The 71,748-nt window shown below is 44.2% G+C and overlaps 3 protein-coding genes and 1 pseudogene across 3 annotated transcripts in view; 3 read left to right on the forward strand and 1 right to left on the reverse strand.

Moving 5' to 3' along the window:
• Positions 1-18,651: 18,651 nt before the first annotated feature.
• LOC120025366 (trans-1,2-dihydrobenzene-1,2-diol dehydrogenase-like) lies at positions 18,652-21,722 on the forward strand. Its single transcript, XM_038969909.1, has 8 exons — positions 18,652-18,741; positions 18,888-18,999; positions 19,091-19,254; positions 19,807-20,052; positions 20,915-21,037; positions 21,252-21,384; positions 21,439-21,451; positions 21,608-21,722. The coding sequence occupies exons 1-8, from the start codon at positions 18,652-18,654 to the stop codon at positions 21,720-21,722; spliced, it is 996 nt and encodes a 331-aa protein (XP_038825837.1).
• A 923-nt stretch (positions 21,723-22,645) lies between these two features.
• On the forward strand, positions 22,646-23,675 carry LOC120025045 (annotated as a pseudogene).
• A 6,149-nt stretch (positions 23,676-29,824) lies between these two features.
• LOC120024980 (pyruvate kinase PKM-like) lies at positions 29,825-53,162 on the reverse strand. Its single transcript, XM_038969378.1, has 11 exons — positions 53,083-53,162; positions 47,261-47,439; positions 46,370-46,461; positions 39,312-39,443; positions 38,673-38,859; positions 38,217-38,487; positions 37,843-37,993; positions 37,545-37,697; positions 36,243-36,409; positions 33,531-33,712; positions 29,825-30,982 (listed from the first exon to the last, which is right to left on the reverse strand). The coding sequence occupies exons 2-11, from the start codon at positions 47,415-47,417 to the stop codon at positions 30,876-30,878; spliced, it is 1,599 nt and encodes a 532-aa protein (XP_038825306.1). The 5' UTR covers positions 47,418-47,439; positions 53,083-53,162; the 3' UTR covers positions 29,825-30,875.
• A 6,351-nt stretch (positions 53,163-59,513) lies between these two features.
• LOC120025046 (protein mono-ADP-ribosyltransferase PARP6) overlaps positions 59,514-71,748 on the forward strand; it is a 16,603-nt gene continuing 4,368 nt past the window's right edge. Inside the window, exons 1-16 of the mRNA XM_038969484.1 lie at positions 59,514-59,627; positions 60,205-60,299; positions 60,492-60,552; positions 60,650-60,740; positions 60,877-60,943; positions 62,264-62,413; positions 65,463-65,613; positions 67,494-67,547; positions 67,957-68,052; positions 68,225-68,317; positions 68,423-68,548; positions 68,726-68,791; positions 68,964-69,031; positions 69,177-69,225; positions 69,344-69,456; positions 70,701-70,773. Coding sequence (XP_038825412.1) covers positions 59,514-59,627; positions 60,205-60,299; positions 60,492-60,552; positions 60,650-60,740; positions 60,877-60,943; positions 62,264-62,413; positions 65,463-65,613; positions 67,494-67,547; positions 67,957-68,052; positions 68,225-68,317; positions 68,423-68,548; positions 68,726-68,791; positions 68,964-69,031; positions 69,177-69,225; positions 69,344-69,456; positions 70,701-70,773 — 1,467 coding nt within the window. The remainder of the gene's footprint in view (positions 59,628-60,204; positions 60,300-60,491; positions 60,553-60,649; positions 60,741-60,876; positions 60,944-62,263; positions 62,414-65,462; positions 65,614-67,493; positions 67,548-67,956; positions 68,053-68,224; positions 68,318-68,422; positions 68,549-68,725; positions 68,792-68,963; positions 69,032-69,176; positions 69,226-69,343; positions 69,457-70,700; positions 70,774-71,748) is intronic.

Here is a 71,748-nt window from a genome sequence, read left to right on the forward strand (position 1 = left end):
TGTTGTACGGGTCATGGGTCAGTATTAGAATAATTTGAGATTGTATCTCTTTGAATGTGCTTGTGCTCAATTCATCCGAGATCCCAGCAGCTACTGTATAGCACTGTCTCATGGACCATTTCAGAAATGATGTTCTGTCTTGAGCTGCATTCCCCTGAGAGATGGCAACACGAGGACAAACTGCTCAAATCATTACCCTCGCGTCTGCTAACAGTCCTCACTGTCTGTTTATGAGAGCCTGCCTGCCTCACTCAGCCAGCACACAATACTACTGTAGCTAGCTAGCTCACTAATGCTAACCCCACATAACGCTTTTTTGGGGGGGGGGGGTACATGTACATTATCCATTTCAAATTATAGGTTTATGAAACATGTACCCGTAGGCTGCCACTCAAAAGGAGAAAACAAATTAAGAAATACATACAGAGTTTATGTTATAAGAAATTCAGTATAACAGGTAAGAGCTAATTCTGATGTCTTAGGCTAAGCTCACATATTCATGCCTTTCAACCCAGGTTCACTACTAAACCTTCCACCCTCCTAATCTACATGGTGACATGTCTGTTAATGCTCACTTCACATAGCCCGGCCTGCCTTTTTCTAGGAATGCTTCTATATAAACTGTCATCCCTGGTACTGTAATGCTAAAACTCTAGTTCTGACTGCCTGTCTGTTTTTTTATAACTCATATTGGCTACAGTTAATTTGTTTTACTATCTTCTTGAGCTCTGGATAATTTCCGTATCATTCAGTCAACCTCTAAAATTGGCTACTTTGGAGTAAAAAATGAAATAGACAAAATTGGTTTAAGAAACATTTTCTTATTTAATTTAACTTCAATAACAATAATTATTTGTGGCTGGTGATCCCTGCACAGTGTCTTCCTCCTCCTCCCACCTTCCTGAGCTAAGCCCTGGGCATGGTGAGGAAGGATCTCCATAGCCTTCTCCCCCATGGCTCTGCTCTGGAAAGATTCCTCTCTTCTGACCCTCCTCTCTCTCTCACTCTGTTTGTGACGGAAGGGTAAATGCTACTCAACAGAAGCCCCCACTGTCCCCTGCTCCCAGTTCCCTGCTTATCATATTAGCCCAAGCTCTTGAGCGTCTCTGTAACAGGGTCTTCCTTGAACCGAGCAGGAGAAAACAGTCCTGGGTGGCTAGACGGCCATACCATAAATCATGTAGACTCAAATAATTTGAAGAAACCGTAAATGGCCTTGGCTTGTACACCAAGCTCACCTACTGTAGCAGAGCTTCTGGAACACCTGTAAAGGAGGCTTGTGTTCCTGAAATGGTGCCTTTACCCTTCCTTTCCTTAAACTATTCAGGGGGAGAAAACGGCATCTTTCTGTATCTAAGCCCCACAAGAAGCAGTTTAGAGCATCTGAGGATAAGATTACCAATCGCTTCTGATAGACAGAGCCCACAATTTCCATCTGTCTCTCTTTCACTGCTTATCAGTGAGAAGTGTTGGCACTGAAAACAGTGCACAGTCATCACAATCACCACAGACACACATTTAAGGGCATCAGACGTTCTAAGAGAAATCAAAAGTGACAGACATGCGCAAGTGAAGAGACAGGGGTCAAGTGGGGTGAAGAGAGCTTTGAAAAGTCCCATTGTGTATTCTTATACAGTCACCTCAAATTATTGGCACCCTTGATAAAAAATGTATGTTCGGTTTTATAAATTAATCTCTTCATAAGAAACTGTATTGTGGCCTTCCATGGCTTCAATGCGCCGAATACCACAGGTGTTGACCTTACAGTGAAATGCTTATTTACAAGGTCTTTCCCAACAAGCAAAATGATGAGGAAAAAAAGATGTACAAAAAGCAACATGAGAAATGAAACACACAAGAATGAAGCTACAGTTGAAGTCAGAAGTTTACATACACTTAGGTTGGTGTCATTAAAACTCGTTTTTCAACCACTCCACAAGTTTCTGGTTAACAAACTACAGTTTTGGCAAGTCGGTTAGGACATCTACTTTGTGCATGGCACAAGTAATTTTTACAACAATTGTTTACAGACAGATTATTTCACTGTATCACAATTCCAGTGGGTCAGAAGTGTACATACACTAAGTTGACTGTGGCTTTAAACAGCTTGGAAAATTCCAGAAAATTATGTCATGGCTTTAGAAGCTTCTGATAGGCTAATTGACATCATTTGAGTCAATTGAAGGTGTACCTGTGGATGTATTTCAAGGCCTAACTTCAAACTCAGTGCCTCTTTGCTTGACATCATGGGAAAATCAAAAGAAATCAGCCAATACCTCAGAAAAACAATTGAAGACCTCCACAAGTCTGGTTCATCCTTGGGAGCAATTTCCAAACGCCTGAAGGTACCACGTTCATCTGTACAAACAATAGTACGCAAGTATAAACACCATGGGACCATGCATCCGTCATACAGCTCAGGATGGAAATGCGTTCTGTCTCCTAGAGATGAATGTACTTTGGTGCGAAAAGTGCAAATCAATCACAGAACAACAGCAAGGGACCTTGTGAAGATGCTGGAGGAAACAGGTACAAAAGTATCTATATGCACAGTAAAACAAGTCCTATATCAACATAACCTGAAAGGCCACTTAGCAAGGAAGAAGCCAGTGCTCCAAAACCGCCATAAAAAAGCCAGACTACGGTTTGCAACTGCACATGGGGACAAAGATCGTACTTTTTGGAGAAATGACTTCAACTGTATGTGTCATAGAGACTACTTGAGTATTAGCACACTTATATAACATAATGGCTCAGGTTCAATTTCCGATCAATATTTTTGAATTTCAATCTCATGATAAATGCACGTGGATAATGTAGCAGTAAAAGGATTGTGTTCATCTTCATTTATAATTTAGTGTTATTTTCTCATTCATTGTTGGCCTTAATTAAGAAATATAGAAATCTAATTTCATTTGGGCCAAGCTCGGGAAGGATAGCAGGAAGAGCTAGCCGGGTAATCAAATAATTATCGTCAGTGTGCATCTAGAGGGGCTTAATTACATGTGCAGGGCTATCCGCTCATTGTGCAGAACAATTAAGGTTGTTTGAAGTGCCATCAATGACTCCCATAATTAGTTTGGCAGAAGTACCACACTCTACTGAGCAAAGCAGAGCAGAGCAGAGCAGCAGTTTCTCTTGGAAAGGAGAATTTTGTTGTCAGCCAGAGCCAGCGTCATGGATGCCACTGTAGTCTAGTTTGAAGATGACAAAGGTTAAGACAACAGGATTCTAATATCCCATAACCCTTTGCAACGATGGGACCAGCTATGCTAGTTAGGAACAGCGCTGGTCCCAGATTTGTGATGACGTATATTGACCTGTATATTTTCGAACTAGACTGTATTGCACCTCTTGACCCTGTTGCTCAAATTAATAACCCAGCCAGCCATCAGGATAGAGAGAAAAAACATGCTATTTATGTTGTGAATCCCAATGCCATAGAGAATTTGATGGGTATTAAAAAAACAGAAAGTAAACCTAAAGGCCTCATTAACTTAATCCGCATGGGTCAGAGACCAATTTATTCTGCTCCATTCATCCTATAAACAAACAAACATCATCCATCCATCCGAGAGGAGGTGAACCGACCGACCGTGACATTGATGTCGGAAATCTTTCCCAATTTGATGTGCTCTGAAATTTGTAGCCATAATGTACTTTGTTAACCCAGTCCCACAACATAAACAGACACAGATGCCAGAGTGGATGTGATGCGGTGCATGTGAATGTATGTAGCCAGAGGGAAAGTTTCAAAGTGAATCTGTTCAACATCATCTCATGTTATGTCATGTTATATTATGTCAGAGAGCCTAGATGTGTCAATCAAATTAGTTTGAATTGTCTGAGATATTGTTAGGAGTGACTGAAGACCCAGAGACACTTACCGAGAGATGGAGGAGAGAAGAGAGGTGGGGAGATGGAGGGAGCCTGCTGTTCCCGAGGTGGTCACAGAAGAGACAAAAGATGTCTTTACTGACACTGCATATATTCTCTCCCAATAGTGACTGTCGATATTCATAGCAGTCAAAAATATAATAGAAAATAGACTGGGGAAGTTAACCAGGAGGCCTTTCAACATGAACAGGCTGTGGAGGAGAAGAGACAGAGGGATGATGAAAAATGCAAAATGGATACGGCAAGAAGAGAAAGAGAGAGGAGAGATGGTTGAGATAGAGGGAAGAGACCTTGAGCTAGAGTAACAAGGCAACAGTAAACATGTCGTCCCCCACGAAGGATGCAGCGCCCCTCCCCCCTTGGGCCAATTGAGATTTTGCATTTGACTTAACAAATTTCAGTTAATCACTATAGCTCCTGCCTAAGACCAATCAGTTTAATTTTGTATACGCTGGATCTCTATGGCAAGACGCATCATTCACCCAAGTTTCGTCAAAATCGACTCATTGCTGTCAAAGATATTGCGTGTGACTAACAAACGTATGAACAAATGTACAGACAGATCCACAGTCCCATCCCTGATTTCATTGTGGGGGACAATTAAGTGCAAGGTAATGACTATACATTGTCTAAATTATGGTATACTAGTTACTGATTGACATTCATTTTATTGACCTAGCCTGGGCCTTTGGCCTCTGCTGCAAAGGGCATTTTGAAATGGACTAATATGCAATAACCAAACAGTAGTAAATATATAGGGCGTTATCAATAAAACTTCACGAGAAGGTGCAGACCGGGCCTCCCGAGTGGCGCAGCGGTCTAAGGTACTGCATCGCAGTGCTAGAGGCATCATTACAGATCCGGGTTCGATCCCGGCCTGTGTCGCAGCCGACCGAGACCGGGAGGACCATGAGGCGGAGCACAATTAGCCCAGCATCGTCCGGGTTAGGGCAGGGTTTGGCCGGCTGGGATGTCCTTGTCCCATCCCGCTCTAGCGACTACTTGTGGCTACCGGGCGCATGCACGCTGACTTCGGTCGCTTGCTGTATGGTGTTTCCTGCAACACATTGGTGCGGCTGGCTTCCGGGTTAAGCGAGCAGTGTGTCAAGAAGCAGTGCGGCTTGGCAGGGGTTGTGTTTCGGAGGACGCATGGCTCTCGACCTTCGCCTCTCCCGAGCCCGTACGGGAGTTGCAGCGATGGGACAAGACTGGAACTATCAATTGGATTTCACAAAATTTGAGAGAAAAAAGGGGTAAAAAAAAGTGCAGAGTGTTCGTTTTGCCTGCTGGGGGGCAAGGAGTCCTCCGCTACGCTAAATCCAGTGGCAACTACGTGCCGTTTTCAAGGGATTGTTAAATAAATGTTATAACTATTTGTTTTTAATATCATCACCTCTTGAAGACCATAGTCAGAAGAACTCTTTTCCACATTTAGCTATATCATCAGAGTTATACAGCAAATAACGGGATGCTTTACATTATCAGTAAACATCAATTGATCATGTATTTTCAGATACGTGAGGGTAGCCTATCCATTTGGTTTAAGCTAGCTAGCTAAGCAAACAACATGTGTCATTTAGCTAGCTAGCTAAGTAAACAACATGTGTCATGTAGCTTGCTTAATCAGAGATTATGCTTTTGGAAAGAGTTTGACATCGGCAAGTCCTCATCCTGGTAAAGTTGTCAGTCGGACTACTGACATCACCACTATAGATGGCAATCAAATCAAACAATATTTGGATATACAGCCATATAGTTTATCCTCTGAAAGTTAGCTTGTTAACTAGCCATATTTACACTACCTTTCAAAAGTTTGGGGTCACTTAGAAATGTCCTTGTTTTTGAAAGAAAAGCACATTTTTTGTCCTTTAAAATAACATCAAATTGATCAGAAATACAGTGTAGACATTGTTAATGTTGTAAATGACTATTGTGGCTGGAAATGGCAGTTTTTTTAATGGAATATCTACATATGTCACGATCGTCAAAGGGACTGAGAGAGGACCAAGGCGCAGCGCGTGGAAAGTACATCTTCTTTTATTTTAAAGAAGGAAACAACAAAACACCGTGAAGCTATACAAACATCAGTGCTGACACAAAACACTTCGACATAGACAATTCCCCACAAACAGCTAAAGCCTATGGTTACCTTAAATATGGCTCCCAATCAGAGACAACAATAACCAGCTGTCTCTAATTGAGACCCAATTCAGGCAACCATAGACTTTCCTAGATACCTACACTCAACCATAGACACAGCTAGACTACTATACTAAACATAAACCCAACTACTCTAATAAACCCCCTAAACCTTACAACCACCCTAGACACTACAAAAAACACATACATTCCCCATGTCACACCCTGACCTAACTAAAATAATAAAGAAAACAAAGAATACTAAGGCCAGGGCGTGACAACATAGACATACAGAGGCCCATTATCAGCAACCATCACTCCTGTGTTCCAATGGCACGTTGTGTTAGCTTATCCAAGTTTATTATTTTAAAAGGCTAATTGATCATTAGAAAACCGTTTTGCAATTATGTTAGCACAGCTGAAAACTGTTGTTCTGATCAAAGAAGCAATAAAACTGGCCTTCTTTAGACTAGTTGAGTATCTGGAGCATCAGCATTTGTGGGTTCGATTACAGGCTCAAAATGGCCAGAAACAAAGAACTTTCTTCTGAAACTCATCAGCCTATTCTTGTTCTGAGAAATGAAGGCTATTCCATGCGAGAAATTGCCAAGAAACTGAAGATCTCTTCCAACACTGTGTACTACTCCCTTCACAGAACAGTGCAAACCGTCTCTAACCAGAATAGAAAGAGGAGTGGGAGGCCCCGGTGCACAACTGAGCAAGAGGACAAGTACATTAGAGTGTCTAGTTTGAGAAACAGACGCCTCACAAGTCCTCAACTGGCAGCTTCATTAAATAGCACCCGCAAAACACCAGTCTCAACGTCAACAGTGAAGAGGCGACTCCGGGATGCTGGCCTTCTAGGCATAGTTCCTCTGTCCAGTGTCTGTGTTCTTTTGCCCATCTTAATCTTTTATTTTTATTGGCCAGTCTGAGATATGGCTTTTTCTTTGCAACTCTCTCTTTTTTTAGGGGGAACATCTTTTCAGCACCATTGCGTCATCTCCATTTTGAAGTAGTTCATTTTCTTCTTCTAATACTTCTATGAGTTGGTAAACAAACTGAAAAGGTGCATACTGCCACCTGGAGTGTGTTGTTTGAACAGGTAAAAGTCAAGGTTGGCAATTTACTGCCACCTGCAGTTATGTAATGTTTGCTCACGAGTATAATTAATTGGCTCATCTCCCCTGATGACTTGGATGGAATTATGTGATCTTTTCTTAACCCATAGGAAGTCTCACCCAGTTGGTGAAAGTCCCAAATGACGCTGCCCATGCTAAAACTGGCATTTGGGCACTAGAGTCCTCTGTCTATTTCTATGGGGAGGGCCACCCCTGGTTTAAGTAGACCAGCACTGTGACCATTTTCTTCAATGGTAAATGGCCTTGATGGGATATCTTTAATCATGCTGGCTTCATGTACATATTCTTTATCCCTTTACACTTGTGTGTATAAGGTAGTAGTTGTGGAATTGTTAGGTTAGATTACTTGTTGGTTATTACTGCATTGTCGGAACTAGAAGCACAAGCATTTCGCTACACTCGCATTAACATCTGCTAACCATGTGTATGTGACAAATACAATTTGATTTGATTTGATGTGCTCGTAGGAAATTTGAAACTGGAAACGGCTAGCTACAAGCATTTCGCTACACCTGCAATAACATCTGCTAAACACCTGTATGTGACCAATAACATTTGATTTGATAAGCTTGCTAACAATGTTAATAATAAAGTTAGCTAGCTTGCTTAACATTAACAATATGGTCAGACTAGCTACATTATCCACATTGATAAGGTTGTAATTGTCAATAACAAATGTGTTATCTTTTGGCTGAAAAGGTAAAAGGTCAGTGGTGAAACTCGGCGACTCGGGGTCATTCAAGCCTCATGTGGGTGCTAGCAAGCTAGCTAGTATGCTAGGTAGTGCAGCTGTAGGTATCAACAGCCAATCCAGTAGAGGCTGGAAGCTATGGAAAGCTTTGATTGGTCACTTGCGCCACGATATTGCAGACAATTTGCATAAAGTACAGCTTTCCCTAAATTTAGTCCCACCCTGTTCAGCTCGCTCGCCCATGCTCGCATCGCTAATCCGTCTCCCGCCCACTCAGTTTCTCCTCTCTTTACTTCCATTGAAAATGAATGGCACTGTGTGATGCTGCTGTATAGTCAACGAACTATGAGTTCGCCCACCCCGGTGTGACACAACCCAATTCCTTGCCTTGAAGCTGATTGATCCGAGGATATATTGTGAGCTCTCACTTTCACATCTGGGTTACAAGCTTTGCCTCTTCCTCTCTGGTTGATTGACTGTATGATCACCCTGAAATGAGCTGGCCAGACCCAGGGATCAACCATTAACATTACAGCATGTATTGCATTGAAATATGAAGATCCTCATTTGCATAAAATAGTTCAACTATTCTTAGAACTAATATATTCCAAGCTTCCTTTGATGTTACTACTGCTGGTGTTTCTGATGGGCTTCAGGGGTTGTCTTTGTTTGCAATACTCATTCAGTAGCATTTATGTTAAACCACACATCTCACGGTATGATGTCTTACTGTACCAAGACCCCCAGAGCAATATGAACTGGGTGAGAGGGCAGGGAGAGTATCAGAACAAAAGGACCCGGAAAATAGAGCAGAGGGGATCTGGGGAGAGAGAGCAAGGTTGAAGGACTGTGAGGGGAAGTTTGTGGGAGAATATAAATATGAGAGAGAGAGACGACAGAGACGAGGAAGAGAGAAAGACAGAGGGAGAGAGAGAGAGACGAGGAAGAGAGAAAGACAGAGGGAGAGAGAGAGAGACGAGGAAGAGAGAAAGACAGAGGGAGAGAGAGAGAGACGAGGGAGAGAGGCTGTGTTTTTGAGCATCCAGTTCTGGTTGTTATAATCCTGCCCCAGCCGTTGGGATTAAAAGGGAGACTGTGTTAAACTCTGAATATTTCATGATTGTTATGAGTCAACCACACAGGGATTCAGATAATTAATGCACATCCTATTTGTTTCATTTTCTTGAAAGAGAATGCAATGTTTCTGGGTCTGTTGAGGAATGTGAGTTCCATGTCTGTTGCCCCATTCATGTGGTTGTTTCTTTTTTGATTTACATATTCAAAGGACCTCTTTCTTTTGAAGTACGTCTGGTACTTTGGTGACTGGATTGAAAGAGTTTACACTGTAGAATCATACAGTATAAGAAACATATGTCTTAATGCTTAAATAAACAAGTTGAGAAGACCTTTCCACTCATAGCCCGTCATCCCGTATATTGGTTGAAAATGGCAGATTTAGTCATTAATAAATGCCTAAATTGGAACACAGTGGCTGTACAGTAACATGCTACACATGATGTCAGAGTTTAGGTTCTCCATTTAACAGTGCTGTATGGGTTTTGACTGACAGCCGTTATAAACTTGAGCAACGCGCAGAACAAGATGCCCCTATCCCTCCAGCTAATTGGGCTATTTTTGCACATTTGTTGTTGTCTGAGTGGGAAATGCTGTTCATTGAGAGGAATCGATATGTTCTAAAAGATGAGACGTTGAGAATTACAATAAATACAGATTTGATGTCACACAAGCAAACCACACACCCATGAGTCCAAATGTGCACTTCACATGTCCATATCTGAAAACTCATGTCATTTACAGTATCAACATTTATGATCTCTATGTTTGATCCACAGTTACAGGATGACATGCGTTATACCCTGGGTTGTCCTGAACAGAATGAAGCTATGTTTGTGGTATTGTGAAGAAAATGAGCCACAGAACACACACTTAAATACACTAATTTCTCCATTCTATGTGCACCAAAGTTACAATCTGTCAGAAGGGCCTTTTGAAAGCCTTATACTGTCAGATCGCATTTTACAACTTAGCTAGTCATGTTGGCAATAGAATAAACGTTCAAATGATGCCCACCTAACCCAAATGGCGATTTATAATGGAACAACAGTACTTGTGCGATGGCCTGTGTTCCAAACAAAAACCACAAACATTTACATTAAACCCGATTCATATAGGCCAATTTCCATGAGTGTAATGGGTTAAGATCCTAAACACATAGAAAACAGACAGGAAAACGCTGCACAATGCTGCTCCTGCTCCCAGGTGATTTTATTCATACCAACGTTTTGACCCTTAGGTCTTCATCAGGCATCCATGCTGTTATAGTAAAATCACCTGGGAGCACGAGCAGCAGCGTGTGTCGTTTTCCTTCCTGTTTTCCAGGAGTTTGCCTACAACTCCAGCACCTACGGAAACTACCTGGATGTGCGTATGTTCTTCAGCTTTTGTTAAGATCCCAAACACACATTTCTGGCCAAAATGTTACAATAACACATGGGGGATATGTTTTGGTGCATTTGTTCCATAGATGAGCTTCAGTCATGAATTCCACTGATTGACTTTAATTATTTCTGTTTGGCACATTTTGCATGATATCTCTCTGGCTTGGCCCACTTTGTTGACGGATGGTAGCTTTGTAAGACGGCATGACTAATTTACTATGTCCAATCAGAGTGTGGCGCTAACGTCATCAAATTACCCAGGCCGCCACTGAGTGAGACAGCGAACGATTTCAATAATTCCCACATAAAACACAGCTCACACTTCTGGGGAGATACACTGGAGCAGACTCCAGTTTCTAATCCCTGCCACAGCTCAGTTGGCAAAAGGAGAGAATTGGTTTTTCCTGTTTTTATCTTGGTCCACAGTTAGTGGGCTCAGGCATTCCATTACAGGCTCCTCTGTGTCCTCGCCATCTCCCTCCCCCTCTCTTCTCTCGCTGGTGCTCTCAGCGACACCTCTCCCTCCACCAGCCTCCAAAGCCTTAACCGACTATGACTGTGGAAAAGCATACAGTTAATAAAACTTCCAGCCAGACGGGAAGGTGTGTGTGTGTGTGTGTGTGTGTGTGTGTGTGTGTGTGTGTGTGTGTGTGTGTGTGTGTGTGTGTGTGTGTGTGCCAAACCCAGAGGCTTCATATCTAACACTGATAACAGATGGGTGGATGATGGATTCTTTCAGACCTCCAAGTCTCTTCCATGTCAGTAGAACATGTACAGTAAACATCCTTCCATCACAACAATCAATCATTAGAACTGTGCAAGTAAATAACCCACAATGAGCTCTGAAAGGATGATTATAGAGCTCTATAAAGCATGAGCTTATTTTGAGTATGGATGTTCTTATAAGGGCCAAAACGCAGAGAACAAAACGCAGACACAGGAGGCAGATGGTAGAGCTCCGATATTTATTATAACAAAGGGAGTAGGCAAAGGCAGGTCGGGGACAGGTGAGAGTTCAGAGTCCAAACAGTACCAGACGATAGGCAGTCTCGTGGTCAGGCCAGGCAGGGGTCAGAAACCAGATCCGAGTCCAAAACAGTACAAGGGGATAGTCAGTCTGGTAGTCAGAACAGACAGAGTGGTGAGGCAGGCGGGTTCGGAGTCAGGACAGGCAAGGGTCGAAACCAGGAGAACTAGAAACAAACAGAGACTGGGAAAGATAGTAGCAAGGAGACAAACTGGCACAGAGAGACAGGAAACACAGGGATATACACACCGGGGATAATAAACGACACCTGGAGGGGGTGTTGACAATCACAAGGACAGGTAAACCAGATCAGGGTGTGACAGTTCTGTGCCATGGTTGAGGTGCTGAGTCAGTGTTTTACTTGCAGGTGCATGAAGCACGGGCACGGAGGCAGGCAGCTCTCTCTCTTTGCTGTCAGAGGTGTACTGAGCCATGACACACACTCAGGGCCACACTCTTCCTCCCGTGGCGCCCCTCCGCCAAGGGACGGCAGATAAAAATATTGCAGGCCATATCAGGCAATTAAACACAAACACAGCTAAGTATGGAGACTGCTTAATGGTTTTCACTCCCACGGAGGGGTTCAGATGAGTGGGCAGAGCAGGAGGGCTCCAGGAGGGCTGCAGGAAGGGTACTGGCATGTCCAACACAACACCTCTATACACCCCTCTGGACCTTCAAGGGGTTATGGATCTATCGTGAAATGGACGTTTCCCAAGCACTGGAGGACATTACTATCAACTGGTTGATAGCGGTTGACATTAGTCTTGTCTCTTGGCACATTATCAACCGGTTGGTAGATTACTGTTTGATATGTTCATATCAACTGGTTGATAGGTCAACATACTGGAAGCTCCCAAAGCTGAAGAGGACATTGTTATCAACCGGTTGATAGGAGTTGGTATTTGCTCTGTGTCTTCTTGGCTCTCATCATGTCTGACACTCCCTCCTCAGTGGGAGCCTAGTGATGGACTCGGTATATATCTCCTTACACAATCTGTACTCAGTCAGTCTGCAGATACTATTGTCTCCACTGTGCACTGGGATAGTTTTTATGGAAGGGCTCAAATTGTGTACTGTGTGTGTTTCAGTGTGTGTCTACCTTCAGTGTCACAGACAACAGTTTATCTGAGTAGGACAGGCTCCATTTAATGATACAGACAGATACTCGTTGCATCAGTGCTTTGTTAACATTTACTACAGGCTGGTACAAAACGGGATAGGTAATAAACCACAGTATCACATTTCCACATCTCTGAGGGAAAAGAGAAGCACCTCTAACCTTAACACAGGGAACCTTTAGCACCTATCACTACTGCAGAGTCTAGAATATTTATTCCTGTCTCCTGCTATGATGTGAATGCTGTTATCAGCTGCTGCGGATGGAAGGACATCCACATCACACCAAATCACATCAGGAGAGTGACACCTGACACGACTCTTCCTGGCCTGCTGTGGATAATGTGCATTTGGGTGAAAACCATATAGGAGTGTCTGCACAGGCGAGGACCACAGATGAAAGTAGCAGAGGAGACTGGTGGGAGGAGCTATAGGAGGACGGGCTCATTGTAATGGCTGAAATGGAATGATATCAAACGCATCAAACCTATGGAAACCGCACGTTATCCATGGCGGGCCAGGAAGAGTCGTATCAGGTGTCACTCTCCTGATGTGATGTGGATGTCTTTCTACCCTCTCTCTCTCTCTCTCTCTCTCTCTCTCTCTCTCTCTCTCTCTCTCTCTCTCTCTCTCTCTCTCTCTCTCTCTCTCTCTCTCTCTCTCTCTCTCTCTCTCTCTCTCTCAATTCAATTCAATTCAATTCAATTCAATGGGCTTTATTGGCATGGGAAACATATATTTACATTGTCAAAGCAAGTGAAATAAAGAATAAACTAAAGTGAAATAATCAATCAAAAATGAACAGTAAACAATATAAACATTACACAGTTTCAAAGGAATAGACACATTTCAAATGCCATATTATGACTATGTACAGTGTTATAATGATGTGCAAATAGTTAAAGGTCAAAAGGGAAAATAAATCAACACAAATATGGGTTGTATTTACAATGGTGTTTGTTCTTCACTGGTTGCCCTTTTCTTGTGGCAACAGGTCACAAATCTTGCTGCTGTGATGGCACACTGTGGTATTTCACCCAATAGATATGGGAGTTTATCCAAATTTGATTTGTTTTGGAATTATTTGTGGGTCTATGTAATCTGAAGGAAATATATGTCTCTAATATGGTCATACATTTGGCAGGAGGTTAGGAAGTGCAGCTCAGTTTCCACCTCATTTTGTGGGCAGTGTGCACATAGCCTGTTTTCTTTCTAGAGCCAGGTCTGCCTACGGTGGCCTCTTTCAATAGCAAGGCCATGCTCACTGAGTCTGTACATAATAAAAGCTTTCCTTAAGTTTGGGTTAGTCACAGTGGTCAGGTACACTGACATGGTGTACTCTCTGTTTAGGGCCAAAACGCATTTCAGTTTGTTCTGTTTTTTTGGTAATTTCTTTCCAATGTGTCAAGTAATTATCTTTTAGTTTTCTCATTATTTGGTTGGGTCTATTTGTGTTGCTGTCCTGGGGCTCTGTGGGGTCTGTTTGTGTTTGTGAACAGAGCCCCAGACTCAGCTTGCTTAGGGGACTCTTCTCCATGTTTATTTCTCTGTAGGTCATGGCTTTGTTATGGAAGGTTTGGGAATCACTTCCTCTTAGGTGGTTGTAGAATTTAACGCCTCTTTTCTGGATTTTGATAATTAGTGGTTATCGGCCTAATTCTGCTCTGCATGCATAATTTGGTGTTTTCCATTGTACACGGAGAATTCTGCAACCAGAGTCTCAATTTGGTGTTTGTCCCATTTTGTGAATTCTTGATTGGTGAGTGGATCCCAGACGTCACAAACATCAAGGGCAATGGGTTCTACAACTGATTCAAGTATTTTTTTGCCAGATCCTAATTGGGATGTCGAATTTTATGTTCCTTTTGATGGCGTATAAGGCCATTCTTGCCTTGTCTCTCAGATCGTTCACAGCTTTGTGGAAGTTACCTGTGGTGCTGATGTTTTGGCCTGAGGTAGGTTTCGTTTTTTGTGTGCTCTAGGGCAACGGTGTCTAGATGAAATTTGTATTTGTGGTCCTGGCAACTGGACCTTTTTAGGAACACCATTATTTTTGTCTTAATGAGGATTTACTGTCAGGGCCCAGGTCTGACAGAATCTGTGCAGAAGATCTAGGTGCTGCTGTAGACCCTCCTTGGTTGGTGACAGAAGCACCAGATCATCAGCAAACAGTAGACATTGGACTTCAGATTCTAGTAGGGTGAGGCCAGGTGCTGCAGACTATTATAGTGCCCTCGCCAATTTGTTGATATATACTGTATGTTGAAGAGGGTGGGGCTCAAGCCACATCCCCCACGGCACTGTGGAAAGCAATGTGTGTTTTTACATTTTTTACCCCCTTTTTCTCCCCAATTTCGTTCGTCTCATCGCTGTAACTCCCCAACGTGCTCGGGAATGGAAGGTCATGTGATGCGTCCTCCAAAACAGGACCGCCAAACTGCGCTTAACACCCGCCCGCATAACCCGGAAGCCAGCTGCACCAATGTGTCGGAGGAAACACCATTCACCTGATGACCGAGGTCAGCCTGCAGGCGCCCGGCCCACCACAAGGAGTTGCTAGAGTGCGATGAGCCAAGTTAAGCCCCCCCCCGGCCAATCCTTCCCCTAACCCGGACAATGCTGGGCCAAATGTGCGCCGCGCTATAGGACTCCCGATCACGGCAGGTTGTGATACAGCCTAGGATCGAACCCGGGTCTGTAGTGACGCCTCTAGCACTGCGATGCAGTGCCTTAGACCGCTGCGCCACTCAGGAGGCCGAAATGTGTGTTTTTGCCAATTTTAACTGCATAGTTGTTGTTTATGTACATGCATTTTAGAATGTTGTATGTTTTTCCCCCAACACCGCTTTCCATCAATTTGTATAGCAGACCCTCATGCCAAATTGAGTCAAAAGCTATTATGAAATCAACAAATCATGAGAACACTTTGCCTTTGTTTTGGTTTGTTTGTTTGTTTGTCAATTATGGTGTGCAGGGTGAATACATTGTCCTTCTCTCTCTCTCTATGGCTGGCTGTACTTTCTCTTTCCCTGCTGACTAAAGGGCTGCTAAGTGAGCTACGGTATAGTCTCATCCAATTGGTATGTGCTGCAGACACAGATAGGACTCCCAAAGGGTTGGCACAATGCAGAAGGTCAAAGACTGCCATTACAGCCTTCTAGCTCGTCTCTTCCTCAGCTCTATCCTTCTGCTCTATCACACTTTTTTAATGGAAAGAAAAAACTGCAGCCCCCAATCGTCAGTACATCCCGTTCCATTGACAAAATGACGTATTGGTCCCATGCACACCATGCTCTCCCCCCACATTCATCAAGCTCTCCTCCCAGCCTCCCTCCACCTCAAACTCACCTGTCCTCGGCACCTCCTCTCCTCACCAGCCCGGCGCTCGCCTCCCTCTCCTCGCCTGCCTGTCACCCCTCCTCCCTCTGCAGTGACCTTGAGTTACAGATGGAGGGATGGCGGCTCCTTTAGTACAGCGATACTAGTCCCCCCAAATACACCCAGCTCTAGATATACAGTATATTTCAGTTATGGACAGCTGTGTCTAAGAGGAAATAGAAACCCTCTAAATCAAAGCAGGATTATACAGTCTCTCCCTGCATGGACATTTCTATTTCCCATTAAGCTCAAGTCAGAGATGAAATGTTGTTTTGTAGGATGAAATGCACAGCTATTGCAGCTCCATAAGTAGGGCACTTCTACTGACAGCTGAAAGCTAAGATGAAGTGATGTGACGGAGTGCAAAGACAAAAGTGTCTGTTGTGATCAGCCGCCTTCACACAACAACAACAACAACATGGCTCCTGCCATGGAAACCAACCACGGTGACATCTCTGATAGCCACCCAGCCCCCAACACTCCCCCAGCTCTGTCAGTAACAAAGCCAGGGACACAGTCAGACAGAGATGATGCATGAAATTTTAATCAAATAAGCACTCAGTGAGAAGTGATAGGAATGGAAGGCAATCGTCCTGGCTGCTGTGAATTAATGAAGCCCCCGCCTGGTTTCCTGCATGCCAACGTCCTGACTCGGCTCATCTCATCAGCAGGCTCTGTTCCTGGAGCCAACTCCATCTTTACTGTATGACGTCTTCCAATCTCAAACACAATCCCCCCAGGGCCCCTGGTCCCACCCCACACCATGCCAACCCTCCTGTCCTTCAGCCCATCTCTGTCAGATCTGTGAGCCTGCCTTAGTCTTCAGTTCAGAGGCACGCATGCCCTCTTCTTGACCTTGAGGGCCATGCTGGAAACAGAGAAAGATGTCATAATGAGTCTTAGCAAAGAAAGTTTGACTTTTCATTCCCTCTAATGGCTGGCAGTGTCACTGCTTGGAGGGAGAAAGTTGGGTCCCAGTACCTGGCTTCTTCTCTGCGCCAGCCCTGTCCAGAACTTCCACAGCAGACCACCTGAGGCTCTAGGTTCTTTCTCTTGTCCTATCAGCTGGCACTGCCACAGTGCCACCAGGCCCAATCCTCCCCTCCATACCTCCAACACCCAGATGGACCAGGCCTCTCAGGTACGGCCCTGACTGACACTCACTCCTCCTGCTTCTCTCCCTCTCTCTCTTTCTCTCCCTACCCACCAGGCAGTAACATCACTATGTGCACCTTTCCTGCTGCACACAAAATGTACACAAAAAAGTGTAACATTTCACCCAAGGCGGAGATGGACATTCCCATGGCAACTAGGTCCTGTGGTATAGGCAGGGAGATTAGGCCAAGCCTGATACCATTTGCATACAAATTGCCCAGCTGGTACCTTGTCGTTATGACAACGGCACACAGCTCCCAGAACGCGGTTGGAAGTGAGACACAAAGGCAAAGCAGCAGACCAGCAAAGTAAGAGTCATTGATAAAAATAAATATAAATCACAATGAGAATTGTTTGCTGACAATGTTCTCATTTGAATCCAATCTTCAGGTATCTGTTTGAAATTGAATTAAGATAGAGGAAGAAAGTACACTATGTAATGAATATGTGGAAAAAATATATAGATATATATTTATTTTTTGGGTTATTGGGACATATTCTTATCATATAAAAAGTGATAACAGTCATAAATACATCAACCTGAAACAACATCTGAAACAATGGTATAAGTTGCACAACAATTAGAAAACAAAATAAATGTATGTTTCTCTCTAATCAGATGGTATGGCCATTTCCAAAAATGTCAACAATTGTATTTTTGCTTGACACTTGTTTGATACCTGATGATGCTTTCATAACGTAACACGCAACAATAATCCATTTGAAATTCTCAGAGTTTTGCAGGATCCCTGAACTACACTTACAACATGTTGCCATCTAGTGGTCGGTTCTGGTAATTAATCTTACACAATAACAAGCCTCCTAACTGCTTCATATTTAGCCCAAGGGCAACAGAGCTCTCATTTCCATAGTCATCCTAGCTCAGTGTATTGACCAGCAGCTAAACAGCTGTGCTTGGATGTACTATGTGTTCCTATGGGAGCTTGTGAACATTGCATAGCCTACTTGTTCACACCAGTGGTCCCAGTGGGGTCCAGTTCAACCATTGGCCTGTGCTGCTGTCAAGACCTTGCAGGCTAATCAACGCCTCCCTAGTGGGGAACAAAACAGTCCCCTACCTCCTTCCTAATAGTTCCAGCTTCCCCGGGTTGACCTGCAGCGTTTTGGGACAGTGATTATGTGAGGGCAAGGTGAGTTATGTCTGTACACATTAAACCATCTAGTTCCCCATAATGCTAATGTTGCTGAAGAATCCAATTGAACTGTTCTGTCACAGATTGTCAGAGACAACCGGCATAAACCGCTTTGGCCTGGTTGTAAGAGACTTGTATCAGCAGCAGCATTACATGACTGTATTAACCCGTGGTGGTGCTCCGAGGGCTGTGTGTGTGTGTGTGCACTCAATGTGTGTGTGCGTGTGTATGCTTACGCTTATGTATGTGTGTGTGTGTGATACACCCGCCTCTCGAGGGGCAGCGGAGTGGAGAGCTGACATTCCCAGCCTCTCCAGCATATAAATGCAGCAGCAGCTCTCCAGGGCGAAGCTACCAGCTCTGTGGACACGCTGTGGAGCTCCACTACATCTGACTACCCAGCACTCCACAAGGTCACAACCGCTCTCTCCAGCTCAGACCCAAGGCCCAGGCCCAGCCCCTCTTACCTGCCAACTACCATCTGTTCAACATGGCGACCCAATGGGGACTCTGCGGTGCAGGGAAGATCAGCCACGATTTCAGTGTGGCCATGAAAACCCTCCCTCCTGGAGACCACCAGGTACCCCACTCCACCCAAACAAACAAACACATTCTATCGTGATTCACATGCTGGATGTCTCTCTTCCTCCTGCCTCTCTCTCTGTGTCGGCACTGACAGCTTGCCTAGAAGTGATGAATGTCTGTGTGTTTTCCCTCTTGTTCCAGATAGTGGCGGTGGCTGCAAGGAGTCTGGAGCGTGCCCAGAAGTTTGCCAAGAAGCACAGCATCCCCAAGGCCTATGGGAGCTATGAAGAGCTGGCCAGCGATGCAGAGATTGGTGGGTTAACAGCTTGGGAGGGCCTGGCTGTGCAGCCACAGATAATGGCTTAATGACGTAACTGTTTGAAAATCAGCCTCCAGCCCTGCAGACATGGTGTACCTGGACGTGCTGCACACGGAGCAATGGCGCATGGGCCTGCTGGTACTCCAGGCAGGGAAGAACATGCTGTGTGAGAAGCCCTTCGCCATGAACTCCAGGGAGGTGGGGGACCTCATTGCTGCCTCCAAGAAGTCCAACGTTTTTCTCATGGAGGTGTGGGAAAGGCTCAATGAGAGTTGGGGTTTCCATAAACGTGTCTCAGTCTGTTAACATGATTTATTGCTTGATTCTCACCATTTGTACTGTTGTCACATTACTGTAGCAAATATCAGACCTGGGTTCAAATACTATTTCAAATATCTAAATTACTTTCACATACTGTACATTCAAAATAAGGTATATTTTATTTGAAAAGACAAGTAGTTAAATATTTTTATGTATTTGGAAATACTATTATTTCAAATATTATTTCAAAAAGGTATTTGAAAATACTCTCAAATACTATTTGGTTTTTACAAATAACCATTCAAATACTCAAATAAAAGTGCTTGTTTTGGGCTGTGTATTTGAAAGTACTCAAATACACAGAAAAAGTATTTTAAATACCAGATCGTCAACTACACATGTATTTGAACCAAGGTCTGGCAAATATATGGACTGATTTTGCTGATCATATGAGGGCTGTTGTAGAAATTACCAAGTTGAGGTATAGAAAGGAACTGTCTGTCCACTCTGAGGTGTTGGGCTCTCTCTGTCCTCCCCCAGGCCATCTGGTCCCGTTTCCCAATGCACAGGGAGGCTCGCAGGCTGCTGGCTGAGGACGCCATTGGCGAGGTAAAGCTGGTGAAGGCCTTTTCCGGCTCCCCTCAGCTTCACATCCCCCGCTCGGTGGAGAAGGAGCTGAGAGGAGGCGCTCTGTTGGACATTGGGGTCTACATCTTGCAGTTTGTGCTGATGGTGTTCAACGGGGAGAGGCCAGAGTCCATCCATGCCACTGTAGTTCTTCTCAACTCAGATATTAATCTTGGCACCTACATGTAGTACCAAATATCCTGTCCGTGCTGGCCAGCTAACAATCTATCACAAGATACTACTCACTGGTCATGTAAGCCAAGTAAACCAGAGATTGTGGGACATGGACAATGAGTTTGGAATTGGGCACAACCCAAGGATCAGATTAACATTGGGGTCAGTATTGACTAGGCCTATGACAATAATTCATTCTTTATTGAAGAGTAAAGGGCTAACTTGCTGTTTGACTTGTTGATGTTTGACAGGAGTGGATGAGTCCATGGTGGTGATGTTTCCCAGGAACAGGCTGGCTTGCTGTTTGACTTGTTGATGTTTGACAGGAGTGGATGAGTCCATGGTGGTGATGTTTCCCAGGAACAGGCTGGCTTTCTGTTTGACTTGTTGATGTTTGACAGGAGTGGATGAGTCCATGGTGGTGATGTTTCCCAGGAACAGGCTGGCTTTCTGTTTGACTTGTTGATGTTTGACAGGAGTGGATGAGTCCATGGTGGTGATGTTTCCAAGGAACAGGCTGGCTTTCTGTTTGACTTGTTGATGTTTGACAGGAGTGGATGAGTCCATGGTGGTGATGTTTCCCAGGAACAGGCTGGCTTTCTGTTTGACTTGTTGATGTTTGACAGGAGTGGATGAGTCCATGGTGGTGAAGTTTCCCAGGAACAGGCTGGCTTTCTGTTTGACTTGTTGATGTTTGACAGGAGTGGATGAGTCCATGGTGGTGATGTTTCCCAGGAACAGGCTTGCTTTCTGTTTGACTTGTTGATGTTTGACAGGAGTGGATGAGTCCATGGTGGTGATGTTTCCCAGGAACAGGCTGGCTTTCTGTTTGACTTGTTGATGTTTGACAGGAGTGGATGAGTCCATGGTGGTGATGTTTCCCAGGAACAGGCTGGCTTTCTGTTTCTTCTCCATCACTGTTTCACTGCCTAACGACGCCACCATCAGCGGAACAAAGGGCACCATCAGGGTATGTTGCTACTGAATCAACCTTTAAACTGCCCAGTCTGTTTTATCTTCATTTAGGGGAAATGTAATAAAGTGATGAAAGAGCCAGCAAATGCTAAACAATGTCTGATCTACAGTATGTCCCTGATTGAGACTTCATTGAGATGTATTATTTATTCATTCATATACTGATAAGTATACACATAAAACATAATGGCTGTTTCATGTCCTCTCAGGTTCTAGGTCCCATGCATTGTCCCACCACACTGGAGGTGAATGGGAAGACGACACAGTACCCCCTGCCTGAGGCCTCCTTACCTCTGAACTTCACTAACAGCACTGGGCTGCGCTACGAGGCTGAGGAAGTCAGTATGGTGGCTCGCAAGGTCTTACCAGAGAAAAACACAATTTCTCTGTTCTAAGATGAGTGTTTGTTTGAACAGATATACAACAACAATCCAATTGCAATGCTATTGGTATATCCTAGGTAATAAACAGTAAAAACAGTAAAATAAATAATAACATTGTTGTTACCTGCTGCTTCCGACCGGAATCTTTGCTTACAATAGTCAGTCAATTTCTCCTTCTCTTCAGCAGGACTGAAGGAGAACCCCAGAATGCCCCTGTCCGAGTCGGCCCTGCTCACTGAGATTATGGATGAGTGCAGGAAACAGGTGAGAATGGTCTTCAACCAGGATAGCCAATAACCACCCCTCACTCGCCACTCGACGATGGTCCATCTGACCTGTGCCACAGGGCCTGGACATGGACAGAGCTGTGTGCGGCAGGAGGGAGGGATTAATCCCTGAGTGTACAATGATCCCCTCACGATTTAGCCCTATACAGCTTGCACCTGATGTGAGACAAATTTGAACACGATGATGACAAGGAAGCCTGAGTTGATCAGTCGGCAACTGTGAGCTGCTAAGACTGACAGGTTGAATTAATAGTGCTAAAGTCTGTCACAGTGAAGTGTACGATTGATGGGTTCAATAAAGAACACTGATTGTCATGGTGAGGTTTATTTCATGAGGTGACAAGATCATCCTAAAACGGTGATCATCAGTCAGAATACATTCAAATTGGAGAAAAAACTAATTGTCATAGACACATTGTCGGACCCCCATAAAACTATTGTCTAAGTAAACAATGACTTTGCTTCCCAAGGTCATGAGTTGAAACGAGGCCTGATGAGTCAGCAAGTTTATGTATGTCACATTTGACAACATAGGCTACCATGGCCAGCTCTTAGGTTTCAGTACACCAAGCAGCACATGAGGAAATAATGTAATCTAAAAGTAATTTAAAGATTTTATATTAAAGATTTGAAGTGATTTGAAGGCCTAATCCAAAATATGAACATAAGTTATTCATTAGACACAAAACAATCAGCACCAAACCTCGGTCTGTTATGGGTGTAAAATGGCACGTTGATTTCATCTGTTGGTAAATGTCCATTACTGCCACACCAGTGTTTTATAACGTGTGTGCTTGATATACCCGGATGTATTTGTAATATTCCTGAACACTACTGGTTGGTTACTCGCGTCAATGACGCTATATCGCCATTTAATCAAAACAGAGTCTGTCGCCACCTGCTGGCTAATAGTTACATGTTGTCGACACCAATATGGCAACCAGGTGGGGAATCTGTAGCGCCGGTAAAATCAGCCATGATTTCTGTGGCCCATTGTAATGCATTTTTTGAGTTGCTGACATTACAATCTCGTTTAATGCCGCAAGGTATACTCTGCACAGATGGATGACTTATCGTAAAACTCGAACTAAATGAGCATGTAGGAAATGTAATATAGAAATGTGAAAGTGGTTTATTTAAAAGTGTCATAGGCTACAAACATGATGAAAATGTAAAATGATGAGTGAATGAAATAGCCCACCTTTTGGTCATCCCTAGATTGTTGCTGTGGCAGCTCGGAAACTACAGGACGCTCAGGAGTTTGCAAAGAAGCACAGCATCCCTCAAGCCTATGGCAGCTATGAGGAACTGGCCAGATATCCAGAGATTGGTCAGTGTCTCGTCTCAAACATAATCTGGCCGTCACCTCCGGTGCTTAATGTCCCTCTCAGTGTGTGTAATATGCATCAGAACAGTGTTTATTAGTGCATTTTATTATGGAATTTTTCTAAACGACCTCACGTTCAGTAATAAGATGTATTCCTCTTCTAATTCCTAAAAATGTATCCTTAATCCTGTCTGCTCATTGTCACTGTGTGTGGGTAGAGGTGGTATATGTGGGCACCATCCACCCATACCACCTGCCAGTTGGCATGCTCTTCATGAACGCCCAGAAGAATGTGCTGTGTGAGAAGCCTATGGCCATGAACCTCAGAGGGGTGCAAGAGCTGATGGCCTCTGCTAAGATGAACAACGTGTTTCTCATGGAGGTAATACGGACTGTTACACTTGTGTCATTATGACCACGCCACATACCCAGCCAGTGTTTCAACAGCACGCAGGTGAAGGCAGCCCCGTGTGAGTGTCTGTGTGTAACCATAGTGCTCTCCCTCTTCCGCCTCATCGTCCTCCTCTCTTGATGCTCCAGGCAGTGTGGAACCGCTTCTTCCCAGCCTCTCTGGAGATTGAGCGCCTGCTGTCTCGGGGGGAGGTGGGTGAGGTGAAGATTGTAAAGGCAGACTAGTGCTTTACCTATTGGGGATATCCTACTAGTCCTTTACCTATTGGGGATATCCTACTAGTTCTATAGTTATTGGGGATATCCTACTAGTGCTTTACCTATTGGGGAAATCCTACTAGTCCTTTACCTATTGGGGATATCCTACTAGTCCTTTACCTATTGGGGATATCCTACTAGTCCTTTACCTATTGGGGATATCCTACTAGTCCTTTACCTATTGGGGATATCCTACTAGTGCTTTACCTATTGGGGATATCCTACTAGTCCTTTACCTATTGGGGATATCCTACTAGTGCTTTACCTATTGGGGATATCCTACTAGTCCTTTAGTTATTGGGGATATCCTACTAGTACTTTAACTATTGGGGATATCCTACTAGTCCTTTACCTATTGGGGATATCCTACTAGTCCTTTAGTTACTGGGGATATCCTACTAGTCCTTTACCTATTGGGGATATCCTACTAGTCCTTTAGTTATTGGGGATATCCTACTAGTCCTTTACCTATTGGGGATATCCTACTAGTGCTTTACCTATTGGGGATATCCTACTAGTGCTTTAGTTATTGGGGATATCCTACTAGTCCTTCACCTATTGGGGATATCCTACTAGTCCTTTACCTATTGGGGATATCATACTAGTGCTGTACCTATTGGGGATATGTCCTACTAGTCCTTTAGTTATTGGGGATATCCTACTAGTCCTTTACCTTTTGAGGATATCCTACTCGTGCTTTACCTATTGGGGATATCCTACTAGTCCTTTAGTTATTGGGGATATCCTACTAGTCCTTTAACTATTGGGGATATCCTACTAGTCCTTTAACTATTGGGGATATCCTACTAGTCCTTTACCTATTGGGGATATCCTACGAGTCCTTTAGTTATTGGGGATATCCTACTAGTCTTTTACCTATTGGGGATATCCTACTAGTCCTTTAGTTTTTGGGGATATCCTACTACTCCTTTAGTTTTTGGCGATATCCTACTAGTCCTTTACCTATTGGGGATATCCTACTAGTCCTTTACCTATTGGGGATATCCTACTAGTCCTTTACCTATTGGGGATATCCTACTAGTCCTTTAGTTATTGGGGATATCCTACTAGTCCTTTAACTATTGGGGATATTCTACTAGTCCTTTACCTATTGGGGATATCCTACGAGTCCTTTAGTTATTGGGGATATCCTACTAGTCTTTTACCTATTGGGGATATCCTACTAGTCCTTTAACTATTGGGGATATCCTACGAGTCCTTTAGTTATTGGGGATATCCTACTAGTCTTTTACCTATTGGGCATATCCTACGAGTCCTTTAGTTATTGGGGATATCCTACTAGTCCTTTACCTATTGGGGATATCCTACTAGTGCTTTACCTATTGGGGATATCCTACTAGTCCTTTACCTATTGGGGATATCCTACTAGTGCTTTACCTATTGGGGATATCCTACTAGTGCTTTACCTATTGGGGATATCCTACTAGTGCTTTACCTATTGGGGATATCCTACTAGTCCTTTACCTATTGGGGATATCCTACTAGTCCTTTACCTATTGGGGATATCCTACTAGTGCTTTACCTATTGGGGATATCCTACTAGTCCTTTAGTTATTGGGGATATCCTACTAGTACTTTAACTATTGGAGATATCCTACTAGTCCTTTACCTATTGGGGATATCCTACTAGTCCTTTAGTTTTTGGGGATATCCTACTAGTCCTTTACCTATTGGGGATATCCTACTAGTCCTTTAGTTTTTGGGGATATCCTACTAGTCCTTTACCTATTGGGGATATCCTACTAGTCCTTTACCTATTGGGGATATCCTACTAGTGCTTTACCTATTGGGGATATCCTACTAGTGCTTTAGTTATTGGGGATATCCTACTAGTCCTTCACCTATTGGGGATATCCTACTAGTCCTTTACCTATTGGGGATATCCTACTAGTGCTGTACCTATTGGGGATATGTCCTACTAGTCCTTTAGTTATTGGGGATATCCTACTAGTCCTTTACCTTTTGAGGATATCCTACTCGTGCTTTACCTATTGGGGATATCCTACTAGTCCTTTAGTTATTGGGGATATCCTACTAGTCCTTTAACTATTGGGGATATCCTACTAGTCCTTTAACTATTGGGGATATTCTACTAGTCCTTTACCTATTGGGGATATCCTACGAGTCCTTTAGTTATTGGGGATATCCTACTAGTCTTTTACCTATTGGGGATATCCTACTAGTCCTTTACCTATTGGGGATATCCTACTAGTGCTTTACCTATTGGGGATATCCTACTAGTGCTTTACCTATTGGGGATATCCTACTAGTGCTTTACCTATTGGGGATATCCTACTAGTCCATTACCTATTGGGGATATCCTACTAGTGCTTTACCTATTGGGGATCTCCTACTAGTGCTTTACCTATTGGGGATATCCTACTAGTGCTTTACCTATTGGGGATATCCTACTAGTCCTTTACCTATTGGGGATATCCTACTAGTCCTTTACCTATTGGGGATATCCTACTAGTGCTTTAGTTATTGGGTATATCCTACTAGTCCTTTACCTATTGGGGATATCCTACTAGTGCTTTACCTATTGGGGATATCCTACTAGTGCTGTACCTATTGGGGATATATCCTACTAGTCCTTTAGTTATTGGGGATATCCTACTAGTCCTTTACCTATTGGGGATATCCTACTAGTCCTTTACCTATTGGGGATATCCTACTAGTGCTGTACCTATTGGGGATATATCCTACTAGTCCTTTAGTTATTGGGGATATCCTACTAGTCCTTTACCTATTGGGGATATCCTACTAGTGCTTTAGTTATTGGGGATATCCTACTAGTCCTTTACCTATTGGGGATATCCTACTAGTGCTTTACCTATTGGGGATATCCTACTAGTGCTGTACCTATTGGGGATATATCCTACTAGTCCTTTAGTTATTGGGGATATCCTACTAGTCCTTTACCTATTGGGGATATCCTACTAGTGCTTTAGTTATTGGGGATATCCTACTAGTCCTTTACCTATTGGGGATATCCTACTAGTCCTTTAACTATTGGGGATATTCTACTAGTCCTTTACCTATTGGGGATATCCTACGAGTCCTTTAGTTATTGGGGATATCCTACTAGTCTTTTACCTATTGGGGATATCCTACTAGTCCTTTACCTATTGGGGATATCCTACTAGTGCTTTACCTATTGGGGATATCCTACTAGTGCTTTACCTATTGGGGATATCCTACTAGTGCTTTACCTATTGGGGATCTCCTACTAGTGCTTTACCTATTGGGGATATCCTACTAGTCCTTTACCTATTGGGGATATCCTACTAGTGCTTTACCTATTGGGGATATCCTACTAGTGCTTTAGTTATTGGGGATATCCTACTAGTCCTTTACCTATTGGGGATATCCTACTAGTGCTTTACCTATTGGGGATATATCCTACTAGTCCTTTAGTTATTGGGGATATCCTACTAGTCCTTTACCTATTGGGGATATCCTACTAGTGCTTTAGTTATTGGGGATATCCTACTAGTCCTTTACCTATTAGGGATATCCTACTAGTGCTTTACCTATTGGGGATATATCCTACTAGTCCTTTACCTATTGGGGATATCCTACTAGTCCTTTAGTTATTGGGGATATCCTACTAGTCCTTTACCTATTGGGGATATCCTACTAGTGCTTTACCTATTGGGGATATCCTACTAGTCCTTTACCTATTGGGGATATCCTACTAGTCCTTTACCTATTGGGGATATCCTACTAGTCCTTTACCTATTGGGGATATCCTACTAGTCCTTTAGTTATTGGGGATATCCTACTCGTCTTTTACCTATTGGGGATATCCTACTAGTCCTTTAGTTTTTGGGGATATCCTGCTAGTCCTTTAGTTTTTGGGGATATCCTACTAGTCCTTTACCTATTGGGGATATCCTACTAGTCCTTTACCTATTGGGGATATCCTACTAGTCCTTTACCTATTGGGGATATCCTACTAGTCCTTTACCTATTGGGGATATCCTACTAGTGCTTTACCTATTGGGGATATCCTACTAGTCCTTTACCTATTGGGGATATCCTACTAGTCCTTTACCTATTGGGGATATCCTACTAGTCCTTTACCTATTGGGGATATCCTACTAGTCCTTTACCTATTGGGGATATCCTACTAGTGCTTTACCTATTGGGGATATCCTACTAGTCCTTTACCTATTGGGGATATCCTACTAGTGCTTTACCTATTGGGGATATCCTACTAGTCCTTTAGTTATTCTATAGTTTTTTCTTTGTCAATTATTCCCAATGTATGTGTGCAACATGGATTGCCTTTCAACTAGCTCCACACCTCCCCTAAATGTTGAAGCAGTTACAGACCCATGTCTTGTGTACTCAGTTTGAATTTACCACAAGGTGGCAGCAAACCATCTGAAATGCCCTCGACATGTCTCTGACATTCAGCTTGCTCAAGACTTCTGTAATGTTTCCCGAGACTACTCCACAGACAAAACAATTCACTGGAAAATTCAACAATGGGCCTTTTCATTAAATAATACAAATAATATTTGTGTGGAGAGACAGAATATTTGTGAGATGATTTGCATACCACCCCAACAGATCCATAGATGGCGCAGTCTCTATTGCACTCCACACTGCCCTTCCCCACCTAGATAAAAGGAACAGTTATGTGAGAATGCTTTTCATTGACTACAGCTCAGAGTTCAACACCATAGTGCCATCCAAGTTCATCACTAAGGTAAGGAGCTTGGGACTATACACCTCCCTCTGCAACTGGATGGTGGACTTCCCTCAGGTGGTGAGGGTAGGCAACAACACATCCGCCACACTGTCCCATCCTATATTCCCTGTTCACCCACGACTGCGTGGCCGCGCACAACCCCATCATTAAGTTTGCCGGTGGTAGGCCTAATCCCTGACAACGATGAGCAGTGTGGTGCCAGGACAACAACCTTTCCCTCAACGTGGGCAAGACAAAGGAGCTTATCTTGGACTACAGGAAACAGCGGGCCAGACACACCCCCATTCACATCAATGGGGCTCTTGTGGAGCAGGATGAGAGAGTCAAGTTCCTCTGTGTCCAAACACACCAACAATCGTGAACAGGGCACGACAACACCTCACCCTCAGGCTGAAAAGATTTGGCATGGGCCTTCAGATCCACCATTGAGAGCATCTTAACTGGCTGTATCACCGCTTGATATGGCAACTGCTCGGCCTCCAACTGTAAGGTGCTACAGAGGATACTGCGTACAGCACATTTAAGTGGCCCTTTGTCCCCAGCACAAGTTGCATCTGTGTAAAGATCATGCTGTTTAATAAGTTTTTTGATATGCCACACCTGTCAGGTGGATGGATTATCTTGGCAAAGGACAAATACAAATTTGTGCATGAGAGAAATAAGCTGTGTGTATGGACATTTTTCTGGGGTCTTATTTAAACTCATGAAACCAAAACGTTGAGTTTATTTTCATTTAGGAAATCTTTTTTACTTCACTCTGCATTGCTTCATAAGTCTATAGCGGTTGTATTCAGTGCATGTGACAATAACACTTTTTTTGATGAGTCTTCCTCAGAGAACAGTTGTACCCCTATCTAGGCAGAGCTTACATCAGAAGACATCTGCACTGATGGCGCCTGGCAAAGTGTAAGAATGACGTAGTCGGGCAGACGCAATCTCTGGCGACTCGTATGTGGCCTGAAGGAGAGCCCCAGGATATCTCAGGCAGACTCTCTGCTCCTGGCTGAGGTGATGGATGAGGCACACAGGCAGGTGGGGGTGGTTTACAGCCAGGACTGCCAGTGACCAACAACCGCTTTCTTACGCCTTTGTTCAATAAAATTACCCACTGAAATTGGCATCAAGTACGCTCATTGACTTTCCCTAATTTCTTGATATCATGGAGTCCTTGAAGTATTAAGACCACATTAAGAAAATGAACTGAGGCACATTTGGAGTGTAAATTCTATGTACTGTAGTGTTAAAAGTTCGTCAGCGGTGAGTAGCTTCAAAAGGGGCAAGCCGTTCTGAGATGGCATGTACACAACAACAAATGGTCTGTCTGACCTTAAGAGGATAGCTGGGTTTAAGACTACCGTAATAACATGACAGGAACAAGACAGGTGCTCGTCTCTTTTAATGAAGGACAACTCATTACACCAGTTAACATTGTGTTAGACCCTACCATCACAATCAAAGAAGCAGTTGGACATTTAAACACACACACTAGATCACCGACAGGAACTAGAGAGCAGGTCCAACTCATCCCTTTATCCACCCCCCAGTGCCCTCTGAAAGACCCTCAAAGTACTAAACTCATACATCATTAATTTGAGAGAACCATGTAGCAGCTTACATACAGTGGTTCTTAAGTGCCAACTTAGTTATATGACCAAAATACAAATACATTTGAGGGCTTTAAGAATACTTCAACACACAAAACAAAAACTGTAGTCAAACTAACATGGACACCCAATACATTATAGGATTTCTCTATGTTAGACAAAATATACATAGTATTGGATGCCCAGAATCTAAATTCACCTTTCACAAAAGTATAACACAGAATGTAACATTGTCTACAGTAGATTGTGAGTGTAAAGAAAGCAAGTATACAGTGCACAATGTAAATAGACAGCACTACAAGGAGCTATGTATGGGAGAAGAGTTTAACTGACAGGGTCATAAAGAAAAGCTGTTCGCTTCGGATCGCCGCCATTTTGTTCGCGTTATAGGAATGGGAGTGTGTGTTTTATTTACAAGTTACAGTACAGCAGGCTCTCTTAAGGTGTGCCCCACCTCCCTCTCAAAACAGAAGAGCCCAGGATGCACAGATCAATAGCTCTGCAACCTAGCCTTTCAGTCTGGTTTGAATGTAAGAGTCATACATGTTTTTTTGTGTGTGAATAAATACAGCCATTTCTGGTTGGCGCATACAGATACCCTGGAGATTGGAGAACAGAACACACCTACATGAGGGGAACCCTGGAGAGGAGTGGATTGTAGTGGGGAGATTTCCTATTGGTTAAGTCACCACCAGGTGTTTGTTTCAGTGAGTCTAAACTGTTGTGGGATGTCAGCCCTGGTGTTGGGACAGGGGGTGGTGAGCAGAGGGACAAGGGAAAGACAGTGGAGGGGTGAGAAGGGGAAAGGAGGGTAGTCATAATTCAAGGAACCACGACCACACGCATGGTGTTAGTGTAGCCTGAGCCTGGGCGCCATCCGGTCAGGACGATCACCACATCTCCCTCCTTGAAGAACCCTCGCTCCTTTCCTGGAAAACAAAGAGCACAGTTGTCAACACCATACCAGGTCCAGCATCGTGATACCAGGTCCAGCATCGTGATACCAGGTCCAGCATCGTGATACCAGGTCCAGCATCGTGATACCACAGCAAGAAATTATCTAGAGTCAAAGAATGGCACTTGGAGACAGAAACTAGGCTACAACACTGATCTGATAAATCTTTGGGCAGATTGAGTTCAATATTACATTTGGAATGTTTAAAAATGTCATTTTCTTCTGAGACAGCCATGTATGCATCAATTATACAATCAATTTGACTTTGGTAAAAACAATCCAACTACATCAAGGTAATCATTTATGTGAATAGTAAATCTATTGATAAACTGTAAATCAAGATGTAGCCTTGGCCTACTCACTGGATGCTTTGAGTTGAGCTTCTTTTGGCTGATTTCAGTTCGTCTCCTGGGGCTACAGGTGACAGCTTCCCTTCCATTTGGGACTTTATTGTACTGATCAACATTTATAAAGTAACAGCAATCTCCTTTTATAAAGTGCAAGCTGTTTCTAAGACCGTCATTCATGAGGCACATAGTTTGGCGAGGGAGACTTGAGGGAAAGATGATTAACCCAGTGAATGTTTGGTGACAGTCAGCTTTGAAAAAGGCATATTTTGCATTATGGTTTGCATATGATCAAACAAAGTTCTAGGGTAGTGAATTGATTTTAACTTTAAGCTAGCAAGGAAAGTTAGTATCGGTGTGCATCTTTCCCTTTCAAGACAATTTGATACACATCTAGATTCACGGGCTCCGATACATTTAGTTTCAAACTACTTCTGTGTGATTCAAGGAACGAATTGATGCGGTGTGACACGACACACTAACATTTGTTGCATACACACACATTCATTTTCCATTGTAAATTACAATATGGTGCTAATGGAGCTCATGAGCTGGGCTTCTGAGCTGGGTCTGTCAGAGTTTACGCAAATGCATGCAGTGAAAAACAAAATAATCTAAAACCAAGAAATTAAATAGAAAACAGAATTTGGGAGAAGAAACTAAAACTATTTTATAGGAGCGCCCTTAGAGTGGTTTATTAACCATTAAACTAGGTGGTTCAAGCCCTGAATGCTGATTGGCTGACAGCCGTATACCATGGGTATGACAGAACTTTTATTTACTGCTCTAATTACATTGGTCCCTAGTTTATAATAGCAAGGCATCTCAAGGGTTTGTGATACATGGCCAATATACCACGGCTAAGGGCTGTGTCCAGGGACTCCGCCGTGCGTAAGAACAGCCCTTAGCAGTGGTATATTGGCCATATACCACACCTCCGCAGGCCTCATTGCTTAATTATTTTACCAGGTATATTGACAGAAAACAGCACAATATTTTCTCTTGTACACTAATGACACAGAAGAGTTGCAGGGGTGAGGATTAGTGTGCCTATTTGAAACCTAGACGTTTTTAAAATGTATTTTTAACGTAGCTCTCATGCTACAAAAAGGTTGGAGACCCATGGTTTAGACCACATATGTCAGAGTCAAGGCCCGCGGGCCACATCCGGCCCGCGAGAAGGTTTTTTACGGCCCCTGGGATGATCTTGATTTATTATTAGAACCGGCCCGCAGACCGCAGCAAGCCGGCAGCCCGCAGATCTTTTACACGCACCAATACTACATTTCCCACAATGCAACGGTGACGCACCGAGCAGTAGGCTGCTTCATTTCAATATTTATTGGCACAGCAGTCGTCAGCATCACAGTAAAATTAACTTTCAGATACCCATCAAAAATGGCAAAACGGAAGGTGGACACTGAGAACCGGGGGTTTCAAACAAGGTGGGAGTCGGAGTATATGTTCACGGAGGTAGCTGGAAAACCTGTGTGTCTTCTGTGTGGAGAAAGTGTGGCGGTACTGAAAGAGTATAATCTGAGACGACATTATGAAACGAAACACGCGGACAAAAACAAGAATATGGACATGGAACAAAGGCTACAAAAGGCTAGATTTTTGCACTTTATTTTATTGTATTTCAATCCAATTATATTTTAAAAATATTTCAGTTGAGTGGATGATAGAAAATTGCTATTATTGTTTTTTTCTTTGAAGTAAATTTAGCCCACTTTTGCTAAAATAGAAAATATAGGCTACTGATGGTGCCTTGAATACCGGTTTCTTTCATTTAATGTTCATGTTATGGGGATTTTTATATAAAGGAAATTTGTCTTTTGTGTCTGTTGAAAATTAAAGATTACTGACAGAGCCATAAGAAAATATTGCTTTATTTATCTGATCATATTGGAATATATTTGTTAGGTTTTCAGTAGGTTCAATTAGGTTCACTAGACTATATGCGTCATTTAAAAATTTTTCAATGAACATTCGAACAGTCCGGCCCTCGGCTTGTAGCTAAATTTTTTATTTGGCCCTCCGTCCATTTGACTTTGACACCCCTGGTTTAGACTGTTTGGAAGCTGACGGACTGACCGAGCTTCTCTTTTTCTGGTGAACACAGAACACATGATCTTACAGCTCATGAAGAGAGATTTAATGGCTGCAGACTCTCACCCATTTCCATGGCGAAGTTGACCCTGAGGTCGACGTCCTCGGCCCAGACATCGTGGGCAGGCTTGTTGTAGAAGACGGGGAAGATCCCACGATACAGGTGGGCCTGGCGGGCGGTCTGGCCGTTACGGGTCACAGCAATGATGGGGGCGCGGGGCCTGTACCTGGAGATCAGGTGGGCTGACCTGCACACAGACAACACAGCTCAGACTCCTTCAGCCAAGGACACACCCAAGGCCTGCTGCCATTCCCATTTCAGATACTGGCAATATGGCTTGAACAAAGCCTACACAAAATCTAGAAAGGGGGTAGATTTGAAACTTTTTATAAAAATGTATTTCTGAAATATTAGGAAACTAATGATTTGATTAGTGGAGGACCTACTATAGTAAAATAAATATGCATTGATGTCAATGGGAGACAAGTCTAAGGATTTGTCTCATTGTGAACATTAAAACAAGCCACAGTCAAAATTAACATTTCATCCTGTCGGTTCTGTTGGGGGTTACAAAGACAGTCACTCTAGATCGGTCAAACAAAGTCATCACAATGAGAGTTAAAAATAGTTAGGAAAATGTCAAGGTTGAGCAGTCAGAAAGGGTCAGCGGATGTGAGAGTGAACACAACTCAATAACTACTGCAGTGTTTTGTCAATACAGCTGCAGAACCTTCTACCCTGACAACAAACTGTATGGCTCTATCAATGCAGGTGTTCCCAATAATGTTGAGGACTCTTCATGAATAAAAGTGTTCTACTTGTATTTATCATCTACAGAGTGGCCTCTGTTAGAACAACCCAGTTCACGCCAACCCATAACACTCCCCCACCCTGCTCACATTACTGTCTCCACCCACCCTGGAACACTCCACCCACACGGAAGGGTGACATCTATCTGGGACCATGCAACCGTTCCCCACCAATCTAAAGTAGGGGAATAGGATGTTAAGGGTCAGAGTTGCATGTTCTGTAAGTCCCTTATCTGCCGCTGCCCGTCCCTCTCCTCCCTGCCGCTACCTTCCCCTCCTCTCTTCCCTGCCGTCCTCCTCGCCCGTCCACCTGCCTCCCTCTTACCCGCCCGCCCGCCCGCCTGCCTCCCGCCTCCCTCCCTTCCGTCCGTCCGCCCTCCCTCCCTCCCGTCCGCCTCCCTCCCTCCCTCCCGTCCGCCTCCCTCCCTCCCTCCCTCCCGTCCGTCCGCACCCCTCCCTCCCTCCCTCCCGTCCGCACCCCTCCCTCCCTCCCTCCCGTCCGCACCCCTCCCTCCCTCCCTCCCGTCCGCCCCCCTCCCTCCCTCCCTCCCGTCCGCCTCCCTCCCTCCCTCCCTCCCTCCCGTCCGTCAGCCCGCCTCCCTCCCGTCCGTCAGCCCGCCCGCCTCCCTCCCGTCCGTCAGCCCGCCTCCCTCCCGTCCGTCAGCCCGCCCGCCTCCCTTCCGTCCGTCAGCCCGCCCGCCTCCCTCCCTCCCGTCCGTCAGCCCGCCCGCCTCCCTCCCTCCCTCCCTCCCTCCCTCCCGTCCGCCTCCTTCCCTCCCTCCCTCCCGTCCGCCTGCCGCCTCCCTCCCGTCCACCGCCTCCCTCCCTCCCTCCCGTCCGCCTGCCGCCTCCCTCCCTCCCTCCCTCCCGTCCGCCTCCCTTCCTCCCGTCCGCCTCCCTTCCTCCCGTCCGCCTGCCGCCTCCCTCCCTCCCTCCCGTCCTCCCGTCCGCCCGCCTCCCTCCCGTCCGCCTCCCTCCCGTCCGTCCCCCTCCCTCCCTCCCGTCCGCCTCCCTCCCTCCCGTCCGTCCGCCCGCCTCCCGTCCGTCAGCCCGCCCGCCTCCCGTCCGTCCGCCTCCCTCCCGTCCGTCTCCTTCCCTCCCTCCCTCCCGTCCGCCTGCCGCCTCCCTCCCTCCCGTCCGCCTGCCGCCTCCCTCCCGTCCGCCTGCCGCCTCCCTCCCTCCCGCCTCCCTCCCTCCCTCCCTCCCTCCCGTCCGCCTGCCGCCTCCCTCCCTCCCTCCCTCCCGTCCGCCTCCCTCCCGTCCGCCTCCCTCCCGTCCGCCTCCCTCCCTCTTACCCGTCCGCCCGCCTGCCTCCCGCCTCCCTCCCGTCCGTCCGCCCGCCCGCCTCCCTCCCGTCCGCCCGCCTCCCTCCCGTCCGTCAGCCCGCCTCCCGTCCGTCCGCCCGCCTCCCTCCCGTCCGTCCGTCCGCCTCCTTCCCTCCCTCCCTCCCTCCCTCCCTCCCTCCCGTCCGCCTCCCTCCCTCCCTCCCGTCCGCCTCCCGTCCGCCTCCCTCCCTCCTCCCTCCCGTCCGCCCGCCTCCCTCCCGTCCGCCCGCCTCCCTCCCGTCCGCCCGCCTCCCTCCCGTCCGCCCGCCTCCCTCCCGTCCGCCCGCCTCCCTCCCGTCCGCCCGCCTCCCTCCCGTCCGCCCGCCTCCCTCTCAGTCACACCACCACGAGGCGCGCCTCGCACCTGAGAGGCATGGCAAGCGATTATCCAGTCCTGGTCCAGTTCATTTACGGAGTTAAGTGGATGTAACGACTAAAACATTGGCTGTCGATCAGAGGCACTACCAGATATATAGACCATTCTTATAATGAGTCAATTTTCAGTGGTCTCCAGTTTGTTGTGACCGTAAAGACCTGTAAACGTGTGCCATGCTCTTTCATTCAGTACCTGTCTCTCCCTACTCTGGCTTCTCACAAACCTGAGTCCCCCTTCCAAACAGCCGTGCTACAGCCACCTGCCTACCTTCCAGAGTTAGTGAGCACAATGAACGCAGAGGACAAGATCTTAAAGGACGCCTCCACGGCTCCGATGGCGATAGCCTCGGCCGGGTCGGTGGAGTGTGGTGCGGCGCGCCGCAGGTCCTCGAACACCTGCCGATGGAACATGGCTGCTTCTGCCTCGCGAGCAATCTGGCACAGGCAAGATGTAGCAGACAGACAGGAAGTACACCAGACAGACAGACATAAGGAAAGAGTGATAGGAGACGAGATGGAGGGTAGGAAGTTAAGGTGAAAGGAATAGGAGATGGGAGAGAGAGGTAGGCAGAGGGAAAGGGAAATGAGAGAAATGTAGGTTTAGTCAGAGTGCAGTTTAGTGAGACAAGAACAAAACATACATGTTAAAAACACATCCAATGGGCCACCGCAGCCAGTCCATGTAGCTATGGCATCTAACACCGCAACACATCACAGCATTATAACACACTAAACTGCTTTAGTAATGGTAATTCTATAGTTAGAACTACATTCCGATACTACATACCACGCAAACTGACTGCTCATTCAAACTACTTAGCTGTTTAGAGGTTACGAGATAGGCAGATGACTATAGTCAACTGGTGTTAAAACATGCATGCTTTGCACAGTTACACATGTGAAGAGATGGTAGTACAGGAAATTAAACGAAGAAGAAAGCTTTCAAAGTCCAATAAAAAAAATTGAGGGAAAACATTTGAAGACCGTAAAAGAGAAGCTGTTAAGAGGCAGAGTTAATCTGAGCCTAATGTCAGTCCTTGTGTAGGACAGTGCTTTCAGTTAACTCACAATGCACTCTTAGAGGCAAAAACGTGTTTAAGAGTGTGAAGGACATGGTGCTGCAGTGAACTCATAGGCAGCTGCTCAAGGACTGCTGAGTCACTTCTGCCTACATCCAGAGAGGAGTGCAGCAGCTGAACTAGTCAGCTGTTAAAGGCCTGAGTAGAAGAAAATGAGGGCAGCGTCAGCCAGATTCTCCACCCATGTCCTACACTCTGTACTATTAAAACTTAGTGAGCAACCATTCTATGGATCATTACAACATTATGACTCGATATAATACCGGCTGAATCCAGATTGCTTTTGCTGACACTGACAAACATCACATAAAACATGATAAATGTGTAAGTGGAAATGAGTGCGACTTCCTCAGCAACATGACTTCCAGTAGCCCTGACCCTGCTGTTGATAGGTCTATACGGTGTAGGTCAGGACCAGTGGTAGTCCGGGGCTGATGACACCCAGACTGAAGGACAGTACTGGATGGTAACTGTAGGGGGCACTGTCTCACCATGTGCTGTGTGCGGACAGCCTCCAGTGGGTAGTCTCCCTTGGCGGTCTCTCCACTCAGCATGATGCAGTCAGCTCCATCCAGCACGGCGTTGGCCACGTCACTGCCCTCAGCGCGGGTGGGCCTGGGCTTCTTTATCATGCTCTCTAACATCTGTGGGAAGGACAGGGGCTCACAATGTCAGGCTACCAACAGTGTAATAACACACACAACCTTTCACATCACAACAAACTGTAGCATCCCTGTGGAAAAAGAAATATCTCCTGTATTTAAAAAAAGGTGTCACAAGTACACTGACCTGTGTAGCACAGGTGATTGGCTTGCCGGCTTTGTTGCAGCGGCCAATCATCATCTTCTGGGCCAAGAACACCTTCTCTGTGGGGATCTCAATTCCCAGGTCTCCACGGGCAACCATGATGCCATCACTGGCTTCCATGATTTCATCAAACCTGCACAGGGGACGGGAAACCAGATTCAGACATACTATTCGGATTTAACAATCCTATCATGTTTACAAACTATGATAAGACATACTGCATGCCATTTATTCTAATGTGAATCGAGTGACGGAATGTAACGATTTTGGGCACTGGCCCAGTCGAGCACAATTTCTACTAGCCAAGGATCAAAAATCGGCTTGTATTTCTGTGCATTTAATGCCATCACACGGACCTGCGCACTCCCTCGTGGTTCTCCAGCTTGCTGATGATCTTGATGTTCTTGCCCTTCTCTCCCAGCACCTTCCTGACAGCGTGCACGTCAGCTGCTTTACGGATGAAAGAGGCGAACACCATGTCCACTCCTTGCTCCACGCCGAAGGTCAGGTCAGAGATGTCCTTGTCAGAGACGGCAGGCAGGTCCACAGCAGCACCAGGCAGGTTCACACCCTTCTTACTGCCCAGGGTCCCTCCATTCTCAATCTCACACATCAGGTAGTCCTCACCTGGGGACACACATTGAAGGAGACACCAATAACATCTCCAGGCTATAAAGAATAGGAAGCTCCATCGGGCCATCCTCCAACCACCCAAAAGTTCAGTAAGTGAGGGGATTCTAGGGCTCACAGATCCGCAAAGGAATATTCTCTAGTCTATTCAGCTCTTAAGTGGGAGCCAGACATGAACTCACCGATCTCCTTGACCTGGAGGGACACGAGTCCGTCGTCAATGTAGATCTTGCTGCCCTGCTCCACCACCCTGGTGATGTTCTTGTAGTCCAGCCACAGATTGTCTTCATCACAGTTCTCCTGATAGGCATCATCCAGGGTCAACTTGATCATGTTGCCCTTCTTCAGCTCCACCTCAGATGTGCCACTCTGACACACACAAAGGACCATGGATGAGTCTCAATAGGAACCACGACTGTGGGGGTTCAACCACTCAATGTAAAAGGAGTTTAAAATTGGTTAAGAAAAATCTTTCTAACCCTTTACCATACCAATCTCAAGCTTGAAGTAGTCCAAAATATGCCGGAAATGTAAACCTTGTTGTATATTTGAGGTTGAAGGCGGCTTATGAAATTTGCAATTCCATAAAAATTTCAGGCTTGATTTTGCCTTAAGGATCAACACCTACAAAAATGTCTATTAACTATAGTTCTAATTTCCCGTTGCTGCAGTATTATTTCCCTGCTGTAGCAAACTGGCTCAAATTAAGATCCCACATCTGTACTCAATATTTGGTACAACAAAATGTGTAGTAAACATTGGATAGGGCCTCCAATCAGTTGATGTGTGCTGGGAACATGGTAGTTGATTGTTCTACTCACTCCCTTGATAAGTCCAGTCCTGATCTCAGGTCCCTTGGTGTCCAGAGCAATGGCCACGGGGCGGTAGTGGATGCTGCCAGCCTCAAAGCTTTCACAGGCCTCACGCACATTCTTAATAGTCTCACAGTGGTACTGTGGAACAGAATAGAATTTAAAAAACATTATAGAGAAGGAAATACTTTTTTTGAACAGGCTTTTAACACTAAAGCAACAACGCATCAGCCAGACATTGACATTTCAGTGACGACATGAGATGGCTCAGGCATGGGAAAACTCATGGAGGGTGGAAACCTAGTTTCGGTGTAATGAGTCACACAACTGAGCATAAATCAGCTGACAACATACTGTATCAGGGCATAAACGTGAGAAATATGACCGAAATCAAGGACGTGGTCTAGACAACTGTTACCAGCAGGTCAAACATCTAGCTACCCTCTGTATAGTTTAAAAAATATAGAGAATAATAAAAACACCTCCCCACAAAGTTTAAGCTCACAAATCAAAGGAAAACCACTTAACACCCACCAAATCTGGTGAATTTAAACTCTTTTTAATGCTGTTAACCTTTTCTCAATAGGGGGTAATGTTTGCACTTTGTAAAAATTTCGTTCCCAAATTAAACTGCCTCGTACTCAATTCTTGCTCGTACAATATGCATATTATTATTACTATTGGATAGAAAACACTCTAGTTTCTAAAACCGTTTGAATTATATCTGTGAGTAAAACAGAACTCGAGTTGGAGCAATCTTCCTGTCAGCAAGTGAGAAATCTGAAATCAGCCTGCTGTTCTGAGTTCAGTTTATTAATTTGCATGTCTTCTATTGGTTGAGATGCACTGCATACGCCTTCCCCTGGATGTCAGCAAATAGTGAGAATTGGAATGGAGTTGCTAGGCAGATCTGAGGCCATATAAATGGGCTAGGAACGTGGGGTCCAGTCTTTCCTTCTTTCGCCATGACGCAAGACAGACCTCAGGATGGCGTTCTAGAAAGCTCCCGTTATAGCCCTTAGATATATCCGGCTCTGATTTTATTCGATATAGGTGTTAAAGACATCATAATGTTGTTATTTTAAACCGAGTTATCAGTTTATATCAGTATATTGCGATTTTCGGATATTTCTTTGTGCTGCGCTCTAGTGAGTTGGGCACGTCTGGGCCACATGGCTAATGTTTACTGCTAATTCCAAAGTTGAAGGCGACAATCTACAACCGAGCAACGATTATTTTGGACAAAGGACAACTTGCCCAAGATTCTGATGGGAGCTCATCAAAAAGTAAATACTATTTATGATGTTAATTCGTTGTTCTGTTGAAAAATGTAAAACTCATATTCCGCCATTAATTTCGGTGCGGTCTCGCTTTAACGCACGCTGTATGTCGTAGTAACGTTAATTTTAAAAATCTAACACAGCGGTTGCATTAAGAACTAAATGTATCTTTCATTTGCTGTCCAACCTGTATTTTTTAGTCAAGTTTATGATTAGTTACTGATTACATTAGGTGCCTCTCCCAAGATTTCTCCCGACATATTGTTGGCAGCTTGGCTACTATTCTCATTGTATAACCACGATTTGTGCCGCTAAATATGCACATTTTCGAACAAACTCTATATGTATTGTGTAATATGATGTTATAGGACTGTCATCTGAAGAAGTTTGAGAAGGTTAGTGAAAAAATTAATATCTTTTGCTGGTTTATTCGTTATCGCTATTGTTGGCTTGAATCAATGCTGTTGTGTGGTTGGCTATTGTAGTAAGCTAATATAATGCTATATTGTGTTTTCGCTGTAAAACACTTAAAAAATCTGAAATATTGGCTGGATTCACAAGATCTTTGTCTTTCATTTGCTGTACGCTGTGTATTTTTCATAAATGTTTTATGATGAGTATTTAGGTAATTCACATTGGTCTCTGTAGTTATTCTAGTTGCTTTGGTGAGAGTTGTGATGGTGGCTGCAATGGTAAACTATGATTTATACCTGAAATATGCACATTTTTCTAACAAAACATATGCTATACAATAAATATGTTATCAGACTGTCATCTGATGAAGTTGTTTCTTGGTTAGTGACTATTTATATCTTTATTTGGTCGAAATTGTGATAGCTACCTATGCAGGAAAAAAATGGGGGAAAAAAGTTGTGTCTTTTGCTATCGTGGTTAGCTAATAGATTTACATAGTGTCTTCCCTGTAAAACATTTTAAAAATCAGAAATGATGGCTGGATTCACAAGATGTGTATCTTTCATCTGGTGTCTTGGACTTGTGATTTAATGATATTTAGATGCTAGTATTTACTTGTGACGCTATGCTAGGCTATGCTAGTCAGCTTTTTTACTGATGGGGGTGCTCCCGGATCCGGGATTGTGTGCAAGTAGAAGTTAACTGCATGTCTCAACTCCCAATGAGAAAGACGCACCCATGTCAGTAGCGCGAGTCACGGATCAAGTGGCGCTTGCAGTCCTCCATTTAGGAAATCTCCTCACAATTCAAATGTTTCAGTTTAGACAGAATATTCATTTGACTTAGCTGCCTAGTGTGCTAGCTAGGAAGTGGGTCTACAGTGTCATTAAATTTGCCATGACAAAAAGGCTTGTGGAAAAAGCAACTCCCTCGCGAGCCTCATCATTGAAGGGATAGTTTGCCAAAAATAACTATTTTTCCACTTGACTACTATAGAAAGTTGAGTTGTATTCATGATGTGGATTATTTATCCTCTTCTCAGCAAGTTAAAGAGAGAAAAGCAAGTTTCAGTTCTGTGATTTAAAATATTTGTTTATATTCAGCAGAACTTTAATTCACCAGACACTATGGCTGGTTCACCAAAAAGTTCATTTCATAACCCCATGTTGGAGTGAAAGACAATTCAATTTACGGCATGTGCAAGTGTAAAACCAAATACATTTTGGACAAGTAACCATAATCTTCAGGCATGTGAAAACTGCTCCCATCTTGCCAGATGGGCAAGTACCCATGAGAGCTTAAAGTCAACCCCTGATTTATGCCTAGTCCCTATTCAGATTAGGCACCCACAGCGCAATACCCTTCAGTTGTAAACATGAGTGTGGTTAACATGAAACCTTATTCACAGACAGTATGACCTGGACATTTACTCAAGAGAACACTGTTTACAAATAGTTAAATATGCTACTACAACCTGCCTGTCCACATGTACATTACAACTACACTAATATTCTTGAGTGGCAGTGCTAGCATTGCCCTTGGCGACAGCTGCCCCAGATGGCTCATGCTGCTTCTTCCCATCTAGATAATGTAACCTGAGCTTTACCTAAGCACTTAATTGGTAGGTAATCACACAGGCCTTCATTTCCATTCTCTCCTTCCCAGTTATCACCACAAACAGCCTTGGCATCAAAGGGAGCCAATAGTGCAGTGCCAAATTACACCAAGATAACTACATTCCAGCATATGCCTTAGAGCAGCTAGTCAGACGAAGCCAGGTCTAGTTTCAGCAAGAGGAAATGTAATTTCATGAAAATATAAATAAAGACGTGGAAGAGCCCATCCTAACATTTTGATAAGCCTCCATGACACAGCACAGCCAGTAGAGGGCCAGGAGACAGACAAGATGACAAGGTGAGTGGCTCAGGCCCCCTGCCGGAGAGTAGCAGGTTAAGACAGAGGAAGCGTCTTTGGCCTGGTAAGTGACCTCTACAGAACAGAGAACTGAAGCAGGTGACAGTGTGACGAGTGGGAGTGACGCAACCGGTTGCTCCAGGCCTGCACCCTGGGTGGGGTGATAAGAGGAAGGCACAGATTAAGAATTTAGTGGCACAAGCTACCTCAGGTAAGGTTTCCACTGCTGTCTGCCTGCTCCATCTCACAGTTTAGGGCTTACCTTTGGAGTTGTCTGGTCAGGATCACCCTTGAACTGCACACCCTGGTTGGCACCTAGAACATCTCATATTCAAACGAGATCTGAAGGTAGCTGATACTTTGCAAAGAAGCATGTCTGACAGACTATGACGACATTGGAGCAGGGAGGCGTTCAAGATGGCAGCTTGAACAGATGTTTTAGCGAGCTGCGCACCAATCATGTCCATGCGATGCCGTGACAAATAGAAGCTAGCCGTTCTATTGCTAAACAAGAGAGGAACGTTCTTAGACAACTGCCATAACTATGCTTGCCCTATGGATAATCTCACGCTTTCAAAGTCTGTTGAAGATGACGAGTTCCCCTCTTTAACCGGTTACTCCGTGCAAACCTCCACCCTCCAAAAAACCCAACAGGGACTGACAGCTTGGCTACCCTCTCCTTACTCATCAACTCCAGGTCTGACACCATTGAGAAAATGGTAGGTGCAAACACCATGGTAATCGAAGGCTGGAAAAAGACTGGAGTTTGTGTGAGGTAAAATCAAGGATGTGAAAATTAGTGGCTACAGTTGGTGTGGAAAAGGTGGAACAGAATAACAATGTCTACCATAAACGTCACTGATCTGCAGCAATACACAAGAAGATGGATCCTGAGACTACGTCATGCCCGAGGTGGAGAATGAGGATGCGCGACGCTATCCGGATCTGCCAAGAAGTTACACCTGCAGAGAAGAACAAAGTCGGTGATACCGTCGGCATTGAGCATCGGCAAGAAGCAACAGCAAAACGATTCAAGACCAAGTGGAAATCATCCTCTTTACTGCCAGATTCTACAGGGATGCTGTCTGGAAAGCCGTTCCTTCAGAGCCATGGTCTGCATGTCGCCAAGCATCTCAGCCTGGAGGACATAGAAACGAGGAACAAGTTGTGGCCAACGATCAAGAAAGCACAAAATGAGCAGAATCCTGCCTACGTCGGAGGACGATGCTTCATCAACAGTTTGGAAATCCATATTCCATTTTCCTTGTAATGACTATCTAACAAGCCTTGGGTCACAATTTTCCAGACTACTCAGGTACCTCAATCATTTTTTAGGTTTTTTCCTTGTATGACCAGATGGCAGCCTATTTTGTTTACAAACTCAAGGACTGAAAGTTGTATTTATTTTTTATGCATACAGATCTGCTCTGACTTATTGTTATTGTTCTACGTAGTTATTAATACTTACTTGTAAGTGAGAAAGGTCTCATGTACACACACACACACAGTACCATTCAAAAGTTGACACCTACTCAAGGGTTTCTTTATTTTTACTATTTTCTACAATGTAGAATAATAGTGAAGACAACAAAACTATGAAATAATACATGGAATCATGTAGTAACAAAAAGAATGAATCAAAATATATTTTATATTTGAGATTCTTCAAAGTAGCCACCCTTTGTCTTGATGACAGCTCTGCACACTCTTGGCATTCTCTCATTATCTCTAGGCTAACACATGCCGCTCTTTACAACTTAACGATAAAATAAGCAAATAGATTAAGCAGATGCTTTTAAAATTTCTGTGGAGAAACCGTACCCACTACATTAGGAAAAAACTGAAGTAATGAACACGAGTACAGGGGTCTGAATTCTGCACTTCAATAATACTTAGGAATTGATTTATCCAATTGATCTTAAGACCCCCTTCTATGTGGAACTTTATTCCGCATCATGTCTTCTCTACTTTTGGTGACCTTTACTTCATGTTGGTTTGCAATTATAATAATCGACAAACTTCCAGTGAAACTCTGCTTTTCGTCAGCAAATTCGTCATAATTTCTCCACACAGATATGGAATAATCGGGACATATTGTATTAAAATACTGCTTTGTTTTTAGAATATTGGTTCCAAAATAATATCCTATTGGTGAACCAACTTGTAAATGCAGAGTTTTTTTTTTACTTAGTTATAAGGAATTCTTATCACTATACAAGATCCCTGTAACACCTAAAGATTTTGCAATGTTTTAGATGCCATTCCCTCGGTGTTGCTTTATTATTCAGGAACGTGTCAAGACCTGACCCTCAGAGCCTACCTTCAATTAACCCTGTTGTCTCATCAGTAGGAAATATGTATATTTTCCCCCTTTGGGGCCATTCAACAACAGAGCTATACAAACCTACCTTATGTCATGCCTTTTTGGAACAGTTTTATTGATAATATCTGTTGGAAAAAAGTTTGGATCTTGCCACACACACACCTACTTAAGAACTTCCTTAATTTTGTTATTTTCTAAATATTATCCTGCCAACCACAATATGAAGAAGTTGTAGAAAAACACCATTAGAAAAAAGGTACAATTTGAATTAACCACCCAAAACAGTGTTTCATCTTTCTTGGCATTGTCTCCATGTAAGGAATCTGTGGTAAGATATCAATAGATTTATAATTGAACACATGAAGATTTTACACTATTATGGAGACGTATTGCATGGAATTAATAGTAATTCATTTCATTATTCTTTTGGACAATTTTTTTAAAGACAATTAAATACCAACAAAAAAGCTGTTAGAATTATAAGTGTATGTATGTCCCTTAAGGTCCTTGTGTAATGTGATATTATACCCCCTAGCCCAATTGTCATGTGTGTGTGAGATAGATATATCTATCACACACACCATGTCCCCCCCATGTACTTATGTATTGATTTATTGTTCTTACTTAAATTACCTTGGTGCAGCTAAACTTGACATAAAGCTCATCAAAACAGCCTGTGTGGGTTTGTGCTATTCAGTTGGGCTGGGAATTGCCAGGGTATCGCGATATGATCACAATAATTTGGTGCCGATGCGATATGTATCACGATTCATTACTGGGATTTTATTGCAATTCAATGTTTCAAACATATTGCTCACCATGGCTGCTGCAGAGGGACAAGTGGGCGCGCAATGAGAAACCTGTTTTGATCAGTCATGGAAATAAGTGCTGAAAAGAAATTTGCTCCCCATTTAAAAAGCTATGAATTAAAAATACTGACATTTTGGTGCAGTTTCAGCCAACTAGTGCAAAAATAGAGATAGTCAAACATACATCGTGAAAATAATATCCTGATATTTAACTACTGACTTCCCCCCCTCACTACTATTCAGATATATACGGTTTAGGTCTGGATCCAGTCTGTGATCATCCTCCACTGCAGCAGTCTAGGTGTCTGGACATGCTAGGGAACCCACCTCGTGAGATCCATGGGAGAAGTTCATGCGAGCGATGTTCATCCCAGACTTGATCATCTCCTTCAGCATGTCCACACTGCGGGAGGCTGGCCCTGTTATGACAGATAAGGGTTAGAGGTCGGGTTTAAACATCAGTGTACATACACACCACACTAGTGTGATGTCATACCGTAGGTATTTCACAGCATCATCCTATAGTAGAGGGTCTTTGATGTAAAAATAGTATAGGCCTACAGACATTTGAAAGCTAGCATCCATTGTGTGTGGCGATGTACCATATACCGGGGTATTTGGAAATAGCCACGGGATGGTTTTTCAATACTGTTGAAACTATTTAAATATTTGTTGCTACTTTAAGTAAATACATTCAGTCAATTTGTGATGAAGAATTTCACCTGTTAAATAATTTTTGCATTATGAAACTCAGCAGAAGTCCCCAGACACGTGGTGTTTACAAGCACACAACAAGACCGTAGCCTTGAGTCACTCACGGTTGTGCAGCACGCGCCAGGTGATGTAGTTACAGTATGGAATTCACAACTAAATGTTTCCCATCTAGATATCTTCTAACTATTAAGTTAATGTGCTAAAAGCTATGCAGTTGTGCATTTGGTTTACTAATTTAGTAGCTAGTTATCCCATCTTCAGCTAGATGGCTGTCTGTCCTCCAAATAGTTTAGGTCAGACATTTGGCAATGCATTCGTTAGCATTTTCTATGGGATTTTACATATACCTGTTAGCATTGCTAACCTTCGAATTACAGAGGCACAGTGGGGTTTGAAAATAGCAGCCCTTGTGTTCAGTGCCGGTATTAACGAATATCCCAGAATGCACAAGGTCAGTATGAAGGTAAGACAATCTGGATACCACCCTAGCGTGTAGCCACTGACCAATAGTGCAGATGATGCCAGTGTTGCGGGCGGTGGTGGGCTCAGAGTCAATGTCCAGCAGGCACATGTGCTCCAGGAAGGTGTCGGCCATGGCAGCGCCGAGCTGCTGCGTCTGGACGAAGGCAGAGCCCATATCTTGAGACTTTGAACCGGGCATGATGGCAGATTTTGAAGAAGTCCTGGAGGAGAGAGATGAGGTAACATGAAGGGCATACTACTAAGACAGTAAGGTGCTAATGGTTCACTCAATTCAGTGTCACCAATCTCAGGCACTATCAGGTCATGGACTGGACTGCCACATTAAACACAGAGGACCACACTGGTTCATGAAACCATCAACTTTAGATCCACCAGTCTACAACACTGTATAGCCTCAGGAATTAGCACACAACAGCTTATTGGAGGCACAGTATGTGGCTTTGAATCAACTGACATCTGTGCAAATAACAGTTTGTTTGTGGAATGAGGAACCCGTTCAAAAGACTACATCTGAAAAAACAGCAAGTGTGATTGAAACCCTTCCCTGCTGGTTCTCAGGCTGCACCATAGACAATAAAGACATGGGCCTAAATACGATTGATCTATAATATAGCCTGGGCTACAGTAACATTCCACAGCATTCTTTCACTGAGAAGCACATTGAGCTGTTTGCACGTTGTGTTCTCCCGAGTCACCCATGGCAACCGCAGCCCTGACTGGCACAGTGTTTTCATTACTTCCTCCAACCTGGGACAGATCACTTTCAACATGGTTCAATACAGAGCTGTTGAAAAACAAGGGGACATTGAGAAGGACTGCATCAAACCCAATAGGTTACTTCATAGCACCACAAAGTTCTCTTGCTCAAGAGTCAAAACACTTCCCTTTTCTAGTGTCCATCTTGACAGTATAACAAAACAGGCTCTTTGTACAGGTACTGTAGGTCAGGCCAAATTCTCCATGGCTTTAGGGCAAGCTAAAAAACAGTCAATGAGGTAGTTCTGTTTGTGTAAGGTGGAGCATTGCTACTTTGAGAGAGTGTGGAGTCTGAGGCAACTCTGTAAGCTGTGACAGGGGCTCTGTTGCCATGGTTATGTTGTAACCCAGGAATGTGGCAATAGATAGCGAACATACCACAGCCAGAAGGTATGCATGACAAGGGGGATCCCTGGAGGGCTGCCCTGGACACAAGACAGGGTTACCAAACTGGACTAGCCTAAACACTAACCAGTGTAGAGTTGACTTTCACCCAGTCTAAATTATAGAGTAACACTCACATGAACAGAGAACACGCTCACTGATTGCTTCAAGGTGGAGCTTCTAGGAAATACTAAGCTTTCTAATAGGCTACATCTGTTAGTCTACCTTGTGGTGAACAGATGCCAGTTGCACTAGTCTGGCGGACCTTTAAGACCCTACTTTAAAAAAATATATTGGAATCTGCAGAATGCATAGGGACAGAGAGAGCATGTTATCTTCCTCAGTAGTCCTGCTTACTGCAAAACACAATCTTATCACATATTTCCCCTCAGAATTACTAATCTAGCCGAGGCTAAATTTGTTAGCCTAACATTTGCATTCGCCAATGTATTCTGCACCCCAAAACCTCCTTGTTCTCATTCATTTGGCTACAGATTCTCCTTTCTGCCAGTAGGCCATTTCAGCAGGGCTGGGAATTTCCTGGGACCTTAGGATATTATCACCATACTTAGGTGCCGATACATATTGTATCACGATTCTATATGTATTGCGAGTCGATACTGTGATTTTCTTGCGATTCGATGGTCCAAACATATTGATCACCATATGCCTGCTGCAGAGGGACGAGAGAGCCATAAGAAAACAAGTACTCAGTCATGGGAAAAAAGCTCTGAAAACAAATTGACTCCCTATTTAAAAAGATGGAGAACAGGCTATGAAGGAAAAATACTGGAGTTTCAGTACAGGTACAGCCAACTAGCACAAAAATAGTGATATTGTAAAACGATACATTGGCAAAAATAATATCCTGATATGTAACTGTATCGATCACCCCCCACCCCACTACTATTTAGGGCAGGCTACCCTCTAGAACCAGGCCTACACTCAGCTCATCTCTTCCAGCGTGTAAATGAATCGTGACAGGGCCCTGCCACACAGCAGCAGTAAAACCAATAGGCAGCAGCTCAGTGACGTCACAGAGCCTCAAAGGCAGCAGCACAGTGTTGTACGCGAGCACGGTCACATCCTGCTCTCTCCAGACTCCCAACTGCGTACACAGCACGGGGTAGCCCCCAGACAGAGCACAATGTAGACTGCAGAAGGAGGCTGCTGAACAGAAATCCTACAATGTCTCGTCTCAAATGAAGCCTAGATTCTTATCCCTGGAACACACTGTTTATAGCAGCCTGCAGAAAGCCTAACAGTGATTTCATTTTTATTGGGGGGTGAGACATGTGATGGGCTCTTATGTCAAGTGCCAACAAAGGCTGGTTAGGTAACCAGCAACAAACTCAAGAGGTTGCCGATATCAAGTTCAACATTTGCACATTGAAATCAGTGCCATAGGCTACATAAAATGCATACAGTTAAAATGCATACAGTGTCACTTTATAATGCAATTGCTGTTTATATGGTCACTTTGGTTTTATTCCCACGATATCAACAGGGACTAGTTTGGAACTATCCTACAGCCTCTGATGGAGTCCTGACATGACCCAGCTATGCTTCCTCAGGAAACCCTCCCTACCCTGTGACTAACACACAGCTGGGTTGATGTATCACCAAAAGATGCTATACAGTCCAAGGCCATGCCAATCTGAGCCACCCTTTATTACTGAGACACCATTCATATGCCTGTGACAAAGATGTAAAGTATGTAAGGGTTGACCTGGGGCCAGTGACTCACACCAGTAATAGACATGCATCTGGGTCACTTAGGTTTAACTTTAGAGCTGCTCTGCGGCTATCAATCCTATCCAAACCCTTCCAACAGCACTGCTCACTGGAACCGAATATCCTTCCTTTTACATCCTCCATGCCTACGTACTGCCCCCTCACCCCGTCCCCTCGCTTTCACTCACAAATTCTCACACACACACCGCGATGTCTCCACTGCGCATTGGCAACATAGCCAGAGGTTGCCTTACAGATGACACCCTAGGAGCAGCCATGATGACACTGACGTAGCCTATAATCCTACACTGGTGACCTCGAGAAGCCTAGCTCTCCCCCTGCGCTACTTTGATTGAGTCAGTCTCGTCATTCAGCTATGTGACGTACCAGTAGACCTTTCTGTTCTTCCTGTGGACGTACAAGAACGTAGCTGCTACAGACCTCCAGAGGATGCCCAGCTTGTGACCCCCGGTCCCCACAGAGCGCAGCAGGAAAAGCAGCAGAGCTAACCGGATAGACAGGAACTCCTGGTAGTGACTTGCCTGCCTACGCACAGCTCAGGAATAAATCCTCTTCTCTTCAGTGAGGATGTGCTGCAGCACACACAGTCCAGGCTACTGCATCCAAGGAGCAGGTTGCGTGCCCTGATACTGCAGATGTACATGAGACAGTGTGCTGTGGTAAACAATGTTGGCAGCACTAGGTCATATCACCCCTAGGGCTCTAAAATGTTGGATGTGTATTCTAATAATGTACACAGGGTAAGCCTGTGTAGAAAGCAAAATGCTAGCCTGGGATTAGTGCATTGCATCATGCTGCAATGGGGTGGCAGTAGCCATACATCATGGTCGGGTAACACCGTTGCATTCTGTGCTGCATTGCATTACACAGGAAAAAGTATCCATGTTCTGCTACGCTGCCGCCTAGCGTTACGCAGCACCTGTAGGCACTATGCTAGTCTCATATTGCCAGACATAGCCAAGAGCAGGAGGCAAGGCTACCACTATGCATGACAGACTGCATGGAAGTGACACCAGCTGCAGCAGGACTATGCAGAAAAACAAATGCAGTCAGTGTAGGCCTACACCCCAAAACACTGCACCAGGTTAAGGACAGTTCACAGAGGAGCCATGGCTATATGTCTTCTTACTCAACTCTCAATAGCAGTTGAGTAGGAGATTGGGAATATGCTGTGCAAAATAGTGAGTCATAGGTGGGGTTTTCAACCTGGGGATTCTGAGTACTTCAGATTCACCTCGTTGAGAACAAACTTCAGAGGAAGAGGTGCCTAGTCATTCTCCCCATGCACCATTAGGGGGCTATTGCATGATATATGACACTCTGGAAAGTTACAGCAGGAAATGACTAAAAGGTGACACCATAGTGGGAGTATTTTAGACATTTACTGTGGGGCCTGCAGCCTACGTGCTCCCACCCCAGTACTCTGGGTATGCAGACTGCCAGATAATGTATACTTCAGTGCCCTATAACCTAGGCCTCTCACACCCCTACGAGATGCACTATGTTGGGACATACCATAGTAAAGCCCAGCCACTCCTGTCCCCACTGATAACACAAGATTCCTAACCTACTGAGAAGTGCTACTATGCCCTAGCACACCAAAATAGAAGCTCCCTCAAGTGACCTGGCTGATGCTGTGTAGAGTATAGGGCCAGGGTGGCTTGTATTTCCTCCTACACAGGGCTCTGGGCCAGAAGAATCTGTTACATAACAATGGCTGAACATCTCAGGAATAGTCCTAACCAGACTTAGGAGGAGCACTAAACCTTAATGTGAAGCCTAAATTAGTTCCGAGACTGACTAAGCACACATTTCTGATATGAAATTTGCTAATTGTTCAAGTTAGTCTAGGCAGGCTTCATCAAAGAAAAAAAGAAAAAAAGAAGGCCTACATAACCATTTGATTTGGGAGCTGGGAGAAATGGAAGAACTAACCAAGGTCAGGGTTTGATGGAGGCTGATACATCAATACTATACTCTATGACTAGTCAATAAACAGGCACTGCAGTGGAGGGATTCTAGAAGGTTGCACTGACTCCCCCCCTCCTCCCAGTGTCAACAAAGCCAATCCATTGTGACATATTTAGGGCCATATAAAAAATAGTTTTTTTCTGTCTGCGTTCTCCGTATCGCGGATTTTATAGGGCCCTATGGTTTGACATGTCAGTGAGGCCACACCACTGCAGTAAAGGTGCTTGTTGTAAACTTAATTCCAACAAAAGGACACCAGACCACTGAAAGTCACAGTGCGAATAACAGTTTTGTTCATGAGGCCGGGTGGACCGCACATCTGATTAATTAATCGGTAGTTTTAATAATAAGTTGGTAACATGAGAATGGTCGCAGTCATCTTTTTGCAGTACAATGCATCCACTAATGCGCCACAGGGCACGTTTCCATCTCTGCGTCACAGTTTCACGAATTTAAGATATTGCGAAGAGAAACTGGCCAATGGAATTCCAAGTTCATCGGGCAACCACACCCACCACGCGAGACAAGACAAACGCACTCGTATTTTACTATTCTCCCCGCTTTAAAATAACGTTACATGTTTTAGACTGATACCATGTTATAGTTCATGACAAATAACACCACTCAGAAAAATAGTAATTAAATAGTAAGTTCACCTGTATGAATAGTTAACTTGAGAAAGCTGCATCATACTGAGTTAGTCACTGACAAAACGACACCATTCTTTGTATGACTACAACACCACATGGTTTGCGGTTTAAGATGGTTCCAAGTGACCACTACTATTACCTCTTACTATCTAGACAGTTTTCTTTCGGAATACATCCATTGCCGGGACTATGTCACTAAAGAAACCAGCTGGCAACACATAATATGAGACCGTTAAATGAATAAAAGGGCCATTTGGTGACAGAAGTCCTGCAAAACAAACGTACATCATGTCATTAGCTAGCTATAGATCTTGTGACGAGACTCACCTTACTTCGATGAACAACTGCTAGACTGACGTATTTCTCTTACACCCAGCTGCTCAAGGTGATCTCCTAAACTCAACCGGAACTATTTTTTGTCCGATCCGTCACGTATCCATCCGCGATAAAGAAGTAGGTCGCTATTAAAATTATATAATGAATTCAATCGAAATATATGGTTTCAATAATTCATACATATTTAGAATGTATTTATGTATGATTTCTGATCTATTCTTTGAAGAAAAGAAACACCCGGTAAACAAGGGGAAGTTTACATAAAGGAACATAATGAAAGTGCGGTGATGCGATACCGCTGATGTCCAATCAGGAACCTGAGAAGCATCTCTGAAGCATGGGGCCGACATGTGACTCAGGGATGTGGTATAATTTCTTGAACATCGGATTGGGTACCATAGGGTCTTGTATTCAATTACCTGTATTTCAGTGACACTATGCTCAATCTCACTGTATAGTCAATAATTGCATAAATGTATGCCCATCATGGTGGTTGGAGATGTGAAAATCCCAGGAAAGACACACCAAAAGATGCACGTACATCCTCGAAGCCGTAACAAATATGTCAGAAAATTATTGTATCTCACTCTCAAACAAATCAGTACTTCTCTCCTTTCCAGTCTCCACTCCTCTCACCCACACACATAGTATCTGATGATGATGACGACGATATTTTACATAATTGTAGTTACATCACGATATTACTAATCATGCAAGGCAGTTCCACAACATGTCACTTTATCAGTTCACTTCTTCATTCAGCGAATTCAGAGGGGTCTGTCAGCAGCACCAGTATAACCACAGATAAAAGGAGCCAGTATCTTTGGTATAACAGTTGAGGATGAGATCATTTATAATCAACAGCTCCCTCTGGTGTTCATTATGAAGAAGAGTTTAGCTGAGGCTTAGCTTGCTGTGGCTAAACTACAGATGAATATTCCTTCCCCCAGCACAAACCTTTGATAGTTTCCCTCTAACATTTTCTCTTACTTTTATATCATGCAATATATTTTTGGTAAGGTAGTTATATAAACAAAAACCCTTTCACTCAATCTGAATGGTTGAACTCCTACTCAACTCAACCTCTTATCACAGATGGGAATGAGACTACATGTCCTGCCTAACCCTTATCAAGCCAAGTTAGAGGAAAATTCCTACCTGTTGTCACTGTTGAAGTGTTCTAACTGTAGGGATTGTCTACATGTCATCATGTACACCATTCAGTCCTGGAATGTAACCCCTCCCTCTCTGTCCCCTCCTACAGTAGTCCTCACCTGATCTCAACGGTAACGTTGCTGCAGCTGCTGCCACTGCCCATGTTGGCTTCTCCCTGGCCCCGGCCAGACTCTGGCTGTGTCCTGCACTCTGCTCTGCTCCCTCAGACCAATGGACACCTGCCCAGGTGAGGGACATTCCCTCCAACCCAATCACCTGGCCACACTGGCAAAGCCCCCACCTGTCACAGGGCATTATCGTCTCACACACCACAGCCATGAGGTACAGTGAGATAACCCTCACCCTGGTGAAATCCTCAGTCAAATCCTATAGATGTATAGATATTAGATGAGAGCTGTGATGATATATTCATATTTTGATTTGTGAGATGATATGTTGTCTGACTATGATGATAGTTTATTTTCATATAATGTAAAATCTTCAAGTTTTATAATTTTTCAATGAAGTGATTATATTTTAAAAAAATACCTAGAACAGCAGTATTCACTGCAGAACTATCTATTCTATGTCTATGGCAAGTCTCCCCTGTATGCATGGAGCTAGAGCCATCCTCTGAGAAGGTGTGTACACTTGTCCTGTATAATTATGTCTATTGAAAGGGTCATGCACTGTGCAGTAGAATTTAGTAGATTAAATGACTATGGCATGCTCCCCCACCATAGGCTTTTGAAGTACAGTGCATTCGTAAAGTATTCAGACCCCTTCCCTCTTTCCATATTTTGTTACGTTACTGCCTTGGATTAAATAAAACATGCCCTCATCAAACTACACACAATATCCCATGATGACAAAGCGAAAACAGGTTTTTAGAAATGTTTGCAAATGTATTAAAAATAAAAAAACAGCAATACCTTATTTACATAAGTATTCAGGCTCTTTGCTATGAGATTCGAAATTGAGCTCCGGTGCATCTTGTTTCCATTGATTATCAATGAGATGTTTCTACAACTTGATTCGAGTCCACCTGTGGAAAATTCAATTGATTGGACATGATTTTGAAAGGCACACACATGTCTATATAAGGTCCCACAGTTGACAGTGCATGTCAGAGCAAAAACCAAGTCATGAGGTCGAAGAAATTGTCCATAGAGCGCCGAGACAGGATTGTGTCGAGGTACAGATCTGGGGAAGGGTGCCCAAAATTGTCTGCAGCATTGAAGTTCCCCAAGAACACAGCGGCCTCAATCATTCTTAAATCTCGGAACCACCGAGACTCTTCCTAGAGCTGGGTTCCCGGCCAAACTGAGCAATTGGAGGAGAAGGGCCTTGGTCAGGGAGGTGGCCAAAAACTCTGACAGAGCACCAGAGTTCCTCTGTGGAGATGGGAGAATCTTCCAGAAGGACAACCATCTCTGCAGCACTCCACCAATCAGGCCTTTATGGTAGAGTGGCCAGACGGAAGCCACTGACTCCTCAGTAAAAGGTACATTACAGCCCACATGGAGTTTGTCAAAAGGCACCTAAAGGAATCTCAGACCATGGGAAACAAGATTCTCTGGTCTGATGAAACCAAGATTGAACTCTTTGACCTGAATGCCAAGCATCACGTCTGGAGGACGGTGTTGGCAACATGGTGGTGGCAACATCATGCTGTGGAGATGTTTTTCAGCAGCAGGGACTGGGAGACTAGTCAGGATCGAGGGAAAGATGAACAGAGCAAAGTACAGAGAGATCCTTGATGAAAACGCGCTCAGTACCTCAGACTGGGACGAAGGTTCACCTTCCAGTAGGACAACGACACTACGACACACAGCCAAGACAACGGAGGAGTGGCTTCGGAACAAGTCTCTGAATGTCTTGTAGTGGCCCAGCCAGAACATCTCTGGAGAGACCTGAAAATAGCTGTACAGCAACGCTCTCCATCCAACCTGACAGAGCTTGAAAGGATCTGCAGAGAAAAATGGCAGAAACTCCCCAAATACAGGTGTGCCAAGCTTATAGCGTCATACCCAAGAAGACTCGATGCTGTAATCGCTGCCAAAGTTTCTTCAACAAAGTACTGAGTAACTGAGTGCCTTACCTAGTTAAATAAAAATAAATAAATAATTAAAGGGTCTGAATAATTATGTTGAATACTTAAACTTGCAAACATTTCTGAAACCTGTTTTTGCGTTGTCATTATGGGGTGTTGTGTGTAGATTAGTGAGATTATTCTTTTTTAATCCATTTTAGAATAAGGCTGTAATGTAACAAAATGTGGAAAAAGTCAAGGGGCCTGAATACTTTCCGAATGCACTGTATGTCCTATATTTGTCTTCAGGCAGAAAATCTTTACAAGGGTCACTGCACCTCGGATTTCCTGCCATAACACATCAGCAAAGAGTGAGACAGCACTCCTTACTAAGAGTGGACACACAGCAGAGCCTAATCTGTCCATTATATTGGTCAGTACTTACCACGATGCAGGGAGCTAACCAGGCTAAACACTGATTAAGACCGTTGCACAGAGGCTAATTGCCATTGTCTCAGATGCTGACTCAGCCACTGTACGATTTCCTAAACAATATGCTGCTCTATAATTGCTATACACACTGCAATACATAAAATACTGTTCCATTGCTTCTACATTTCATGAGTTAATTAGAATGTAATGTGTTTGGTGGTTTTGTTCCTGAGGATTCACTGTATATATTTTTTTCATTTAATCTTTTAGAAAAGGCGATTTGTGAGCATAACAGACAGAACGGTCCTAAAATAGTATCAGACAACAGACATGCACTTCTTTCTCAAAAAGTGATTGCTCTGGTAGAGACACAGACTCAGAAACAGACTCAGAAACACACAGTCATCACAGCACTAACAGGACTGCCATGTTCCTCCATTTTTCTCTCGCCCTTCTCCCCCTTAGCAGAAACACAGTCAGCTGCAAGTCACATGACCAGCTGCTATGTCCAACTGAGCATGCTCAGGCCCCTCAGTGTTGTCAGGCAAAAAATAAGACGGCAGTATGAGCAGAGATCTGCAATAGATAAACACAGACATAGAGCAGCCACCGGGAAGCAGAGAGGCTGATACTGACAGGGAGCGAGAGGGAGGCAGCCATTTTGGCATTTACAATTCTCACTGCTGTTTTTTAAATAATTTTATTAAAATTTTTCATTCAGGGGGGACATAGCAAGGATATAAAAGCAGGTGTTCCCTTTAAGAGGGAAAGGATCAGGACCAAGGACAGCATCCTCCATCTCCATCCTCCATCTCCAGCTCCTGCATAGGTAAGCGTGTCAGCCGGAGGAGAGGTGGGGGAGGGGGAAAGCTGCATGCCTCTGCGTGTGTTTGATTCTCATTGAGGGGATGAGGGGAGGGGGTCAGTTTGCATCTCTATCTGTATGTGATATGACAGAGAGAGGCGAGAGGGGGGTCGGGACTTGGCAATGCAGGCGGGAGAGGACGGGAGGAGGAAGGGGGGGGTTATAATGGTGAGTGGGTTTGGGGGGGGGCTTTCCAAAAGAGGATTGCTGAACATCCAGGAAATATGGAAAACCCTTAATAGCAATAGGACGCATGATAAATACACTATAGTTGAAATGGAACGTGGTCTCGCTAGCGGCAGTTTCTGGTGAAACAAAATGGCTCAGTTTTGGGGAGTGATGAGGTCGCTGAACTGTGTAAGCGCAGAAGAAGAAGGGAGAGAGACAGAGAGAGACATAGTGTTTCTTCATTTTTATTGACTCATCATTGGTTCTGTTGTTGACTCTAACAGCCACAGGCTGTGTTTGTGTTGTGAGTTTATTAGCGGGTTCTGTGCCAACAACCTGTATTCAACTATGAGCATCGTACAGTGGACAGGAGTCCATTACCGTTATGTATTGCCCTCAGTGCATGTTGTGTTTAGCTTAGGGGACACAATGTCTGATGTGTTTACATCTGAATGTAAAGATATGGCACCTGAAATATGTGGAGGGAAGTACGGTATAATCTGTCACGCTATTATGTGTTTGTTGGGAGCTGTTAGGGATATATCATAGATTCAGTTTGTAAAAGTACACACCTGGTACCATCTAGCACAGTGATCTCATCCTCTGAGGTCATTGTGAGGTCTGAGAGCTTAATGACTGATGATGATTGCTCTGTTGAAATATCACAATTTTAGGATGCTGAGCAAATGTCAAAAATGCCCTGAGAGAAATATATCCATCCCTGGCTTTAACTCCTAATTCAGCCAGGTAAATCTTTTGCACAATTTCAGTGATTGTTCCTAACAAAGACAATTCCTGAACTTGACAGTGCAGGTAATACAATGAAGTGATTTCATCAAATGGACGACCCTTTCCTTACCTTTTTTACACAGATTAAAAAGGTTAGATGAAGATTCTGTTGAATATTCAGATTACCTAAACATAAAATTGTGCACAAAGCACAACACATAAAGCCTCTCTCTCCCACACACTCTCCGTCTTCACTGTGATTAATGGGAGGGTGACAGACGGCAGAAGTGGCTGTTGCTAGGATACATGGCAAAGTGGAGTGCAGATGATTGAAAGAAAAAGGGAAAAGGAGGCCACCATTAGGAAGTGGCAATGCGGAAAACGTCATTGCATCATTGTTTAGTAAGCTGTGTTTATTAAAGGTAGATGCTTCGTAAAAATGCTGAAATAAGAGACATTACTGTAAGCTTCTTGTTCTTATTTCCTCCTGTCTCATGCCAAATGATTAGGTACCACAGTTTGAGAGGAAGTCAGAGTGACCAGGCCAGACTTCAACCTCAGTCCCTCCTCCTACATGGAGCTCAGCTGTTATGGATGGGAGAAGCCTAACCCTGTCTGAGAAACCCCTATGAACAACAGACCCAATGGTGAGACAACTCTTATAACACCATATCCAATGGTAATATCATAGACATAGTACTGTAGTCTCTGTTTATCATCAGACTGCAGTTATCATAATAGATACAGTCAGAATGGCTGATGTATGTAGATATTTAATAGATATATAAGGCGTGATGCCTTGCTGTCGATAGCTACTAAGCCAAACGAAAACATAATAGTGAATCGTCGTACATGTTTTGCAAATAATGTATTGAATATCTGTGGCTTATTTCATGTCTAGTTGTACTTTGTTTATCCAAATGGATCTCCGTCCATCCCTTTGACGTGATATAAAAAGCTTTATTTTGAAGTCTTTGAAGAACTGGCAGCTAAATGGACAGAGAGAGAGAAAGGATGGGAGATGGAGCGATAATAACTAAAATGGCGTTTCACATCTTTGTGTCTGTATGCCTGCAGGACATCAAAGGCCAGTCCTGGACTGATGAGGAATCAGATGGGGAGAATGAGTCGGAGCAGTTCCTCTATGGGATCCAGGTACCCAGGCCGTCATGTCATCCTCCCAGGCCTCCTATCCCTCCCAGAGGGCAAACCGACCAAAATGTCATAATGACATCATTTCAACCAGTTTTGCCCGCTAGGCTCTTTGGTCCAATACAATCAGAATCATCACTTGGGGTCTGCAGAACTCCCCGTAGGGGTCCTCAGAAACTGTTATCTTATTACATTAAATCCTATGTGACATACACAATATGTTAATCTTTCAATCAGCTTTTTACAAAAAGTTATCTCTAAAGGCTCGAGTTGAAAGTACTGTAAATTCAGTCCGGTTTTAAAAGCCTATTCTCCATTGGATTCAGACCATCAACCAAGAGATGAGAGCCTGTTTGTAGGCACTGATATATGTGTGTGAGAACGAGACAGATAGAAGATCGAAACTAGAGATAGAGAGACACACAGATACAGTCCTGTGTGACAGCAGAACAGGAGACTGGCCCTGTACCTTGTCTAATACTACAGTCATTTCATACATGAGTATCAGAGCTAGCTCATATTAGTGTAAATGGAGGCTACAGCAGCATCCCCATGGATAACTCAGTGGTCTGACCTCCAGGGGAGCTGTGCTGCTGACCTGTACCGACACCCCCAACTGGATGCAGACATCGAGGCAGTGAAGGACATCTATACCGACAGTGCTGTCTCTGTCAGGTACTACAGTACACACACAGTCGCCACAGCCAAGTCTGGAAACCAAGACCACTGACTGTTATTATCATGATCAGTAAATACTTTGCTCCAGACAACATCAGATTCACTGAGATGTCAAGTTTCTTAGTATGGAAAAGCTGATCAGTTTATGTGATTATTAAATCTGTATATTTGCTATTCTTCCTCTTTCAGAGAGTATGGAACCATTGATGATGTGGACATTGACCTTCAGATTAATATCAGTTTTTTGGATGTGAGTTTTCATTTTATTTTCTATGGGCATTCCAGTATTACAATTCATCATAGTAGACAGTGTATGTGTATATCATATGTGTGTGTGTTTGTTCCAGGAGGAGGTGGCAACAGCCTGGAAGGTCATCCGAACAGAGCCCATCATTCTGAGACTGCGCTTCTCTCTCTCGCAGTACCTAGATGGACCGGGTGAGCAGAGCCCCAGTGGCTGTGCGTGTGTGTGTGCATGCGTTTGCCAGCCTGTGTTTGTGTGCCTGTGTATGTGTAATCAGAGCTGAGTTCTTCACTCCTATGTGTTGCATAATAATGAGTCATCTATTCTCAGAACCGTCAGTGGAGGTGTTCCAGCCCTCCAATAAAGAGGGCTTCAGCCTGGGCCTGCAGCTCAAGAAGTGAGTCCTACTCGAGTCACATGCCACTCAGCACGATTCCTCACATTCTGGTTCAGAGAGGCTATCCATGGGTCCTACGCTAATTTTACAAGATTTCCACAATTTTCAATGACACCTACACAACTTCTACTATCTATGCAAAAGTATGTGGATGCCCCTTCAGCCACACCCATTGCTGACAGGTGTATAAAATCGAGCACACAGCCATGCAATCTCCATAGACAAACATTGGCAGTAGAATGGCCTTACTGAAGTGCTCAGTGACATTCAATTGTCTGCCCTAGAGAGCTGCCCCGGTCAACTGTAAGTGCTGTTATTGTGCAGTGGAAATGTCTATGAGCAACAGTGGCTCAGCCGCGAAGTGGTAGGCCACAGAACGGGACTGCCGAGTGCTGAAGCGTGTAGCGTGTAAAAATAGTCTGTCCTCGTTTGCAACACTCAATATGTGAGTTTCAAACTGCCTCTGGAAGCAATGTCAGCACAATAACTGTTCGTCGGGAGATTCATGAAATGGGTTTCCATGGCCAAGCAGACGCAAACAAGTCTAAGATCACCATGCACAATGCCAATTGTCGACTGGAGTGGTGTAAAGCTCGCCACCATTGGACTCTGGAGCAGTGGAAATGCGTTCTCTGGATTGATGAATCACGCTTCACCATCTGGCAGTCTGACGGACGAATCTGGATTTGGCAGATGCCAGGAGAACGCTACCTACCCGAATGCACAGTGCCAACTGTAAAGTTTGAAGGAGGAGGAATAATGGTCTGGTGCTGTTTTTCAGGGTTCGGGATAGGTCCCTTAGTTCCAGTGAAGGGAAATCTTAACGCTACAGCATCCACATTTCTGTGCTTCCAACTTTGTGGCAACAGTTTGGGGAAGGCCCTTTCCTGTTTCAGCATGGCAATGCCCCCGTGCCCAAAGCGAGGTCAATACAGAAATGGTTTGTCTAGATCGGCGTGGAAGAACTTGACTGACCTCAACCCCACAGAATACCTTTGGGATGAATTGGAGCGCCGATTGCGAGCCCGGAATTATCACCCAATATCAGTACCCGATCTCACTAATTCTCAATGTGGCTGAATGGAAGCAAGTCCCCGCAGCAATGTTCCAGCAAGAGTGGAGGCTGTTATAACAGAAAAGGGGTGACCAACTCCATATTAATGCACATGATTTTGGAATGAGATGTTCGACGAGTAGGTGTCCACATACTTTTGGTCATTTAGTGTATATTATGTACCTAAATGTCCAGTAGAGTCAATGACATCTGCTAATTGCAGCCAAATTCAGTGATTGTGACTGGTTGTGCTGTCTGCCCTATAGGATCCTGAGTGCGTTTACGTCCCAGCAGTGGAAGCATCTCAGTAATGAGTTCCTGAAGGCCCAGCAGGAGAAGAGACACAGCTGGTTCAAGGCCGGGGGAACCATCAAGAAGTTCCGCGCAGGACTCAGCATCTTCTCTCCCATCCCCAAGTATGGCTCCTATTACAGCTTCTAGTACTATCCCAGCTACTATTACAGCTTCTAGTACTATCCCAGCTACTATTACAGCTTCCAGTACTATCCCGGCTACTATTATAGCTTCTAGTACTATCCCGGCTCCTATTACAGCTTCTAGTACTATCCCGGCTACTATTACAGCTTCTAGTACTATCCCGGCTCCTATTATAGCTTCTAGTACTATCCCAGCTACTATTATAGCTTCTAGTACTATCCCAGCTACTATTACAGCTTCTAGTACTATCCCGGCTACTATTATAGCTTCTAGTACTATCCCGGCTACTATTATAGCTTCTAGTACTATCCCAGCTACTATTATAGCTTCTAGTACTATCCCGGCTACTATTATAGCTTCTAGTACTATCCCAGCTACTATTATAGCTTCTAGTACTATCCCGGCTACTATTACAGCTTCTAGTACTATCCCGGCTACTATTAAAGCTTCTAGTACTATCCCGGCTACTATTACAGCTTCTAGTACTATCCCGGCTACTATTACAGCTTCTAGTACTATCCCAGCTATTATTATAGCTTCTAGTACTATCCCAGCTACTATTACAGCTTCTAGTACTATCCCAGCTACTATTACAGCTTCTAGTACTATCCCGGCTACTATTACAGCTTCTAGTACTATCCCGGCTACTAATACAGCTTCTAGTACTATCCCAGCTACTATTACAGCTTCTAGTACTATCCCAGCTACTATTATAGCTTCTAGTACTATCCCGGCTACTATTATAGCTTCTAGTACTATCCCAGCTACTATTATAGCTTCTAGTACTATCCCAGCTACTATTATAGCTTCTAGTACTATCCCGGCTACTATTATAGCTTCTAGTACTATCCCAGCTACTATTACAGCTTCTAGTACTATCCCAGCTACTATTACAGCTTCTAGTACTATCCCTGCTACTATTATAGCTTCTAGTACTATCCCAGCTACTATTACAGCTTCTAGTACTATCCCAGCTACTATTACAGCTTCTAGTACTATCCCAGCTACTATTACAGCTTCTAGTACTATCCCAGCTACTATTATAGCTTCTAGTACTATCCCGGCTACTATTATAGCTTCTAGTACTATCCCAGCTACTATTATAGCTTCTAGTACTATCCCGGCTACTATTACAGCTTCTAGTACTATCCCGGCTACTATTAAAGCTTCTAGTACTATCCCGGCTACTATTACAGCTTCCAGTACTATCCCGGCTCCTATTATAGCTTCTAGTACTATCCCGGCTCCTATTACAGCTTCTAGTACTATCCCGGCTACTATTACAGCTTCTAGTACTATCCCGGCTACTATTACAGCTTCTAGTACTATCCCAGCTATTATTATAGCTTCTAATACTATCCCAGCTACTATTACAGCTTCTAGTACTATCCCAGCTACTATTATAACTTCTAGTACTATCCCGGCTACTATTATAGCTTCTAGTACTATCCCAGCTACTATTACAGCTTCTAGTACTATCCCAGCTACTATTACAGCTTCTAGTACTATCCCTGCTACTATTATAGCTTCTAGTACTATCCCAGCTACTATTACAGCTTCTAGTACTATCCCGGCTACTATTACAGCTTCTAGTACTATCCCAGCTACTATTACAGCTTCTAGTACTATCCCGGTTCCTATTACAGCTTCTAGTACTATCCCAGCTACTATTACAGCTTCTAGTACTATCCCAGCTACTATTACAGCTTCAAGTACTATCCCGGCTACTATCATAGCTTCTAGTACTATCCCAGCTACTATTACAGCTTCTAGTACTATCCCGGCTACTATTACAGCTTCTAGTACTATCCCAGCTACTATTACAGCTTCTAGTACTATCCCGGCTACTATTATAGCTTCTAGTACTATCCCGGCTACTATTACAGCTTCTAGTACTATCCCGGCTACTATTACAGCTTCTAGTACTATCCCGGCTACTATTATAGCTTCTAGTACTATCCCGGCTACTATTACAGCTTCTAGTACTATCCCGGCTACTATTACAGCTTCTAGTACTATCCCAGCTACTATTACAGCTTCTAGTACTATCCCGGTTCCTATTACAGCTTCTAGTACTATCCCAGCTACTATTACAGCTTCTAGTACTATCCCAGCTACTATTACAGCTTCAAGTACTATCCTGGCTACTATTACAGCTTCTAGTACTATCCCGGCTCCTATTATAGCTTCTAGTACTCTCCCAGCTACTATTACAGCTTCTAGTACTATCCCGGCTACTATTACAGCTTCTAGTACTATCCCGGCTACTATTACAGCTTCTAGTACTATCCCGGCTACTATTATAGCTCCACATTCATTATCCTGGTCAGATTTCATCATCACTGTCATCTCAGTAGTCAATGGGTACGTTACCATCCTTTCAATAAAACAATTATTGTGAATACCTTGATTTAATGTAATATTTAGATTAAAACGTTTACATGGTTTGCAAGAAGAACAATTTTGCTTACAATCCTCTATACATGGACAGGCTTCCTGATGGAAAAATGTAGAAAATTGCCAATTAAAATAAACGATAAACGTTCTATCACAGGGACCATGTTATTTTTGGGAAGCCTATTTGAGTTTGGACATATAAAGTTTGTGTGTGTATACTATTTTAAAGACATTTTCGGAACTCGCTTCACTCGAGGGAGCACATGCGCAGATCAAATACTACACAGGAACTCAAATGAAGGTGTATACATGTCCTAGATTGCTAGAAAATGGAGGTATTTTAACCGGGTTATGCTTACTTTGCTTGACCTAACGCCGGTTAAGATCAGAGTAAGGTGTTTACATGACTAATGTCAAACTCAGAGTATTGCCATAATCAGCTTAATATCAAATTATTAGTGTGCATGTAAACATACTCACTAATTAGTTGCTCTGAACTTTTGTGTTCCTATACTTTTCTTGCGTAGGTGTCTGAATGTCTGTCTGTATGTGTATGTACTGTATACTTCCAGGTCTATGCATTAATGGTCTCTGGGTTGTGTGTGTGTGTGTGTGTGTGTGTGTTCCCAGGTCCCCCAGCTTCCCTCTGATCCAGGACACGGTTCTGAAGGGGAAGCTGAGTGTTCCAGAGCTGAGGGTGACCCGGCTCATGAATCGCTCCATCTCCTGCACCATGAAGAACCCCAAGGGGGAGCTGTTCAGCTACCCCCCCAACAGCCAGGTCGGAACCCACCTCCCCTCACCACCATCATCACACACCCCTCTCCTGACTGGCAACAATTAGTGTGCACAATTATTAGGCAACTAATTTACAAAAATTGTTTCTCCCAATTCACTTGTTTATTCTCAATTTTTAGAGTAAGTGTAATGAATAAGTAACACAAAATGACAATTAAATAACATTTTTGGCCTTTCAAAAATATTCAGTGACCAATATAGCCACCGTTCCATCCATGGAGTCTGTCAGTTTCTTGATCTGTTCACGATCAACTTTCGCTGAAGCAGCAACCACAGACTCCCAAATGCTGTTCAAAGAGGTGTATTGTCTTCCCTCACTGTAAATCTCACGTTTGAGAAGGGCCCACAAGTTCTCAATAGGATTTAAGTCAGGTGAGGAAGGGGGCCAGGTCATTATTCGGGCATCTTTGAGGCCCTTGCTGGCTAGCCAAGCAGTGGAGTACTTGGATGCATGTGATGGAGCATTGTCCTGCATAAAGATCATGGCCTTCCTGAATGCTGAGGACTTCTTCCTGTACCACTGCTTGAAGAAATAATGTTCCAGAAACTGGCAGTAGGTTTGGGGGTTGAGTTTCAGTCCATCTTCAACCCAAAAAGGTCCAACTACCTCATCCTTAATGATAGCAGCCCATACCAGTACCCCACCACCTTGCTGGCGCCTGACTCAAAGTGGTGCCCTGTGTCCATTACTGATCTAGCCACGGGCCCATCCATCTGGTCCATCAAGAGTCACTCTCATTTCATCTGTCCATAAAACCTTAGAGAAATCTGTCTTCAGGTATTTCTTTGCCCAATCTTGACGCTTCAACTTGTGAATCCTATTCAGTGGTGGTCACGTTTCAGCCTTCTTGACCATGGCCATGTCTCTGAGCACTTGACACCTTGTACTTCTGGTAGGTTGCAGTTCTGGAATATGGTGGCATTGGAGGATAATGGGTTCCTGGCAGATTGATGTTTAATTCTTCTTAAGTCTTTTGCAGTTAATTTGCGCCTTTTCTTCTCCATGTGTTTTTTGCGCCCCAGTTGACTATTCGCAACAAAACGTTTGATTGTCCGATGGTAACGCATCAATAGTTTAGCTATTTCAAGAGTGTTGCATCCGTCTGAAAGGCATTTTACAATTTTTTACTTTTCAGTGTCAGTTAAATCTCTTTTTTGGCCCATTTTATCTGAGGTAATGAAGCTGCTTAATAATCATGCACACCTTGATATAAGGTGTTATTGACTTTTACCACACTCTCCCTCATTACACAGACACATATCACCTGAAAATGATTACATCCAATAAGCATTCAAGTTTATATGGTTCGGAGTTGGAAAATGTGCCTAGAAATAATGATAAGATCAGAATACTCACTTGCCTAATAATTGTGCACGCAGTGTATTGCACAGAGCCCAATTATTGCACCTAATGAAATTGCACATTTGTGTGTTTTGATGGGTATTCTATTGGATAAAAAGTCACTGTGACCGTACAGCTAGCTAGAACAGTCAAACACAATACATCATCCATATCAGAAAGTGCATGAATTCAGAGCAATACTCGTAACAAGCAACTATTTCCCCATTCTATTATCCATACTATCTAATTGTTTTCTCGCTTTGAACTACCTGAGAACTTTGACTGTACCCTCCCCCAACCAACACACCTACAGTACTGTACCTACCTTCCTTCCTGAGCCTCTCCCTACCCATACCTGACATGGCTGGCGTAATGCTTTGTCTTCACTGTACCCTTCACTACTTCACTGTCCCATAATGCTTTGTCTTCACTGTACCCATCAGACTGTGGCTGTCCCGGCGGCCAGGGCCCCAGCGCAGATTACCACGAGGCAGCTGATTGAATTGTTTTTCTCATCCCAGGCGGGCGGCCACTGCAAGAACATCCCTACCTTGGAGTATGGCTTCTTAGTACAGGTAGATAAGACCTCAAGGACAAAGCTAGGGCCCTAATAGGCTTTTAGTTCACTCTGAACGTCCTTCCAAAACAACTCCAAAGCGCAAACACTGATAGGACTATCAAGGGTCAAATTACACTTACAGGAGTTAGAGGACATAGTATGTGCTTAAAGAAGATCTCCGCCTCTGTTTAATTGATTCATGAAAGTTGAAATGAGGAAATGTTTTATCTATCAAATGATTTTAGATTCAACGTATTTAATATGCGTGTGTATAATGGGTTTGTTTCAACCCTGGGTAAAGTGACAGACTAAAGCGTTGATAAGAGGCCAAGTCAGCTGATGATGTCATGATAGGAGAGTGATATATGGGGCTGGAAGAGAGGAGGGGGTGATTGGCAGGAACACCATGTTTTGTCTCCTGACAGATAATGAAATACTCGGAGCAGAGGATCCCCACTCTCAATGAGTACTGTGTGGTCTGTGACGAGCAGCACGTCTTTCAGAACGGATCCATGTTGAAGGTAGACCACATAAAAAATGACATACAGTGTGAAGTGAATGTTAAAATGTAAACTTTTCAATTCAGTTATGAGCAAGTTTCTTTGTTTCACTCAGATTGATGTTTGTTTGTGTGCGTGTGTGTACCACTTGCCCTGTGTGTGTGTGTGTGTGTGTGTGTGTGTGAGTGCGCAGCCGGCTGTGTGCACTAGAGAGCTGTGTGTGTTCTCCTTCTACACTCTGGGTGTGATGTCAGGAGCAGCAGAGGAGGTGGCCACTGGAGCAGAGGTGACTGCCTGACTAACAACACACACACTTTCTCTATCCCCCTGTCTTGTCTGTCTGTCCCTGTCTATCTGGTGATAACTGATCGGCTTTCATGTTGATCCCTAGGTGGTGGATCTGCTGGTGGCTATGTGTCGGGCTGCTCTGGAGTCTCCTCGTAAAAGCATCATCTTTGAACCCTACCCATCTGTGGTCGACCCCAACGACCCCAAGACTCTGGCCTTCAACCCAAAGGTTACTACTGTTGCTGTGGTTACACACCACGATACATGTTGTCTGGTATATGTGATAACATTCTAGAACATTACTTTGGGCTCATTGAATGGGTTGTAGGTATTAATCCAATGTTTTTCTCTCTCCCTGTCCTTCTGACGCCTGTCTCTGTGGCTCCCTCTTGCTCCCTGGTCACAGAAGAAGAACTATGAGAGATTGCAAAAAGCACTGGACAGTGTCATGTCCATCCGCGAGATGACCCAGGTACTGAGGCTGGGGGAGGCTGGGATGAAGGAAGGGCAGTGCTGGACTTGGGCTGTGAAAAGAGACTATATATGTGTTGTTGCATTGAATCGTCTCCTTGTCATATTTAGATTTGGTTGTCTAGTGACGAAAGGATAGTGGGGTGTGAAATAATGAAAGCTGTCTTTTCCAGGGCTCATATCTGGAGATTAAGAAACAGATGGACAAACTGGACCCTCTGGCTCACCCTCTACTGCAGTGGTAGGTAGAAGGTTTCTGTTTACACCTCCTGCAATCTAAACCTCCAACCCTGTTCTGCCTCTTTCACAAACCTGTTTTTCTTCTCCCCACCATATCCCGTCCTCTCTCTTCTCCTCCCTCTTTCTCTCTCTCTCTCCCTCTCTAGGATCATATCCAGTAACCGATCCCATATCGTCAAGCTGCCTCTGAGTAGGGTATGAATAACACAGATCTCTGGTGTCTGCTCTTCCTCGTAACTGTTGCCGTGTGTTCTCCAGTACATGATTCTCTATTCTCTCTCTCCTTCCCTCCGTCTCTCTCTCTGTCCAATAGCAACTGAAGTTCATGCACACATCCCACCAGTTCCTATTACTCAGCAGCCCGCCTGCCAAGGAGGCACGCTTTCGCACGGCCAAGAAGCTCTACGGCAGCACCTTTGCCTTCCAGTGAGTCCCCTCTCTCTCCCCTAAGGGTGCCACCCCCCTGTAGTGGTCCCATATACAGTATATGGCAGCACCGACCTCCCCTTAACCATAGACTCCCACATACAGAATAGGTACTATGTTTTATTAAGTTTGAGATAACTTGATTCGTAAATTGTACACAAAGTCCAACCGAAATGTACCCCATCCCTTCCCAAAGACACTCAAAGGTTGGAGCAGGGGGCTGCCACACTGGGCGCCAGTGGAGCAGTTGTTGTGGGTGGTTAAGTGCCTTGCTCAAGGGTACAATGGCAAGCAACGCATTTAGGATTAGATACCAGCATCCTCCGGTTGCCAGCTCACTTCCACACCGATTTTCTTTTTCCCTTCAGACCCAGGATTCAAACTGGCAACCCTCCGGTTGCTGGGTCGCCTCTGTAACTGCTAGGCTACCTGCCGCCCAGTCTTATAGACAGAGACAACACATAATAGAGTCCCACATAGCTGGTAGTTACAGCATCCACCAGCTGACGGCACAGTGAACAGACACCACACCCTGTTTTCCCAGCAGTACTGGGTCCCTGATGTAGAGATATCAGTGTGAGCAACAGACAGAGTCAGACAGCCATGCCGAAAGGCACGAAGCAGAAGCATGCATGGGACTATCTCAAAGCAATCAGAACTGTCTCAGTCCCTCAGGCAGCTAGCTGATTTAACCACTCTTCTTGAACTTTGTCTCTGCTAAGAATAACAGCATGGTTACCCTGTTTCACCCCTGGGGTTTATTTGAAGACAATAAGAGATGAGAGACGGTACAGTTTGATGTATTCCCACTGAGACTTCTATTCACGTAACATCCTGCTGTTGAAAGGAGAAGGAGGGGTGATGTAATATCATGAGATTTCTGAGCTGTTCCTGTGCTGTATGTCCTCAGCCATTCTGCTGTCTTTAGCAAACAAACACGCCATGTTTAGAAAATGTGAGAAAATAGAATTACTATCTCATACAATCAGCCAAAAACACAGTGTAAACAGACTTATTGCATTGCCAATACGATGTAGATATCTCCCGGCATGACTGCTTTACTCGAGGTACAGTATAACAATATGTCCATAAATGGTTGGCATGCAAAAGTGGAAATAATTCCGTTTTGAACGCTCTCTGCACAGCGTTGTTGGAGCCTTTAGAAAGCACTGGCCCTGTTTGAGGAAGAAGTGTTCAGTATTCACAACTCTCCTTCTCTCTCTCTCTCCCTGCACCTGCTCTAGTGGTTCCCATATAGAGAACTGGCACTCCGTTCTGAGAAATGGACTAGTCAATGCCTCTTATACCAAACTGCAGGTATGTAGATCCAGCAGTTGGCTGAGCTAAGACGCATCCTCCCTTGGACAGAGCCTGTCTGTCCTCCTCACACACAGTGCAGGTTGGCTGTCCAGCTGATCCATTTTGACAGTAACGGATGCCAGGTTTCTCTCTCATTGTATTGCCAGGCCCACCGGTAATTTTCCCCTGGCATATGTCGAGCACTTCCTGTTTCCTGCTCTGACAGCAGTGGACGCCACGCCTCTTCCTGTCCTGATAGAGAGGCAGAGGGGCTGTGTTGTCTGCTGGGCGCTTGGGGTTACCAGTCGGCCTGGCTGGAGGCGTGGCTGCCTGGGTTGACCACTAAGAGCACTGAGTAGACTAGGTCAGAGGTTGCGACTGCTGCCCCGCCCCATGTCTGTTTCGCTTTGAGGATCCACAGAGTGGGTGAGTGGGTGAGGGATCCAAGGAAGGTCAGTAACGGTCATCACCTATACTGTCTCTCTTATTTACCTCTATGCTGAACCTAATGATGTTTAATATGTATATGGCTGAACCTCCTGGCAGTTCAAGACCCTGTACAAGACATTAAACCACATGCATGACAATCTATTTTTATGTCTTAAGGTTCATAATGTATGCACCTTTGAGACACGCCGTCTCGCTCCTTCCTGTTATTATATTATGCTGTATGGATGGGAGAAGTCAGCAGGGTGTTTGTTGTCAGTGAGCGGTTTATTATGAGCATATTACAGTATTAGAACCTTTGTTGTTAGAGCTTTGAAGACTCATCTTTCATCCCCTTGTTCTGCATCCCTCTCCCTCTCTCTCTCTCTCTCTCCCTCCTCTGTCTCTCTGTCTCTCTCTCGCTCTGTCTCTCTCTCTGTCTCTCTCTCTCTCTCTCCCTCCTCCTCTGTCTCTCTGTCTCTCTCTCTCTCTCTCCCTCCTCCTCTGTCTCTCTGTCTCTCTCTCTCTCTCTGTCTCTCTCTCCCTCCTCCTCACCTTGAGCGTTTG

This window comes from Salvelinus namaycush, chromosome 30, assembly GCF_016432855.1.
Source record: "Salvelinus namaycush isolate Seneca chromosome 30, SaNama_1.0, whole genome shotgun sequence".
NCBI classification, from domain to species: domain Eukaryota; kingdom Metazoa; phylum Chordata; class Actinopteri; order Salmoniformes; family Salmonidae; genus Salvelinus; species Salvelinus namaycush.

Excerpts from the sequence above, each read along its gene's own strand:
- LOC120025366 (XM_038969909.1), top strand. The coding sequence starts at position 18,652 with ATGGCGACCCAATGGGGACTCTGCGGTGCAGGGAAGATCAGCCACGAT. Across the intron at positions 18,742-18,887 it reads TCCCTCCTGGAGACCACCAG|ATAGTGGCGGTGGCTGCAAG; the intron begins GTACCCCACTCC and ends CTCTTGTTCCAG. Across the intron at positions 19,255-19,806 it reads CCAACGTTTTTCTCATGGAG|GCCATCTGGTCCCGTTTCCC; the intron begins GTGTGGGAAAGG and ends GTCCTCCCCCAG.
- LOC120024980 (XM_038969378.1), bottom strand. The coding sequence starts at position 47,417 with ATGCCCGGTTCAAAGTCTCAAGATATGGGCTCTGCCTTCGTCCAGACG. Across the intron at positions 37,994-38,216 it reads AACCACGAGGGAGTGCGCAG|GTTTGATGAAATCATGGAAG; the intron begins GTCCGTGTGATG and ends TCCCCTGTGCAG. Across the intron at positions 33,713-36,242 it reads GTGCTCACTAACTCTGGAAG|GTCAGCCCACCTGATCTCCA; the intron begins GTAGGCAGGTGG and ends GTCTGTGTGCAG.